Source organism: Zingiber officinale, chromosome 8B (assembly GCF_018446385.1).
Source record: "Zingiber officinale cultivar Zhangliang chromosome 8B, Zo_v1.1, whole genome shotgun sequence".
Classification (NCBI taxonomy): domain Eukaryota; kingdom Viridiplantae; phylum Streptophyta; class Magnoliopsida; order Zingiberales; family Zingiberaceae; genus Zingiber; species Zingiber officinale.
In genome coordinates this window covers 13,602,848-13,673,811 of record NC_056001.1, presented here as the reverse complement: position 1 = coordinate 13,673,811, position 70,964 = coordinate 13,602,848, and the positions used below count along the sequence as shown (strand labels likewise).

At 38.8% G+C, this 70,964-nt stretch overlaps 6 protein-coding genes across 18 annotated transcripts in view; 4 read left to right on the top strand and 2 right to left on the bottom strand.

Moving 5' to 3' along the window:
- The window catches only part of LOC122015046 (protein LNK1-like), a 4,922-nt gene extending 820 nt beyond the window's left edge, over positions 1 to 4,102 (top strand). For 3 of the 9 annotated variants that reach the window (XM_042571689.1, XM_042571687.1, XM_042571686.1), the window contains exons 3-10: positions 832 to 1,075; positions 1,163 to 1,376; positions 1,475 to 1,730; positions 1,840 to 1,917; positions 2,244 to 2,310; positions 2,395 to 2,906; positions 3,221 to 3,378; positions 3,648 to 3,955. In XM_042571689.1, coding sequence (XP_042427623.1) covers positions 832 to 1,075; positions 1,163 to 1,376; positions 1,475 to 1,730; positions 1,840 to 1,917; positions 2,244 to 2,310; positions 2,395 to 2,906; positions 3,221 to 3,378; positions 3,648 to 3,747 — 1,629 coding nt within the window. In that variant the 3' untranslated portion in view covers positions 3,748 to 3,955. The other 6 variants (XM_042571693.1, XM_042571692.1, XR_006120810.1 and 3 more) reach the window with 5 other exon arrangements.
- Positions 4,103 to 19,461: 15,359 nt separating this feature from the next.
- On the top strand, positions 19,462 to 20,851 carry LOC122013527 (E3 ubiquitin-protein ligase ATL31-like). Its single transcript, XM_042569797.1, has one exon. It carries the CDS (start codon positions 19,462 to 19,464, stop codon positions 20,650 to 20,652), a length of 1,191 nt encoding a protein of 396 aa, XP_042425731.1. The 3' UTR covers positions 20,653 to 20,851.
- Positions 20,852 to 20,859: 8 nt separating this feature from the next.
- On the bottom strand, positions 20,860 to 22,140 carry LOC122014278 (protein PLANT CADMIUM RESISTANCE 8-like). The gene is made up of 4 exons (XM_042570466.1): positions 21,563 to 22,140; positions 21,396 to 21,467; positions 21,098 to 21,310; positions 20,860 to 20,995 (listed from the first exon to the last, which is right to left on the bottom strand). The coding sequence occupies exons 1-4, from the start codon at positions 21,855 to 21,857 to the stop codon at positions 20,922 to 20,924; spliced, it is 654 nt and encodes a 217-aa protein (XP_042426400.1). The 5' UTR covers positions 21,858 to 22,140; the 3' UTR covers positions 20,860 to 20,921.
- Positions 22,141 to 24,317: 2,177 nt separating this feature from the next.
- LOC122016101 (ubiquitin carboxyl-terminal hydrolase 17-like) lies at positions 24,318 to 30,330 on the top strand. The gene is made up of 11 exons (XM_042573289.1): positions 24,318 to 24,852; positions 25,263 to 26,328; positions 26,467 to 26,555; positions 27,217 to 27,302; positions 27,394 to 27,556; positions 28,113 to 28,233; positions 28,347 to 28,504; positions 28,903 to 28,987; positions 29,113 to 29,322; positions 29,438 to 29,499; positions 29,595 to 30,330. Exons 1-11 carry the CDS (start codon positions 24,542 to 24,544, stop codon positions 29,944 to 29,946), a joined length of 2,703 nt encoding a protein of 900 aa, XP_042429223.1. The 5' UTR covers positions 24,318 to 24,541; the 3' UTR covers positions 29,947 to 30,330.
- Positions 30,331 to 34,297: 3,967 nt separating this feature from the next.
- Positions 34,298 to 38,646, top strand: LOC122015596 (pentatricopeptide repeat-containing protein At1g52620-like). Of its 5 annotated transcripts, XM_042572581.1 has the most exons (6): positions 34,298 to 36,642; positions 36,721 to 36,825; positions 36,902 to 36,966; positions 37,051 to 37,167; positions 38,037 to 38,262; positions 38,356 to 38,646. In XM_042572581.1, the coding sequence occupies exons 1-2, from the start codon at positions 34,333 to 34,335 to the stop codon at positions 36,778 to 36,780; spliced, it is 2,370 nt and encodes a 789-aa protein (XP_042428515.1). In that variant the 5' UTR covers positions 34,298 to 34,332; the 3' UTR covers positions 36,781 to 36,825; positions 36,902 to 36,966; positions 37,051 to 37,167; positions 38,037 to 38,262; positions 38,356 to 38,646. The 5 variants fall into 5 exon arrangements, with proteins under 5 accessions (XP_042428515.1, XP_042428514.1, XP_042428510.1 ...); XM_042572580.1 differs by having other exon boundaries at positions 36,721 to 36,966; XM_042572576.1 differs by having other exon boundaries at positions 34,298 to 36,825.
- A 466-nt stretch (positions 38,647 to 39,112) lies between these two features.
- On the bottom strand, positions 39,113 to 40,405 carry LOC122013337 (tuliposide A-converting enzyme b2, amyloplastic-like). Its single transcript, XM_042569594.1, has one exon. It carries the CDS (start codon positions 40,221 to 40,223, stop codon positions 39,261 to 39,263), a length of 963 nt encoding a protein of 320 aa, XP_042425528.1. The 5' UTR covers positions 40,224 to 40,405; the 3' UTR covers positions 39,113 to 39,260.
- Positions 40,406 to 70,964: the final 30,559 nt, after the last annotated feature.

Here is a 70,964-nt window from a genome sequence, read left to right as displayed (position 1 = left end):
TTTGGTGTAGACAGTTTAGTTCATACTTTGATATGTGACTAATCTTGTGTGCTACTAACTTTGAGAACACTGGTATCCTGGGTACTTGCTAAACTCTAAGCTAGAGAAAAATTTGCACCAATAGAGCATTAATGCTTTGCTTCGGACCTTATAACAAACTGACAGTGGCAGGGGAAGTGTTAAGAGCCAAGCAATTCAAGAAAAACACGAGCTCTCTTTTATTTGATAATTCAGCAGTTATTGTTTTTGTAAATTTGTCCAAGACGAGTACTGTGCTTGCTAGAAAATGAAACTTTAATCTTGTTTCTTGCTATGTTAACTTATATATATATATTTCAATATTATATATATTTCAATATTCCTTTGTGATAAGAGAGGAGTATGGGAAGATTAGATTTATTATAGTTTTGAGAGTTCTTTCATGTTAAGGTTGTGTTTTGTGACCATGGTCTTCAAATTGCTATCATGACAAAGGATAACACATCTCCAGCGAAATAATCTAATGTCCAAGCTGTACAATGAAGGAATCTGCTATGTGAAAGTTGTTTATATCATTGATGTGTATTATTGTACTGACTATGCTAGTATGTTAACTATAGATTGATTCATTACCATAAACCTGAGAACAACTCTGCTTGTAGCTTCTGTATGCATATTATTCCATATTTGGGTTGCAGTGCTTTTGGTCCCATCAAATGTAATTGAACTACCATATCTTAAGGAAAATTCTATTTTTAATTTATTTTTCGAGTTTTGTCTTCTGCTATCTAATTTTTTTTGTTTGGCTCTCTGATTATAGTGGTAAAATAAGATGTGTCTTTGGTTATCCAGATTGAAGACATTGTTTTTGGTAATATTGGTGAAAACAATGATCAGATATTCTCTGACAGAGGCGGTAAACAAGTGGAAGAGTCTCTAGCACCAGGCAATTTCATTGTTGCTCAACAAAGTAATAAGACTAATATTGGAAACAGTGCAGGGAGCAAAGTGTCAAAGAACAAAGATGCCATTTGGAGAAAACAAGGAACAAACATCTGCTCTTCTCTTGAAAATGAAAGCTCCAATGTAGCAAAAGGTGTGTCCCTTGTATATCAATTGAAATTGCATACCAGCTAAGATTATCCCTTCACTCTACTTCTGGGTCTTTCCTTTTCTGTGCCAGGGGATTGTCAAGGCAATACAGTTTCACAAAGCAAGATGTGCAGCTCAAGCAATCCTGCTACAAGGAATGCTGAGGAAGAAATGGGCATCTGCCAATTGCCATTTGAGAATAATAGCTCAGTTGATTCAAAAGTTACTTTTTTGGCAAATGAAAATGATCTGTATTATGGCTGGTCGGATATCAGCAGTTTTGACGACGTTGATAAAATGTTCAGGTAGGTCAGAGTTGGTATTCTATACCGCAACTCTAATCTTTAAGGTTTAATTTTGTTGTAGTGACCATCATTTTCATTTTATTTTGTTTCTTTTGGAGAAATTGTGACCCCACCTTTGGGCAATGGAGCAATACAGATGGGCCTTCATGGATATCTTCCTCAGAAGACATGTATGGTCCAGAAGATAAGTTTACCTCAACCTTCAAATCTTCAACTCTAGAATTCAAAGAATTGGAGAATGCATCAGTGTATTGTGAAAACAGTCGGTGCTTGGATGAATGTAGTAAACCACAGGTTGATACTCATAGGCAATCTTGTTTGACCTGCCCGTCCTTCAAGTCAAGTGCAGTACAGGTTTTTAGACATTAACATTCTTGTGATATCTTACTGAAGTAGCTAGTGATTTTCATCTATTACATTTGGGGATTTTGATTCTTAAAGTTTGTGTGTGTTATACTTGAAGGCATATGATGGTGGTGGAGGGGAAGATAATAAATCATCTCTGACACCATGTAGCACTAATAACTTGGTCGAACATGAGGTAAACAGGATAAACCCTAAACTATGTTCTAATTGTCTACTTTTTATATTTTATTTTTCATAATATTATTCTGATTTAGCTAGCTGGTTGTGTTGAAATCTAACATCATGGAAATTAACTTCCTGGTTAAACTACAAGCCATCATTTTGGTTGTTGAAACAGTGTTCTCTCTTTAAATATCATGAAAAGTTTGGGGCCTTCAACCACCATAAGTCAAATTAATATATTGTAACCTTGGATATGTATATATTGTAACCTTGGCGTTGTCCATAAGAAACATTAAGAATTAATGCCCATTAACTTATATATCTCTGTCATATGAGCAGCCACAGATAGACATTCAAACCCAGCAGCAGCTCAATAGACAATTCTTATCTGATGCGAAAGGAAAAGGTTTTATTTCACCACTTTGGTAGTACTTTTTATCCTCTCCACATATAATAATGGCTAATTGGAAGTATGATGTTTCTTTTACAGGTCTTGCAACTTATCCTGCTCAGCTTCATTCAAAACGAGATTGTATTGCGAAATCAGACTGTTCAAGTTTAACGCTATCCTTAAATCCCGATTTTCATGTGGACAACAAACTTCTATACCAGGATCTTCTTTTGCAGTCAGCATCCGGCACTGTTACTGATTGTAAACAAGATCCTTCCTCATCATTTGAAGTCTCAGCTCATGTTATCAATAACTCTTCCCATGGAATGGGGAAAGTACCTGATGCTTTGTTAAACAATCCTGTCATGAAGCTGGAAGAAATGGTAGATAGCCCAAACATAAGATCACTAGAGCTGGGTAATTCTGTTAGGAAACAGCATGCTAATTTTGGCCAAAACATTCATAATGACCGAGGGAATACAAGCATAGAGATTCATGAAAAAGATATGGATCCTGCAGTAGGAAAAAACTCATTAATGCCTTCGATCTTCCTTGATAATCTTTCTGTCAAAGTTATCAGTTTCCAGCAGCTCCAGGGTGTCATTGGCCAGGTATGGTACTATTTATACAATTGTGCAACTCTATTTGGTTTATATTGCCCCTTGTTATATTAATGATTGTAAGTAAAACAAAAGTCACGAGTCCCAACTAATTAGGATGGGCTAATATAGATCTTATCTTGCCATTGGACTCTAATTCACCATTGCAATTATTCATCTCTGAAATCTCTGGATCAGTAGTTCAACTCCCCAATCCCATAATTCATAGTATTCACACAATGTGGGTGGAAACTTTCCTGTTCTTTTTTCTTGTAAGTAGTTAATATGCCCGTTATGCAGATATGAGAATATTTTCACGCAATTAGGTTTGTTTACTGCAGTTGGAATATAGAACAAAGCTTTGTATAAGGGACAGCCTATATCGATTGGCCAGGAGTGCAGAACAGAGACATAATTGTGCTGCTGCAAATGCTGAAGGTGTTGATCATGGAAGAGAAATACATGGTACAGGAACATCAAACAGGTACACAAATCTAGGAATAAAACTCCGCAAAATCCTTTCTGAACTCAGAGGATCTTTTATTGAATATTTAGTGAGTTTTAGTGAGTTTTTTTAAAACTCTTTTTCTTCTTTTTGTTTAAAAAAAAAACAATTTTATAACATCTCACTTGATTATTATTAATTCATTTAGGACCACGCAATTAACTCTGTCGCTGATCAAGGTACCCTTTTCAAAAGACATTTTGTGAAGATCCACATTTTCTTCTGAAATGTTTCGCTGTGTTTACCAGATCTGTCGAATATATGGGCATAGAGACTGAGAGTAATCCCATTGATCGGTCTGTAGCGCGCCTACTTTTCTACAGAGCACCAGAGACTGCAACCCGTTGATGATGCTACATCATTCGTCTCACATGAATGTACGACCTACATATGTTGATCTTGCTTACCGTCATTTCATGCTGGGAACTTCTTACACCCGGCTCAAATATTGTATATATTGAGTGGTAAAACCTTATTGACAGATCTCTATCCTGTTATTTTGGATTACAGCCTTTGTTCAATTTTATTGAGTTATAAATAACACGTTTGATGCTCACAGATGTCAATGCCATTTATTTATTGTTGAATCGTCTCCGTAGGCGGTCATATTCCAAGTATCCTTCATGTTTGCGTGCCCTGTGTGGGAGTAAGTAATCACGATGCGGTTTGAGCTTTTGTATTTGAAGTAATAGAAGCACAGAATTGTTAGTATTTTGAATTATGTTTTCTTGTCACCGGCACCAATCTCTACTGTATATAAATTTACGGGTTCGTTTTAAGTTTTGAAGAGTAGGTTATAATCCTTTTCCTGAACAAAACTTTTCATTCATGTTCATCAACACCATTACTTGTCTCATCTTTTCTCTTCTCACCGTGTGTTGACGTGTTGTATCTCATCTTTTTTTTTTCCTTATCTGAGAAACTATGTAAAAAAGCAAGTAGTCGAATAAAAATTATTGAGAACACTTCCAATTTAATTCTTTAAGCAAATTGCATTCCGACAACTAATGAAGTTTACTTAATATAAGGAGAGGTTTTACGCTTTTTCATATTGCTTTTAAATGTTTTTCAAGCTTTCCAAAAATGTTAGATTTTTGGATGTGAGTACATTGATAGTCAAGCCATCGGTCGTTTGTCAAATACTGTAGATTATCAAGCCGCCAGTCCAGTCCAGAAGGTTAGACTGACATTCGGGAGTTCCGGCAGGTTAAATTCGAATTTACTTGAGATAATATATTAAACAAAAAAGATGGAGAAGAAGTGGAGAACCTATGGAGAAGTTTGGAATTTTGAATCCTTTACTCTTATTCTCTTTAGGATTTATATAGCGGTTAAAAGAACAAAAGAACGTCCCCAAATTCAACCGCCGTTAACTACCTCTCCATCTATTAATTGCTACATGTTTGAATGAAGGCATCTAGATACTAGATTCAGAAACCACGGAGTCACTTTTTCATTCATTCGGTGTCACGTGTTCTAAAATATTCGTTGTTGTTGTCTGCATCTTCTGGGAAAAATGACCACTTAGTGAGGATTTAGTGTGTCCAATCTGAGGACAGTAAGAAAATGATGTCGATATGGAGTGAGCTTGAGAAAAGACGAAATCGGAGATCGGGGTTGAGACAGGGAGAATGTTGGGATCTGAGATTCAGGTGTGGAGGAGATCAGTCACTGATGTCGAAACATGGATGATACTAGGATTTGAGACTAAGGTGTGGAGGGTGTCAGCGACTAAGGCCGAGATAATGGGTGATGCCGGGATCTAAGACCGAGGCCTAGGTAAGATCAGTATCTGAGGCTCAGCCCCGGTCCTAACAATCAGGAGGCCCGGGGCGACACAATTAAAATAGACCCTTAATTTTTTTTTATAAAGTAAAAAATATTTATAATAATTTTTTCTAACTTTTCTATGTGTAAAATCATCTATAATATTATTAATTTCAAGATTTTATCTTTTCCAATACTATAATTTAAATAAACGGAATAAAACTATAATTTAAATCATTTAGAATAATTACACCTAGATGAAAAAGATGAGTAGATGACAACCCACAAACGCCACAGCTTGTAAATCTCCGCACCGTAAGCTCAAAACCTTTAGGTGTAACGTGTCGGAGGTGCTAGTGCAGCCGTGTAGAAAAGTGGCAAAGGCGCAGCCTTGCTATGACGCCGTCGCGATCTCGCAGAGTCGCTGGTAGAAAGGAGAGCAAACAAAAAATCTAACAGAAAACTGGGAAGTAAAGAGAATACGAAAGAGGAGATTGTCAGCAGAAATTCAAAGAGCTTGAGCTTTGTGTAGCGGCGGAAGAACAGGTGCAACAAAGAGCAGACAACAGTGCAAGGTTTACACAACTTAATTCATAAAATAATTAATATATAAATAAATAAATAAATATATATATATATATATATATATATATAGAAATCTTATGCTGCGGTGCCTTATGTGCGGTTTTGCTGCGGTACTTGCCACGTCAGCGGCCTGGACCGATCAGACTCCAACTTGATCGGTCTGGGAGTCTCCTGATCGGTCTGTGGACTGATCAGGTCCTAGGCTGATCGGTCGACCTGGATCGATCAGGCTCCAACCTGATCGGTCTGGGAGTCTCCTGATCGGTCTGTGGACCGATCAGGCCCTAGGCTGATCGGTCCCCAGACTGATCAACCAACTCTCTGTGAGAGTTGGCTTCGAAGCCTGATCGGTCTGTGGACCGATCAGGCTATAGGTGGATCGGTCCATAGACCGATCCCCCTACCTTTTTTTGTGTTTTCTCAGACCGATCAGGTTGGAGCCTGATCGGTCCAGGCCGCTGACGTGGCAAGTACCATAGTAAAACTGCACATAAAGCACCGCAGCATAAGATTTCTCTATATATATAATCATTTAAAAGTTGTAGGCCCCACCAAGAACTTGAGCCATGAGCTTGTGCGGCGGAAGAGCAGTGCAAGTGAAGATTTATAAAACTTAATTCTTAAAATAATATATATATATATATATATATATATATATATATATATATATATATATATATATATATATATATATATATATATATATATATATATATATATATAACATTTATGTACCCCCTCAAACTTGGGGCCCTGGGCAATCGCCCAGGACTGCCCGGCCTCTGGGCCGGGCTTGCTGAGACTGAAGCCCCAGTGATACCGGAATCTGAGAATAAGGCCTGCATGATGTCAGGATTTGAGACTAAAACTGAAACCCAGGTGAGGCCCGGGTGATGTTGGCAGTTGAGGCCAAGATATGGATAAGTTGGGATCTGAGATCGAGGCAAGGGAGATGTCGGTGATCGAGTATGAGACATGGATGATGTCGGAGGAGATGTTTGGATTTGAGGTTGAGGTAAGAGAGATGTCGACAATTGAGGTCGAGATAGGCCACTAAAACCAAGTCTTAGTTGCTACCTTATCTTTGGGAAAATCCCTAGGATGAAGGCATTGAGTAGATTTGATCAAACTCAAATTCCATCTAGATCAGTTTGATTCTCCTAGAATCATATGTTTCACTCACCTTGATTTTGACTGACAACTCAACATGACTCTTAACTATAGGAGTCACGTTGGGGCTGCAGGATTCCACCATATCACAAGCCTCTCTTTTAAATTTAGTCGAGTGAGGCATAATCTGATTGACTATAGTGTGATGTGTCATCATTTATCTTCTGAACTTATCTTTTCAGAATGTTGAGCTGAGGTGTCAGCATTTCATCGGGACAATTGGCTGGGTCTCAGTCGTCAGAAGATAAAGTATCATATTTAATGCACATAATATGCATGATTGCATATCATCCTTATGATTGGCGCACTGTTCCGTCGCATTAATGGGCAACATGCGGTATCAGCCTCTAGATGCAAGAGTACCTTATCTTATTAATTATGAAGGCATGTGATAGTGTAATTGTTGACATAACCCTGGATCTAACAGTGGTGATGTATTGCTGCCTATTTGGTCTCAACATCTGATAGTTGTTTTTAAAGCATCATGGAGATTGATGTGTCACTTCGTAACTTGCCACTGTTGCACTGTAATAGGAAGAAATTATGTTGTGATTGTGACAGTTCGACCGAGCCATCTGACAGATGTGATGAGATCTCACCATACTTTCTTGCCATCCAACGACTCGGCTGGCCAATGCGAAAACTCTATTTTGCCGCCGCCAAAGGATATTACAATTTTAAAAAGCGGCTCTGCCTTCATTCATTTTGTCAACTCCAGTGTTTTCATCTTCTTACATCCCACGACGATTTAGTAAGTTCACCGTCTGTCTTTTGTCTTCGTCCCTTCTTTGAGTCTGTGGTCGCTTATGACTCATCGGACCTTTGGTAGGAGGCCTTGCGAATCATATACATGAGAGGTGGGGAACCACAGCTCCGGCTGTAGTTCGATATCCTCGCCAATCACAAGATCCACATTTTGGCACTGGAGCACCGGTCACATGAGCCGCAAATAGGTTATATCATCTGTTTCCTGGGCAATCTATTGAGCCGCCTTAGGTTTCCCATTCCATCTTTTCTGACTCAACCTGTCCCGATTTATCCTCAATTCTATCACCTGATTTATAGTGTTGTCATTATCGGTCGGCTACACCAAGTCCCTCTCAACTCAATACTCTTCTATTCTTTCTTTTACCCCCACTATGGAGAACCCGGGGTATTATGCTTTATGGCCCAAATGGGATGTAACTTCCTTGGCGAATACCCTTCCTCACACATGGGGCGGAAGGGTTACTTCTTTTTTGTCAAATCCCCTCATCATCCATATACCTGGCTGACCACATGGCGAGACAATCTGCCAGTTCAACCACAACTTGGACTATAGAAACTGGAGCGGGTGTACCTGGAGACGATTGAGATCCTGGATGGCTTGAAGTTTAATGCCACTCAACTAGTGGAGAATGAGGTGTTACTTTACCAAGCTAGGCTAAGTCTAGATGCAGTCGCTCTGGATGATCGATCGAGTAACGTGTTTCTTTGGTTAAGTTTCCCTTTTTTACTTAGTAAATTTTTTTGTCTTTGCAAATCAAATCATATTGAACGCTTCAATGAACAAGAAGCTAAAATGGCAGTTGACATCCGTGGACGACATGCATGTGGGCCCTAAAGGATGCAGTTGAGGCATCCCTTGAACTGTAGCCACGACCCTGCCCTTCTATGGCAGATGAATCTACTGCTATTGTAGCTGATTCTTCCAAAGCTGTAGCCGAGATCAAGGTTCCTATTCCCACAGTGCCTACCTTCCTTATTCTCGAGACGCTAGTCCCAGTCGTTGAGTTAAGAGAGTCTCTTGAGATGGTCGACTCCTAGGTGGAGACCCAGGAAGAGGGGTCAATGCTCAAGCAGACACCCTCTCCCAATCTAACCAAAATGGCTTCAAGCCCCAACAGGGCCAAGAAATGACACAAGTCGACAACCAAGACCGGGACCCCGAAAAAGCCAAAAATTGGTCTAGCCTTTAGAGGAATGCACCTTGGCACCACGACCGATAAAGAGCCACCCGAGACGAACGCCAAGGAAGGAGATAGGTGTTGGGACCTTGACGCCGCTAGAGGGGGTGAATAGCTCATCACCCAAATCGTCACTTCCTACGTTCTACTCCACGGTTGTCCGTAAGGTGGACGATCTCAATCCATCAGTGGATGATTCCCTGGAGAACTTCCGGCTAGCTCGTGTAGCTCCTTGTGGGTGGAAAAACCTCACCACAACTTGCACTAGATCACTTAAAGACTCTAATTAGGGTTAACCACCACTAATTTCGTCAACCTTTGCTAAGCATCTTGAGCTCTATTAAATAGATCTCGGGAGGAAACACCTAGCTATGTTTCCGCCACCAGTCGACTGGTAAAGACATCAGTCAACTACTCCTAAGTAGAATTTGACCATTACAGGCCAACGGCTCGATACCAGTCGACTGCTACAGTGTACTAGTCGATTGCTACATTAACAGTCGATTGCTACAGTAACAGTCGACTGCTACAGTAACAGTCCTAAGTAGAAAATGTCTTCTAATGGATAAAATTCAAAATTCACCTCTAATAAGAGTCGGATTGATCAGGATCAAATTTAGGGGATTAAAGGAACCTTCAGGGTTATGGAAAGTGCCTTCCACCCTCTATAAAAGAGCATTCAACCTCTTCATTCAATATCAACTTCTACATGAGCTCCTACACGCCCGATTTGGCTTTCCGACTGTTCCGGCTTCCTGTTGTTGCCCTACTGTGACTCTATTATGCTTGACTGTCGCCAAGAAGCCGTCCAAACACCGAGCTCAAGCAGACCGTTTATTAAAGTATTTGGTAACATAATTTAATTTATGTTCTTAATTTCTATAAATGAAAAGTGTAGTCTGTTGCACTTTTTTGATTCTTTTGTATTTGATCGCCTCTTTTGGCGGTTCCGAAAGAGGCTTTTAATGAATTACCTATCGATATGTCCGCGAGACTTGGGTCTTAGAGTAGAAGTCGTCGAAGGCTCTGAATCAAGTAAAACTGCTTGTGTTCGTGTCTATTACTTGCTTTTACTTTTCTATTTTTGTTTGTATTTCCGCTATGCACTTTGTTTTCAAAACCGAAAAGAATAAGCTTTTCAAAATCATGTGATTCATCCCCCTCTCACATGCATCTCGATCTAATAGGAAGCACTACTCAGTCTGAACTCAATCTGAACATATAGAGTAGGTCCTCCTGCAACAACGAGGGGATGTTGAATTACAGGTTGGTCAGCTTCCTCGGAGTAGAAACAAATGTAGGTTTGTGGTGGTGGTCTCCTAACTTGGGAGAGGGGGAAAGGTCTACTGGTCAATTGATTAGACAAGACACACAATCAGACACTTGGATGAAAAAGAAATGAGATTTTTATTCCTTATTAGACGAAGACATTTTCTTGAAGAAAAACTATCTTGGGACAGGATTGAAACAAGAAAATCCCATGCTCCAATCTTTTAGGATAATAGAAATAGTGGAAAGTACGAGGGGCTTAGGGAATATCATACAAATGAAATATGATCGTCATTCCACACATTGATTAGAAGATATTGAAAGCAAGTTGGTGGAGCAGAATATGGAAGTATTGATTTATCTGAGATAGAAAGTGGGGGATCCGGAACCGTAAACTAGCCTGAAGTTGATCTTTGAAAAAGACGACATAGCCCAGGGGAGGATAGTGGGGACGGTCTTGAAGGCCAGGAATGAGAATACGCATTGATCATGTCCGAGTGCTGAGACGATGGTCGCTGGGGACGTGGTGCTTCCTGCTGGTTTCGTGTGAACTCCGGGCTGGCATAGACCTCCGTCAAGAACTTGCAAGCACAAAATCGAGTCGGGAAGGGGTTCCCGGCGACGACCCTCCGACACTCAAGTTAGCCCCCGACGGTGAGAAATCAGAGTAGAGTAACGAGAACTGTAGCTACAGTGGTGAATCGTGCATACTTTCGTTGGAGTCTGGGGTCCTTATATAGGGCTCCCTGAAGGCGTGTGCACGCTTACCAAGACGTGCACACTTCTCAAAGCATACCTGTAATGAGTGTGTCAAAAAAACGTGTTTAACCCCATACCTCAATAGCATGAGCATATCCTTGACGTGACAATGGAAACTCTCGTCGTACGATTCTCTGCCTGATCCGACCGCTTACCATGCTGGCTGTCGGCGACACTTGTCTCGAGGAAGATAGAGTTACCTGCCCCTTTTGTCTCATACCAAGCCAGGCGGAAGAACCGCTCGGCTAACGTCGCGGTTGGACGAGCGGGACATCTTCTAAGCCAATCATACGAAGGTCCTGGCGCTGCTCATTCTAACGGGAGCACCTTAGTGGCCATGGTTCCCGTTCAGTCGAGACGAAAATCGTTCAGCCTCCGTTCCCTGCTGTCAAGCCGCGCTAGTCACTCGCCGGGTGTCAGGAGCTCGGGCCCGAGTCGAGCCGATCTGTGATCTGTCAAGATGTCGAGTCGGCTTTTCGTTGATCGGGGAGGTGATTCGCCCGGTCGAGCGCCTACAGGGTGTTGACCACCTTGACCTCCTGCCGGACGGGTCCCACAGGGTGTTGACCACCTTGACCTCCTGTCGGACGGGCCCCACAGGGTGTTGACCACCTTGACCTTCGGCTGGACGGGCCCCCCTTTACCACTGGATCGCGCATGTTTTTAGGGATCTCTAGAGCCAGACGGATCATTTCAAGCTCGTAGTTATCGAAATCAGAATGAGTGGACATATACCAAGGGGTAAAGGTTTCTTGGACCATGGATAAACGAAGAAGAGATGTAGAAAGATCAGAAAAGGAACTTACTAAAAAGATCCTAGGAAAGAGAGCGTAGTTAGTAGGAGTCGCCGGAGAAGGAAATTGAAGAACACAAGGCACGAATGAATTACTTCCTGAAACACTTAGGGTGCGTTTGGTTCGGGGTTATTCTTGATAACTTTGGTTATCCATCCAAGGTTATCAACAAAAACCTTGTTTGGTTTAAGTATTCGATGATTCCCGAGTAATGTTCCATGCCCGACACGTCAGCAAAAGGGTCAAGCAGCCCGGAATCAGAAAACTTCATAAAACTAAGGTTTTTCTTGAATCCGGGGTTAACGAATTTTTTTTACCAAATATACCCTCCGATAAGAAAAAACATGAAAAAAGAGAAAAAATGTAAAAAAAAATATTAAAAATGTAAAAAAATGTTTTAACAAATTTAAAATTTAAATTTTTTTTAAATAAATAATTTAAAAAAATAAAAAAATATAAATTTTAAAAATTAAAAAAAATTAATTTTTTTTTAAAAAATAAAAAATTTATAAAAATTCCAAAATTTTAAAAAATTTAAAAAATAAAAATAAAATAAATAAATTAAAATTAAAATTAAAAAATGTAAAAAAATAAAAAATAAAATATAAATAATATAAAAATATAAAAACATTAAAAAATAAAAAAACACATAAAAAAGTAAAAAATATACAGGAAAAAGAAAAGTAAAAAATATATAAAATAAATAAATAATAATAATAATAATAATAATATGTATAGTTGGTTTTGTAACTAAGGGTAATACAGTAAAATATTAAACTAGGGTATTCATTAAAACCTTCAAACAAACAAGTTTTTGTTGCATTACCTAGGTTGAACCAAACAACATTTGGTTATGTTTTATTCCCCATAATCTTGGTTATGTGATTACCTAGTAATCACATAACCGAGGTTATACATGATGACTTGAACCAAACACACCCTTAGGGCGTGTTTGGTTCGGGGTTATCGCTGATAATCTTAGTTGGTTATCAACGATAATCTTGTTTGGTTTAAGTAATTGATGATTCCGGGTAATACAACATTACCGCTACATCAGCAATTAGGGAATAGAACCAGGAATCAAAAAACCTTAGAAACCTTAGGTTTTCTACGATTTCGGGGTTATCAATATTTTTTCCCCAAATTGCCCAAAGAGGAAAGCTTTGTTTCCACTGTAGAGGAAAGAAAGCGCGAGGTCTCCGGGGATGATGCCGCGGAGGCGGTTGTAGGAGAGGTCGAGGAACTGGAGCTGCGTGGCGGCGGAATTGAGTTTGGCCGGGACAAGGCCGACGAATGCATTAGAGGAGAGGTCCAGGTAGCGGATATCCGGAGGAAAGGCGGCGGGCACAGAGCCAATGAGGAGGTTTCCGGCAAAGCTGAGGACTTGGAGGGAGGAGAGGTTGGAGAGTGGGAAGGTGCGGATGGGACCGGAGAGGGCATTAGACTGGAGGAAGAGGGAGCGGAGGTTGCCAAGAGAGGCTAATGCCGGCGGAATCGACCTGTAGAACTGGTTCGACCGGAGGCTCAGACGCTGCAGGAGCCGGAGGTCAGCAAGCCGAGGAGAGATGAGGCCGGAGAGGCGAAGGCGAGGGAGTCGGAGCTCGACGACGCGGGCGACGTTTGGCTCGCATGCGACGTCGCGCCAGTCGCAAGGTGCGGAGAGAGACGCCTCGTCCCAGCCGTCGAGCAAGCCGAGAGGGTCACAGAGTGCGAGCCTGAACGCTGTAAGGGCGTCGATCTCCCCCTGGGTTTCCTGTCTGCGCCCCGCCGGCGTAAGAGGCAGCGGTGGCGGCGGAGACGGAGGTGGGGTGGCGGAAACAAGTAAGGGAAACAACAGCAGAAGCGTGAAGAAGTGCATTGTGGCCACGGGAGCAGCAGCAGGGGCTGATGGAGGAAGACGAATACAACAACGAGCGTCTCTCTCCCTTTTTTGACTGCTTTCGTTTCTTGTTTTTCCTTCCTTCCGCTCTCGTTTTGAAAAGCAGACAGATAGGAGGAGGAGGAAGGTTTTCATTAAATTAAATTAATTCAAGAAGTTAAAGGGTAAATTAGTAAATATAAAATTAAGTAATTGTATAATCTTAGTTGAACCAAACACCTAATAAGTTATGTTGTATTTCTCATAACCTTTGTTATGTGATTACCTGGTAATCACATAACCAAGGTTATAGATGATGACTTGAACCAAACGCACCCTTAAGATTTTTGACAATGGTCCTAAGATATCTTTAAAATTTGGCCATCTAATTTAAATAGTCTGATTGGTTGCAACCGTCAAATCGAAGGAGATGAATTACCGTCGATACGTGCGAAAAGGTGTGCATTAATTGTCGCATTAAAGAAAGGGGAGTTGGTGGAACATGTGGCAGTTGTCCACAAAATGATATTTATGATAGGCAAAATAATCAAATCATTTCACTGATGTGCTCTCACGCGTACTACACACGCCTTACCTTGCATTTCAAGTAGGGGTGATCACGGGTCGGATTGGTTCGGTTATTGGGGTAAAAAACTATCCGGTCCTATTAGATCAGATAATGCAATATCAGGACCTACATCCGACCCTATATCCGGCGGTTCTTATGAATCAGATATCCGACCCTATATCCAATGAAATATAAAATATAAATATAAGTACAACAAAAAAATAAAATATTTTAAAATGATAATAGACATTACTCATTATACGTTGTAGCAGCTAATCGAAATAGCTACTATAAAATGTAGCAGCTTATCGCCAGTAGCTGCTACAACGTATAGCAGCTTATAAACAGTAGTTGCTACAAGTAGGGGTGATCGCGGATCGGGTTGGTTCGATTATTGGGATAAAAAATTATCCGACCCTACTAGATCAGATAATGTAATATCAGGACTCTACATCCAGCCCTATATCCGGCGGATTATTTTTTTTCGGTTCGGTTTGGGTCAGTATAAGCGGGTTGGTCGATTTGACGGGTTGACTGCTCACCCCTAATTTCAAGTGCCTGACATGCATTTTTTCAAGAAAGATAACGTTAATGGTAAAATTGAGGGGCGATAGTTAGAGTCACCAGCTGATCAGATGATCAGACGATAGAAGGACTCGGGTCTAATCAAACTTAAAGGCGAGGTTTGTGATATGATGTATTGTGAGTGACCCTAAGAGTGCGTTTGGTTGGGGGTTATTTTTGATAACCTTGGTTATCCATCCAAGGTTATCAATAAAAACCTTGTTTGGTTTAGGTCCCGAGTAATGTTTAATGTCCGACACGTCAGTAAAAGGGGCATGTAACCAGGAATCGGGAAACCTCGGAAAACTGAGGTTTTTTTTTTTATTCCGAGGTTAACGAATTTTTTTTACCTAAAATATCCTCGGATAAGAGAAACATATGATAAAAAAGGAAAACGTAAAGAAAAAAAGAAAAATATAAAAAATTAAATTAAAAAATAAAAAATGTAAAAATTAAAAAATAATAAAAAATAGGAAAAAAAATATTTAAAAAATAGAAAAAAATTTAAAAATTTTAAAAATGAGAAAAAACATAAAAAAATTTAAAAATAGAAAAAACGTAAAAAAAATTTAAAAAATTTTAAAAAATAATAATAATAAACATTAAAAAAATACAAAAATGTAAAAAAATACAAAAATGTAAAAAAACATTAAAAAAATTAAAAAAAAAACAAAAAACCTAAAAATATTTTAAAAAAATAAATAAAATAAATAAAAAAACTTTAAAAAATAAAAAACATAAAAAAAAAACAAACAAAATAAAAAATATATAAAAATAAAGAAAACATGAAAATATAGTAAAATATAGTAGAGTTTAAATAATAATAATAATAATAATATTATTATTATTATGTATAGTTGGTTCTTTAAGTGTGTAACTGAGGGTAATACGGTAAAATATTAAATTAGATTATTCATTAAAACCTTCAAACAAGCATGTTTTTGTTGTATTGCCTAGATTGAACCAAACAATATTTGATTATATTTTATTCTCCATAATCTTGGTTATGTGATTACATAGTAATCATATAACCAAGGTTATACATGATAACTTGAACCAAACAGGTGCGTTTGGTTCAAGTCATCATGTATAACCTTGGTTATGTGATTACCAGGTAATCACATAACCAAGGTTATAGGGAATAAAACATAACCAAATGTTGTTTGGTTAAACTTAGGTAATGCAACAAAAACTTGTTTGTTTGAAGGTTTTAATAAATATCCTAGTTTAATATTTTACCGTATTACCCTCAGTTACAAAACCAACTATACATAATAATAATAATATTATTATTATTATTATTTATTTATTATTATTATTTATTTATTTATTAATGTTTTTTTACTTTTCTTTTTCCAGTATATTTTTTTTACTTTTTTATGTGTTTTTTATTTTTTAATGTTTTTATATTTTTATATTATTTATATTATTTATATTTTTATTTTTTTACATTTTTAAATTTAAATTTATATTTATTTATTTTATTTTTATTTTTAAAATTTTATAATTTTTTAAATTTTTAAAATTTTTATTTTTTTAAATTATTTATTAAAAATAAATAAATTTTTAAATTTTTTAAAACATTTATTTTATTTTTTTTACATTTTTTAATATTTTTTTACATTTTTTAATATTTTTTTCATGTTTTTTCTTATCGGAGGGTATTGTTGGTAAAAAAAATTCGTTAACCCCAGAATCAACAAAAACCTCAGGGTGCGTTTGGTTTGCACCATTTTCATTTTCATTTTCTGGAAAACGCGCGTTTTCTAGAAAACAGAAAATGACTTTTTGTCATTCTCTGTTTTTCTAGAAAACTATAGCCAAATTTTTAGAAAACGTGTGCGAAAAATGCAAACCAAACACCGTTTTTCAGAAAACGCGCATTTTCTAGAAAATGAAAATGGAAAACGCGCGTACCAAACGCCCCCTTAGTTTTCTGAGGTTTTCTGATTCCGCGCTGCGTGACCCTTTTGCTGACGTGTCGGGCATGGAACATTACTTGGGAATCATCGAATACCTAAACCAAACAAGGTTTTTGTTGATAACCTTGGATGGATAACCAAGGTTATCAAGAATAACCCCGAACCAAACGCACCCTAAAGGTAATGTGGGGGTCGAGAATCAAGATGATATGATAATTAAAGTCAAGGTGAGGTGACAGTCAAAGTCAAGGTGATGTGGCAATCAAAATCTGGGTATACATTGCCGAACGAACCACTTTCAATGGGGTTTAGTTCTCCACTTCTCATGGGTATGACTCCTAGCATAAATCCGATGGACCCCTAAAGCTGATTGGACCTATAGGGCTCAACTCTCCACTTCTCACGAGCATAACTCTAGGCATACACCCGATCTGCCCTAGAGTCGGTCGAACCTACGGTGCTCAGCTCCTCACTTCTTATGGGCATGGACTCCCGGTATACACCTGATTGGTCCTAGAGCCAGTTGAACCTATAAGACTTGGCTTCCTACTTCTCATAGGCATGGTTCTCGACATACACCTGATTGGTCCTAAAGTCGGCCAGACTTTCGGGGCTCAACTCCCCACTTCTCATGGGTATGATTCCTAACATAGACCCGATCGACTCCAGAGTTGATCGGACCTCTGGGGCTCAGCTCCCCACTTCTCATGGGCGTGACTCCTAGCATACATCCGATTAGTCCTAGAGCCTGTTAGACCTCCGAGAGTCAACTCCCCACTTCTTATGGGAATGAGTCCCAGCATACATCTAATCTGCTCAAAAGTCGGCAGGACATCCGGGACTCAACTCTCCACTTTTCATGGGCATGACTCCTAGTATACATCCGATCGGCCCAGAGCTGGTCAGAGATCCGAGACTTAGCTCCCCACTTCTCAGGTATATGGACATGGCTCCGAGCATACATTTAATCAACCCCATAGCAAGTTGAACCTCTGGAGTTTAGCTTCCCACCTCTCATGGACATGACTTCCAATATAAACCCAATTGACCCCAGAGTCGGTCGAACCTTTAAGGCTCAGCTCCCTACTTCTCATGGGCATGACTCTCAACATAAACCCGATTGACCGCAGTGCAAGTCGGACCTCTAGGGCTCAGCTCCCTCATGGCCATGACTTTCAATATAAATCCTATTGGCACATGTCGATCGGACTTCAATGGGGCTTAGCTTCCCACCTCACATGGACATAACTCCCAACCTAAACCCGTTCGGCTCCAAGCTGATCGAACTCCCTCTAGGAGACAACATTGTTAGAGAATCACAACCACTTATCAGAGAATAACGGGCTACTCACCAGTGAATATTTCGATACTCTGACATATACACACAACGGAACCTTCCTTTGCCTAGCGGAGGGTTGTCATACATCCTTTATTACTCGGCATATTCTGACACCAGACATTTTCTGACACCTTATCATTGTGGATGTTATGAGAGACGGTATAAAAGGGGTTCTCTCCGTTGGCCAGGTACGCAAACACACACACATCCACTACTATTCTACCATTAATCTTTTTCCCACTTTTCACTACGACTATGGTTCTAACTTGAGCATTGCAGTGTGGGCCAAGGACTTCCTCCCTGGTTCTTGCTCTAACATTTCTATTTACTCTCTTTGTGGTGTGCATAGGCTCGCGATTTCTAACTCCAGATCCATGGTTTCCAACTCCAGATTCTTCCTTTGTGAACATTCCCGCTTCCTCATTGGCTGCTTATATACTCAGTTTTTGAATGAGATTGTCAAGGACCCCCTCCTTGGTTCTCGCTCTAACATTCATATTTGCTCTCTTTGTAGTGTGCGCAGGCTCACGGTTTCTAACTCCATATCCACGGTTTCCAACTCCAGATTCTTCCTTGGTCAACATTCCTGCCTTCTCATTGGCCGCTTATATACTCAATTTTCGAACGAGATCAGGTAATACGGAGGGAGGTTCACTCTGCCGATGCAGTTCTAGGTACGCTGCAGATGAAACATGTCTGACGACGTGATGCGCTCGTTGACGTCGAAACTATGCGATCACCTCTGGATTAGGAGTTGCATGCCAACTCGCCCTCTCATCGCCTCCACTCATGTGACAAAAGGTGATTCGCTCGTCTCCAGTGCTCCCGTTAATCCGTCCCTAGGCGAACATAAAGGATGTAAATTATATGTAATTACTAGTCATTAGTTCATATAACCAAAACATAAAGAAAGACATTTAAATGTATCAAATTTCGCTCACCGCCTCCACTCCAAAGTAGCCGACCGAGCGAGTGTCAAGCCATCTACTTTACTAATTTTTAGTGATAAAGAAAAAAAAAGACAATATATTAGTTTCAGTAGATAGCAAAATTTATTATTATATTAATTAATTTGTTCCTAAAATCACTCCCTTCCTAAAATATCTCACTTAATATAGTTAAAAGAAATTACAATTTATTAAAAGTTTTAACACTTCGCCGTTCTATATTTCTTGAAAAAGAACAAACTGTACTTCTAATTATTTTTATCCACCAACCGTTTAACCCAAAAATGTTAATTTTAGTGAAATTTCACAACTGAAAACCGGTAATGACTTTACTTTCATTCCTCCAACATTTGAACCTTTTATAATTTTCTTCCCTTTTTTCCATTTTTCTTTTTAATTTTTTTGTGACGGTTAATATTTTCTGGCATCAATAAAAAGGGTGTATATATATACCCACACAGAGAGAAAAGGGGCGAAAATTTATATGTTTTACCGGGATCGCACGTGCTAGTCACCCCCTGTTTTGTGCCCACGACGTCCTCTCCGACCAATTTGAGTTTTCCGTCCTTTTCCGATGGCGCCGACGCGGCGCCACCGCTGTTGGATGTCTGCCATGGTCGGCAGTATTTCCACGGCCAACCTTTTCCTCCTAATGCTTCTTCTTCCCATTGCCCCTCTGTGCGCCGCCCGCGGAGCCCCGCTGCCCCTCTCTCTGGACAACCAATCGAGGGCCGTCAAACAACCCCCTATGATCACCATCATCATGATCTCGGTCTACGCTCTCTTACTTCTCGGCATCATCACCGTCTTCATCCGCCAGTGCGTCGTCATGGCCGAACGACGCGCCGCCGCCGCCGAGTCGGCGGCGGGATCCCTCTCCGGGTGGCGGTCGCCGGGGCTGAGCGCGGAAATGATCGGGGCGTTCCCGACGATGACGTATGCGGAGGCCAAGGGGCTAAGAGAGGGCTCCGGCGAGCTGGAGTGCGCTGTGTGCATCAGCCAGTTCGAGGCGGAAGAAGTGCTCCGCCTCCTCCCTGGTTGCTGCCACGTTTTTCATCCGGAATGCATCGACGCCTGGCTTACTGCACACGTCACCTGCCCTGTCTGCCGAGCCGATCTCGTCGCCGCCGCCCAAACCCTAGTCGCCGAGGACCATGATCCGCCCCCATCCATCGCCGCATCAACCATTATTTCGGCCTCTAGTCTGCCCGCAGACCACGAGATCGTCATAGAAGCCGCCTCTACGGCGTCAGATCGGGTGGCGGCGCCGGTCGATTTGGCCAGCATCGGAAGCGAGGAGAGGGATGAATCAGCGAGGCCGACGACTCTGCCGCGATCTCTCTCCTCGGGGAAATCAAGGGCGCAGTCCGAGCCAGCGCCGAGCGTCGATCGTTACACGCTGCATCTGCCAGAGCACGTCCGACGGCAGGTCTTTGCCGCCGCATCTTTCCCCCGCTCCGCCAGTTGCGCTGTCGTGTTTCCGGCCGCCCGAGCCTCAACCTCTAGGCTAGGTGGGATTAGCCGCTGGATGTGGAGCAAGCGGCAAGGGTGGTCGGAGCGGTGGTCGCCATCGTTCCTGCGTCAGCTGTCGTTCCCGCCGTGGAAGAGAAGCGACAGCGGCGAATCGTCGGGGAAGAAGAGAGAGGCTGAGGGATCCACGAGGAGGAGGAGATTCCCGTCAGTGAAGGGCTCCTTCGACTGGCTCGTCAATGGCTTCGCCGGAAGGGAAAGCGCCGCCTCGGCGGACGACCGCGCGCGGCAGTAACGATCACCGACCGGCGACGACTTAAAAATCACACCGTCATCGATTGCGTATGATGACGCGGCTGACCCTGAACCGTCGATGAAGTGAAATCCACGACAACTGACTCGTTGATAAAAATAGTATATTTATTGCTCAGCTGATATTATTGGTCGTTGAACTGTTGAAATTGTGAGGATAAATATATAGCTCAAATTTTTGTGCTACAACATTGCTTGATATTCCAGCTTCGGATTTCACGGCGAACTAAAAGAGAAATTCCCATCTCCTTGTTATTTGTCCATGGACTGGCTTTCTGGAGCAGCAGTCTTCGTTTCTTGCTGCTGAGCAAGATAACCCATCCACCCTGTAAACACAAACGAGAACACGAAACAGGTTTAAATCCTTAAGAGATTTTTTTCCCCTTCTAAAAAGGACATTCGATCCAAGAAAAAAAGTGAAACGATACCAAGAGAAGGGTCAATTCCTCTGTTTTGAAGCTCTCTGTATTCCTGGCACAGGGCGCAGCACGGGCAGAAGAGATGGAGAACCCAATCCTCAGCAGGAGCTTGCACTAGGTTATACTTTGTTCTCAGCTGGTGCCTGTAATGGGCTCCCAGAATCCAACAGGTGCACAGTGCAGGAGACATCAGCAGGTACATGAAACTTGCCAGAGCACACCCTACACCAAATTCATATCATCATGCTCCATGTAGAGAAAGAAAATAAAAAAACAGACGCGAATTGTTAGGTATGTTTTTTCCTACTGGTCTTGCCCTCATCCAAGACCTCTGCAACCTGTCCAAAGGTTACGCAGGGGCAGTAGGCAGTCAGCATGGCTGCACATAAAGAAGAGTGGCCAATTTTCATCAAATGTCTAAGCGGCGGGGGAATTGTTGCTGAAATGGATTTGAAGTCCCTAAAAACAACCAACCATTAGTCTCATTGCGTCCGCAGTCGAAAAGTCCGGTCGTCCATGGCCGGCCAATCCCTGGATGTTCTTGGTGGTTCGGACAAGCCTCATTCGTGCGCTTAGGCGACGGCGGTGGTAACATCTCCGAATAGTCGATGACGGTCGCCGGCGGAGCAGTAGGCTTGCTGTTGTTGGGCGCATCTGCATCTAGATGCAGAACTTCCCCGGCCTCAGTAGGTCCAAGTTCCATGCCATCACTGCTGGAATCCATGTCGGCGGCAGGGTCGACGGCTGCTGCAGGTTGGGGTTTTCCCATTGTGCACTGCAGATTAAGCTCCTGCAACTTCCGATCGGTTATATATCGACTGGGAATATCAACATGGCGAGGTGCAAGCTGTAGAGATCAAGTTGTGTCGTCGTTTCCGATATCTCATCATGAAATTTAAGGCCGTCGTAGCAAACAAAACTCCCCACAAAGTCCGTGGCGACGCCATCGAAGCAAGCTCGAACAATTCAATGTTCGAGATGCATAATTCAACAAGAGAACGCCCAATGAACTAAGCAAATGCTAGTACAACCTGGCCTTTGTCATTATTATTGGTCGCAGCTTCACGACGGGCTGCCTGTTTTGGGCTAAATATTCGGTCCAAATCGATACTCAACTAAAATCCTGGCCGACCATTGACTTGATTGCCACTTTGTTTGGATGTCCAAACTTTGACTCGAACAAACAAGGGCCGTGCATGCTGACAGACACATCACGCGCCTTAGTGCAAATCTAACCGTCTACTTCTCATCTAACGGTGGAACTCCGATACCGCATAGTCCCTGATCTCGTGAGCGCCAGGTATATGCGGACAACGAGCGCTCGAATTTCAACGACGTAAAACTCAATCTCAGGATACGGACGGTAGATCCTCCTACTTCCGCATCATAAATTATATACGAACATGCTCAGGTGAGTACGTACGGAACAATCGCAGTCGTTGACGTCATTTCGTAGTCAAACCATGCCCGTCAACGGACGGCCGTGATGTGGCTGGTCCATTGTTACGGATCTAACCATACGTCCTTTACATACTCTGCGGCGTACCTCCCTTGCATTCTGGAAGTAATGAGTTCTTGGCGAAGAAGGTAAATTTGGGGTAATTATACAGAAAACCAATGTTAAGGGTTGCCCACCGGGAGATTTTGTGCTGGATGAGAAATTTTCACTCTGTGAAGGACTCAAATGCAAAAAAGGTAAAACAGTAGACCTCTTGTCTTGTCCTTTGTATTTGTTCTGTTGCTCCTCCACAAGTTTTCATTTTACCCTACTCCGTCGCAATATTTATACAATTTGATACTCATCACGGTCATTTGCCCACAAAAATAATATAAATAAATAAAGTTACGCCTTCATTTTTTTGGCCTGTATAAAATTTTATGGGTTGCAAAATTCAAGTTTTGTGTGAATTATTAATGTTTGTGTGCTTCATTATTCTATTGAGGACTTTTTAGAAATGTTTAATTACGCCAAGGTGGTGTTATTCAACTTGAATTCTTAAAATAAAACAAAATTCAAATCATATCTTATTCCAGATAAAAAAGGCAATTCAAACCACATATAAATTTGTAAAAATAAATAAATAAATAAATTCCAAAATTTGCTTGGCTTTGTATTCAACCTCATAGAGGTATCTTGACTGAACTGTGGTCATCTCTGCATCGATCAAACTCAAATTGTACTTGTTTGATTATACATCTGTATTGTGGTTAGCATACAACTTAAATTAACTTAAGTATATTTAGCATATAATTTATTTAACTTTTTTTTTTATTTCACTCCAAATCGATCAGTCATTTTACACACACAAAAAAAAAATATTATGTGCAAATATCAGTTTAAAATTATTTTATATTACGATGCCAACGAAGAAGACTTTAAAATTCATAATATTCGAATGTCCGCATGACTTAGAGCATCATCCGACCCAATCAAATCTACTCCGCCGCCAATAGATATTGGTCAACGGCATGGTGTTGGGATATTAAAGTACCGACATCGTGGCGTCATTTCGATTGAATCCTTTTTATCCAATTCAATTTTTTTTTTATTTTAAACACTTGGAACTTCCCGTTAAAAAATTGCTTTAATTTATGTGAAAAGGAATAAAAGAGAGGAAGGAATTTAATTATTTATATTTAATTTCCATTTATGTCAGGTGAAAATGGATAGAAATAAAATTTACTTTTCTCATAAGCAATTAATATACCCCTCATTTTTTAATTTGTTGCTAAATAATAAATAAAATAGCAATAAGATAATGCATGTCCTTTACAAATATATCAAACCAAACTAAATTTGCAAATAAAATGTTTCAAATTTGAATCATTAATTTGACTTATTAATTTTGAAGCATAGATATCCTTGCCATTACTAATTAAAAAAATAAAACTAAAGAATATTAATCCTCATAAATTGATTGTTCTTTAATTATCTTCATTAATCATTCAATATAGAAAAAAGTTATAGATTATATATATTTTGATAACATTTTCAATTTATCATATTTTATAAAAGTCAAATCATCAAAAATAACTTTTCCCTATTTTTGGAATTAAATATACAATAAATTGTTTTACTATATTTTTATTTTAATTTCTTGTCAATTACCTTTAACGGATATTAATGACAATGCGATCCGGCAGGATTAGCTTATGAGTTCTTGAAAGGCCACCGTATCTTTTTTCCCCTGCCATTTTTGTCCTTGTTATTTATTTTATCGCCATTAAACATCGCCAGTTGTGTTATTGTACTTTCTCTCCGGCGTCGCCGGCGAAGGATCTCGCACTGCACCAGAAGCGTACATAAGGAAGGAGGTGGTCGCTTAGATATATCGGGGGTGAAAGAGGCGATTCTCGGGTGCGGAGTGGCCGGCGCGGTGGTTATATGTGACGTCTGGCTCGGTGGAGTTGTCCAGAGAAAGAAGCTGCCTTCCGGATTTAGACGGTTGGAAAATGCCTCTAGAAGTATACCTACGGATTTCATGGGAGCCTCTGGTCGTCTTCCTCGTTGGTCCTTTGCTCGCCTTCGTGGTCCAGCGGAAGTGGCGACTTGCGATGGCGAGGCAGGAAGAGGTACGTCGGCTGGCTTTCCTTGCTGCCCAGGAGGCTATCCAAGCGGAGGCGGAGGCAATGAAGGCCTACGTGGCCACTTCGACTGCGGCTATGATTGCGGAGAAGGAATCCCCGGTGTCGCCGACGGAATGCCCTGTGTGCTTGGGTCCTGCAATGGCGAGGTGCGGACAGTGCAAGGCTGTCAGATACTGGTAGGGCACGCGAAATTTTCTCCCTTTTTCTTCTCTTAATTGCGAGTATTTCTCAAAGTGTGCCGTTCGGCGTGTTTTCAGGTTTCAGTCTCCTTTGTGAATTTCTTCAGTTAGGGTTTTGCATGTTTCTTTATGGTTCCAATTGGAACCCACCAATTGCAGCGTAAAATGCTCTGCCCTCTTGTTTTGTTTTTGATCACTGAGTTGCTGTTGGTTGGAGTTGTTTTATCATCACTGCTTGTTATGGGTTCTTGAATCTTTGCTCAGCCTTTTATTTATCACAGTTTACAGGGTTTTCAACTTCAAACCATCTCGATCAAGAATCTAAAAATATGTCTTATTCACGTCTTTTGTCTATTGATGAAATTTGTATCAATGATCGGGAAAATTCAAATTTTTTTCCATTGCAGCTCGGGAAAATGTCAGATCATTCATTGGAGACAGGGCCACAAAGATGAATGCTATCCTCCAATTCTTAACGATAGCAATAGTGGTGCAGTGAAGGTTATTGATTCAGAGATAATGCCACCCAAAAAGCATGCTTTATTGGAGAAGAGGTTTGTGCCTAAGGAAGAGCTGAATACCAAGGCCGTCGAATCACCAGAGAGGCATTCTGCGCTCAAACCAGCATCCCCAGATGATTTCAAGGACAAGCCTGAAGAAAACACTTCTGTTGAATTTTCTGCAAAAGAAAGCATTTCTGCTAGTTTTTCTGCATCATCACTAGCTAATGGTTTAGCTTTAAGTAATAGGATACTTGATGGCACTCCCAACGGTGGCAATCCAAACCCAGTCCTTGATGCTAGGTTAGGAGAGACTTCATCTTCTGATATTCCTACTAGGAACCCTAGAACTAGGGCCAATCCTTACCATGCAAGTCATTCTGTCTTATTGATTCCGGAGCCTACTAGATCAAATCCTTCTGCAAATATCACATCAAAGGTGAAATCCCAGGCAGAGCAGTTTCTCCTGAAGGTATCTACTGATGAGTTATCTGCTAATGATAAGGCTAAGGCAGTTGCATCTCCTAGATCCTCAGAAATTTCTCATGAAGAACCGGTCACATCATCGAATTCTGTTGCTGCTATAGCAAATGCAACGTCAGTGGCTACAAAGTCCTCAGAACCAGTTGCCCCTACATTATTAGATGTTAAATCTCAGACAAAGCACAATGAGGCCCCAGCCTCAAACCTGGAGGCATCAGATCCTGTTGCTAATGGGACAATAATTGAAACACAGTCACTTATTTCTTGTGCGTTGAGATCCTTACCATGTGCTTCTAATCAATTATCATATAGCAGTGGTAGTCAGACCATCACTTCCTGTGAATACTTGGAAATTGGCAATGCTCTTAGAGGATCAATCAGATCAGATGATGCTTCTGGTGTTACCTTAAAGGATCTGTCAACACCTGCAAAGGCATTTCTCAAGCAGCCTACACCTTATAAAACGTCAAGGAATTACCCTCCAGAATTGGTAAGTTGTCCCGAATCATCACATAAATGTGTAGTATATACAGTTGGGTGCTTGGAAGTGTGTAAAATTGCAAATCTGTTTTGACTCTAATGGTTTGTTTCTCCAAGTCATCTAACTTAATTTATCTTAATGTTACAGATGCTTTTCCCATTTGATCTCTTCATCAAACTCTACAACCCTGGCAAAATTCAGTTGCATCCTTGTGGTCTTACCAACAGTGGCAACAGGTAATAAAATTCTGCTCTGCGGCATTTGTCAATAAAGATATTGCATATGTTATTTTGTTCTACTTTGTTCTTCGATCTTACAACTACTGCTTCTAATTCTTCCTAGCTAATCATAATCTAGCCAATCAAATTATACTAAGCTCAATGTCACCATGTAGCAAGGGCAAGGATATCAACGAATCCCAATGTATTACAAGCTAGCTAAAGTCATGTATTAAATCACTTTTATTTAAGTTAAATAGAGTTTAGTTTAACCTCCTTAGAAATCCATCGCCGGCACCTTCAACCCTAGTTAATTTATTGCCAAATTAGAGTATTTATTGATTTGTTGATGTTCATTTTGTCTCAAGTTTTTTTTCTTCATTTTATCATTTATCATTGTCACACCTAATTGGCCCACGTTTGGGTTCCAACAACTGTTTTAAAATTTTCTGTTACTTTGTTTTATTGACTGCTTGTTCAATGATCGACTTGCCTATATGTATCTTATGCATAAGAAATTTTACTTATTTCAAATTTGAGGCTGATTGCTATTCCAGATGTCAGATTTTATATATAGAAGACAAGGAACTATATAAGCTTATCTTAATATATTATCTAGCATGTTGGAGCACTTTGGTCGTCGTTAACTCACTCCAGATTACCCATTTTTGCATTGCAGCTGCTATGCTAATGCTGTTCTCCAGTGTTTGATATTTACTCGACCACTGTCGGCATATCTCCTTGAAGGTCTTCATTCCTTGAAATGTATGTTTAATGGTTACTTGATCCAGTTATTGTTTTTGATTAAATACATCAATTTTTATTTTTATTTTAAAAAGTGTGACTCCATGACTAGGTCCAATGAAAGCGTGGTGCTTTACATGCGAACTAGAGAGTCTTGTGATGCACACAAAGGAAGGTCAATCACCTTTATCCCCTCTGGGGGTACTCTCCCATTTACACAATATGGGAAAGAATTTTTGTCCTGGGCAGCAGCAAGATGCCCATGAATTTATGAGGTTAATTTTTGCATCAGAAGCTACCTTTATAGTTCCAACTTTTTCTCTCTTTTTTTTTTGCATATGTTTTTGTCCTTATAGTGAAAGCCAATATATTGAATGTTGTATAAGCTGTTTTGGCATGGATCATGGTAGTATACTGGCAAATTTTCAAACCATGTTTTCACAGTATGCATCAAGGATTCGGACTTCATATCTTGCCCACTCCAGTTAACTTTCTGCACCAGATGCCTCTTCTTTAATAGTCATGGCACTTGATTGCAAAAAACAATAGCACGTGCACATTTAAGGATAAACATTAACGTTTTGTCATCCTCCAACCTATATCTTGCACCTTCAGACCAATGTTTCTAAATGAAGTTTGCCAAGTTTAAGTCGTTTCAAATATTTAGGGGCAATTTGTTGATTCTTGCAAAGTTACCCAATTAGAAAGCTATATAAACATCTTTGAATGATTGGGATATGGAAAGATTGTGAGGAAATTATACAACCATGCCTTCTTTCTCATAAGTTGGTTATACTTACTAACATTATCTTTGTTTATGCATTTTGGCAGGTATGCAGTTGATGTTATGCAATCTGAATGCTTAAAAGAAGCTGGAGCAAAACCAGATAGTGTGTTGGCAGTGGAAACAACACTCGTACAACAAACTTTTGGTGGCTACTTGCTGTCCAAGGTAGCTTAGTTTGTAGATCTAGTTACTCTATTACTGATCAGTTTACTAGAAATGCCAAGTCTTGTTATTTTATGAACTTAGCAAAGGGTAAATGTTTGATATTCTGAATGCAGATAAGGTGCAACAAGTGTAAGGTCAAATCCAAACGTTACGAAAGAATGATGGACCTTACTCTGGAGATACATGGAGACATTGCTACCCTTGATGAAGCACTTCATCATTTTACATCTCCGGAAATTTTGGATGGGGAGAATAAATATGACTGTAGCAGGTTGGTAAATTGTTTAGCCCCTGATTGGCATGGATGGCCTGAACTGGATTTGAAGAAATTGAAAAATGCCTGGATTATAAAATATTTTTAAATACATGAATCCTCTTTCCGCCTTTGCTAAATAAACCTATCTTGACGATGTAATTCAAATTATTTTTTGCAGTAAGGATATTTCAAGCTAGAGTATTGATGCCAAATAGATAAATGAAGTTAGTAGATGGCAGATTTGCATATCCGCACACATCCTATAGCTCCTTTACAGGAGATGAGAGCATTAATTTGCCCTTACTATTTGCATTATTATCTTCTGGAGCTCCAAAAGTTAATGCTGAGGCTAAACTGCTAAAGATTTCTTGTTGTTTACTAATTATCTCATACCATCTTTCATTGCACAACAGATGTAAGTCATATGAGCGAGCAAGAAAGAGATTAATGATATTGGAGGCTCCCAACATTTTAACCATTGTATTGAAGCGGTTTCAGGTAATCACTCTGGTCTTAACTAGGCATTGTTTTTGTTTTTTTTTCGTCTTTGGTTATAGTTTTATATTCTGAATTCATTTGATAAACCTTCAGTTTCATTTGTGTGTCTTTGATTCTTTCTACAGTCTGGTGAATTTGGAAAACTTAACAAGTCAGTTCAGTTTCCTGAGTATCTTAATTTAGCGCGTTATATGAGTGGAGATGACGCATCCCCCGTTTACCAGCTGTATGCGGCGATTGTTCATAAAGATGTTAGGAATTCAACCTCTTCTGGTCATTATGTCTGTTATATAAAAGATACACAGAGCAAATGGTATAAGATCAATGATAGCAAGGTATTCAACTTCTCAAGATTTTAAGATGGACTAATCTAAATTTCCCAAAATTATTTATTCTGCCTTTAAACAAATGTATGCACATCCAGTGAATCACCTTCTGAATTTTAAGCAGGTAAAATCTGTGGAGCTTGAAAAGGTCTTGTCAAAAGGTCCATACATACTTCTTTATGCTAGGTGATAATGTCACACGTGCTGAAGCTGCATGTTCTTTCCCTCTTTGTTTATTTTATTTTATTTTTGAAACTTTCTTATACTGATATTTCAAACAGGTGCTTGCCACGCGCTCCGAGATCAGTGAGGAAAGCAATGGCCTATGATGTTGCACCACCAAGGAAGACTAGTGGCAAAGAAGCCAAGGGAAAGCCAGTTGGCTCCTCTAATATGGAGGGAAGTAAAGACTTACCCAAACAGCAAATAAAGAGGGAGGATGACAATTTTCTGTTATGGGATCCGTTCGATAAGAAACTTTGTTCTCCAACTGATTCTTCCAGCGATAGCTCTTCTCTTTTTGATGAGGGTTCCTCGTGTAGCACTGAGAGCACAAGGGAGTCAACTAGCATGGAAGAAAACTCTGGAGAACTATACTTTATGAATCCAAATAACCCCTCGAGTGTCCCTTAACTCACTCATTCATCAGAAGCAGTCAAAAAATAGAACACTCAGAGCTCAGACGAGGCAAATCTCGATTGGATGCTAGTTCTGCTGGAAGGAAAATGGACCGTGAGAGTTGTGGAAACAATGAGCATCAAGGTGCCATGTTAATGCGTTGAAGGCAATGGGAGTCTATTCTCACTGCTTGAATGTGAAGAATGTAGATACTCAAACAGAAATTGTAGGACCGTAGAGACTGACTGTATTAACCTAAATGAGTTAAGTGTGGTGTATGGTGAAGGCCGAGTAGGTAAAAGAACTGCCCAAACATTTTATTGATCTGTTTGGGTTGTCGGGAAAAATAATTTTTTGGTATGCGTAGTGAAAGGAAATGGAAAGAGCAAGAATTTTGTAGTTGCGCTTTTTTCATGGCAATGAGGCTAAGCTATTGTCTGCAACTGCACCCTGAGTAAAGCCGAAAAATAAGAGTGTACATGAATGGAATGATCATAACAAACAATTATATACTAGTTTCAATAGGAGTTCAGTCATATTCATTTGATATTATAAAAATATTAATCAAATATGCTTACAAACTTGATATTTGTTTTGATAAGAGTTCAGCCATATTCATTTGCTATTACAAAATAAATAAATAAATAAATAAATATGCTTAATACTAAAGGGCTTGGCTTGTATTTAATTTTTTTTTTCTTTCACAAATTTATTTAAAGCTCAAGTGTGAGAGTATTTTTTTATTTTTATTTAAATAGAAATATATATTATTTATTTATTTATGATAATATAATATGACTTGATTCAATTGGAAAAATACAGTAAATGACACAATTATATATATATATATATATATATATATATATATATATATATATATATATATATATATGATGGAATTTAACATATTTATATTTTAAATTATTCTAATTACTTTTATTCATCGATTTAATTCTTAAGACCTTACAAGATATTGTTTTAAAAATATAGTTAATTTATTTTATTACTTAAGGCATAACCTCATTTATTATATAATTAGTATATAAAAATTAGCACTCTGAATTATAATTTTTAAATTATCTAGGTTAGAAATAAGAATAATTTCTTTCATTTGTTGGATAATGTGTCACCAAAATTGTTTGGATAAACTTTTTTTTAAAATCCATGTATCAAAATTTTCAAATCAACTAATCCTAGAGGTGATCGATCCGGTCCTACGGAAATTTCTATCAGTCATTAGGATAAATCGAAAAACACTCGAGGGGGCTCATTCAAACAGTCAGCGTTTTTATAGTTGTCATCCCACTAGAGGGGAAATCCCTGCAATGCGTCGCAGCTGGGAAAAACTTATTTCAGTAAATTACCGAACCATATAGGTAAGTTTCTAAAATATTCAAATCACGTATCTTAATTTTAAAATTATCAAATTATGAACCCAATATTTTTTTTTTTTGCCCATGTTACTATTCCAAATTGATTGCTATTTCGATAACAATCGATTTGGGATACCATTTACAGTGCAGTAAAGTCTTAATCCATTGTAACAATGTAGCAATCGATTAAAAATCTCATTTTGTATTTAAAAATTCACTACTCTTAATATAGTAAGTCAAATTAATATTTAAGGTTATGAATATAATCAAGAAAACTAAACAAACACATAAGAGTTGGTTTTATGTCATCCTAAGTTTTCTACATCCATCAGTTAGTTTCGATCAATTCTGGGCCAAAATCGACTAATGAACTTAGAGAGTTCGGAATGATATAAAACCAGATCCTATGTGTTCGTCTAGTTTTTTGATTATATCTATATCCTTAAACATTAATTTGACACACTATATTGAGTGTAGTGATCTTTTAAATATGAATCGATTTGATTCATATTGAAAAATTATTACTCTCAATATAGTACGTCAAATTGATGTTTGAGGCATTAATATAATCAAGAGAGCTAGATGAACACATATAATCTGATTTCATTTTATTCTGAGTTCTCTAAGTCTATCAGTTAGTTTTGACTAATTATGTGTTTGTCTAATTCTTCTGATTATATTTATGCTCTCAAACAACAATTTGACATACTATATTGAGAGTCGTGATTTTTAAACAATTATAATAATTGCTACATTATAATAATCAATTAAAAAAATTAATAATGATTTAAAATTTTGATTTATATTAAAAAAATTATTACTCTTAATATAGTATATCAAATTCATATTTAAGGGCATAGATATAATCAGGAGAACTAAACGGACATTTATGACTTTGTTTGATATCATTTTGAGCTATCTAAATTTATCAATAAATTTTGACTAAATATAGGCTAAAATTGACTAATAGATCTAGAGAACTTGGAATGACATGAAATCAAGTTCTATGTGTTTGTCTAATTCTCCTAATTATATTCATGTTCTCAAACATCAATTTGACACACTATATTGAGAGCAGCGATTTTTTTAAATATAAATTGATTCAATTCGTGTTAAAAAGCTGATGGACCTAAAGAGCTCAGAATGACATGATGATCCTATCTAAAAGTGGTGGAGATGACATGCTGGGCAGATGATTCTATTGTTGACTAGGAGAAAACTCTGGGATGGAGTAAAGACAACACTTGGCACTCTTTCCTACGCACACCTCACAGAGAGCAAAGGAAAACGTTAGAGCGAGAACCAGAGAGACGTCCTTAGTGCAGATACTCTAACACTCAAGTTAGAACAGTAGTTTGGTGTAGGTACTTCGATGTTCAAGTTAGAATAGTAGTCGAGCAAAAAGTGGAGAAGAAGATAAACAGTAGTCTAGATGCATGCATGCTAAAACCTTCCAAAAAATGTACATGGCCAACGGAGAGGACCCTCTTTTTATACTGTCCTCGTGATCATGAGGCGTTAGAGAATATCTGGTGTCAGAATATGTCGAATAATGGAATAGATACAGCTACCCTTTGAGGAATGTTCTATTACATGTATATGAGTCGTCTTCCATAACTTTCGCATTAATGAGGCAACTGAGAACGTTTGATATCAGAATATGTCCAGTAACGCCAAGCAATGGAAGTTGTACTGCTGACTTCAAAGGAAGATTCCATTACACATATATGGTATGGTATCGGAATATTTCTTAACAAGTAGCGGTTATTCTCTGACAGGTTGTTGTGATTCTTTGACAATGTTGTCTCCTGAAAGTAGTTCAACTGGCCTTGTAGCCTATCAGTTATATGCTAGGGGACTTATACATGAGAAGTGGAACTAAATCCCATAGATTAGATCGGCTCTTTGGCCGATCAACCATATGCTGAAAGTTACTTTAGTACTGAGAAATGGGGAGCTACGCCCTATAAGTCTGATTATATACTGAATGTTGTATTGTAAAAGTGGGGAGCTATGTCTAGTATACTAGACCAGTGCTAGGGCCAACAAGGTTTATTCTGTGTATCTTGGTACTGAGGAGTGAAGCGCTAAGTCCCTTAAGTCCGATTGGCTATAGGGTTGGACGTGTATATGCTAAGAGCCCTATTCATAAGAAATACTAAGGCGTGGGGAGCTAAGTCTCGTATATCCGACCGGCTCTTAGTCTGCTTGAGTTAATGCCAGAAGTTGTGCTCGTATGAAGAGCAAAGAGTGCTGAGTGGGGCACTGAGTCCTGTATATTCGGCCGACTCTTGGTCCGCTCGAATTTATGTTGAGAGTTATACCCATAAGATATAAGAGATGTGCCCCATGGTCCCGGTCGGGTTTAAGTCTATCCGGATTTATACTAGGGACCACACTCTTAAGAGATGGTTCATTCGGATATGTGCATCCTTACTTTGACCATTATCTCATCTTGACTTTGACTGTCACATCATTTGATCATCAATTTCACAGTACCTCTGAGTCCACTCACAACCTACCGTATCACATGATATCAGGACTTATATATTCGTCTAGTTCTCCTGATTATATCTATGTATTTAAATATATCAATTTAACAAATTATAATGAGAACAATAATTTTTTGAAGATAAAATAAATTTTTAAATCGTTTGCTATAGTATACCAATTGATTAAGGACTTTATTGCACTGTGAATCGAATCTCAAGTGTAGCAATTGATTGAGAATAGAAATAGGGGCAAAAAATGATATTGTGTACATGATTCAGTAATTTTAAAATTACGATACCTGATTTAAATATTTTAGAAACTTAGGTACACGGTAGGTAATTTGCAGAACTTGTTTATATGCTTGGTAAAAGTTGGACATATTTTTATAAATAAATTTGAACATAGTCTGGCCCATGATAGTCCAATATGGTTACCGGCCTTCTTAACGGTCCATTGAGAGACAGACCCTTCTTAAAATCTCCTCTTTTTCTATGCGCCATTCCACGGTCGCTCCCCCTCTCGGCCTCCTCGTTCCATGTCCAAACTCCTCCCTCACCTCCTCAAGCCCCTCCGTCCACGTCCAAATACCTATTACCTCGACCCTCGAGCCCGCAAGCTTACCGAGTCCGTCGTCGGTATTCTTCTCTCTCGCCATGCCGATCCCCAGTGGGAGGAAACCCTCGCCGAGATCTTCTCCCCCGAGGAGGAAGACATGGCCCCCGTATTCGCCCGCATCCATGACCCAGACGCCGCCCTAGCCTTCTTCTACTGGGCGCGCCGCCGACGCCCGCCCTGTGCCGATCCGCTCGACTCCCTCGCCTACTCCGCCCTCCTTCTGCTCCTCGCCAGGTCCCGGCGCCTTCATGAGGCTGCTCTCTTGCTCGAAGAGATGAAGAGAGAGGGCCGGACTCCGAATCGTGACGCTTCTGGCGCCCTGCTCGCTGCATATGCCAGTTCAGGCGCCAAGGGGAAGGCTTTGGAGGTTTACACGATGATGAAGGATGAAGATGGGGGTTTTCCTGACGTTTCTGACTGCAACTGCTTTTTAAAGGTGCTCGTAGAGCAGCGGGATTATGATTTGGCCCGTCAAGTGTACGACGAAATGGTTAAAAGAGAAGACGGGGCGGATAATTACAGCACTGGTATAATAGTCAAGGGTTTGTGCTTGGAAGGGAGGATGGATGAAGCTAAGAGCTTGATCGAGGATAGGTGGGGAGTCGGGTGCATTCCTAATGTAGTATTCTACAACATGCTAGTTGATGGCTATTGCATTAAAGGCGACATCAGGAGTGGATATGCTTTGTTCAGGGAGATGCAGATGAGAGGATTCTTGCCCACTGTTGTATCATATGGCATAATTATCCATGGATTTTGCATGAAAGGAAACATTGTGGATACAAATAAGTTGATTTTAGAAATGAAAGCACGTGGATTGCAACCGAATGTCCAAATCTATAATGATGTGATCAATTCTCGATGCAAACATGGTTCAGTTATCGAAGCAAAAGTAGTGTTGAGGCAAATGATTGGAAGTGGGCTTGAACCTGATATCATTACATATGACATTTTGATATCCAGCCTTTGTCGAGATGGAAAGGTAATGGAAGCTCAGCAGCTTCTTAAGGAAGCTGTAAACAGGAGGTTGGAACCAAATAAATTTAGTTATACACCAATAATACATGGATATTGTAGAATAGGAGAGATTAATATTGCAATTAATTTACTTGCTGAGATGATTGAGCGAGGTCATAAACCTGACTTGGTAACTTATGGAGTTATAATTCACGGGCTTGTCTCCGTGGGTGACATGAACAATGCATTAGCAGTTAGGCAGAAAATGTTGGATAAGGCAGAAGTCCCAGATGCTGCAATTTATAATGTTCTAATAAGTGGTCTCTGCAAGAAAGGGATGTTTCCCTCTGCTAAGAAGCTGCTTTCTGAGATGCTTGATCAAAATGTTGTCCCAGATGAATTTGTTTATGCCACATTGATTGATGGATTAATCAGAAATGAGGATCTCAATGAGGCAAAGAAGATTTTTGAGTTCATGGAAAAGAAAGGAATTAAACATGGAATTGTGGTGTACAATGTTATGATTAAAGGTTATTGTAAATTTGGCATGACTCCTGACGCACACTTGTTTCTCAATAGAATGAGAAAGGATGGTTACTTCCCTGATGAGTTCACTTACACAACACTTATAAATGGTTATGCCAGACAATGCAACTTGGACATGGCTATGCAGATATTCATTGACATGATGAAGCGGAGATGCATACCAAATGTAGTCACATATTCTGCTTTAATCAATGGATATTGTCGAAATGGAGACACAGATACAGCTGAAGCTTTATTCAGATATATGCAGTGTGGTAAGGTCATACCTAATGTTGTTACATATAGTATTCTTATAGGAACCTTTTTTAAAGTCGACAAAAAGGATAAAGCTATTTCGTATTTTGAGGCCATGTTGAAAAGCAAATGTCTTCCTAATGATTTTACATACCGTCACATACTTGATGGACTAACTGATGATATTTATATTGCATCAATAAGAAACAGTAATGTTGAGCATCAACTTGAGCATCCAGTTTTCAGTGTCTTCAGAAATATGGTTCTTGATGGCTGGAATCTCAAGACTGCTGCATATAATGCTATCATTTTCTGCCTTTGCAAGCATCTAATGCTTAGAAATGCATTGGAATTGAGAGATAAAATGTTAGAAAAGGGTTATTTACCTGATTCTCTCACATTTCTTTTCCTTCTACATGGAGTTTGTGCTCTCGGGAAGTCAAAAGAATGGAACAATATTCTTTCGTGTCAGTTTCAGCAAAATGAACTTGAGGTGGCTGTTAAATATGCCACGTTCATCGATGAGTTATGGCATCATGGAAAAAGTTCTGAAGCTTCCTTAATTTTGCAGACATTGCTTGAAGACAGTCCACAATCTCCGAATATGAGCCACCTGGTTTCTGTTTTATAACAGTGAGCAGTGCACTTGGATTTTGAAAAGATGAGACCGCGAGAGGTAGTGCTTTTATTTGAATCGATTGTAAAAGTTAGTAAATGGCTAAGGCTAACAGGAAAAACATTTCTTCCTTAAGTCACATGTCAAAGGCATGGAGATGAGGTTATACAGTTTGGCCATGCATACTACATCTGAGTTGAGGTAAGCTTGTCATTATAACCAATTAATATGATCAAATTTGTATTGCCATTGATTTAATATTCTATTAAAGTATCTATTTTGCAGGTTCGATTGTACCTTGATAAGAAGCAAAATTATTGTCCCAGTCTAAAAAAAATGCATGCGGATAATCTTTATGTGGATAAACATGGCTGCTTAGTTTTTGTGGAAATTCATTCCGAGGTAAAAAATTCTCTACATTGTAGCGACAATATTGGATTTGTTTTATATAAAACTTCTATTGTCATGTTCTAATTGGATGTATTCATTTTTTGTCTGCAACATTATGATGGTTTTTTTTCCTTTTAAATATATTCCTGTGTAATTTTAATTTTGACATCAAAACATGTGTGAGTGAAGCAGATTTTTACTGCATATTCTTGTGAATGTTTACAATTTCAGGGGATCTCTTTTGGTGCTTATGTGTGTAGTTGTTGAAGTGCACTTGGAAAAAAATTTTCTAGACATATTAAACTTCTATTCCTTGTGTGAATTCTATTGGTATGGTATTGAATTGTGTGTGATAACTTGGTTTTTGGTAAGTGGTACCTTCTCTCTCTCTCTCTCTCTCTCTCTCCAAGAGTTTCAATTGAATTCAATGCACTTACTCAAGGTTCTATTTGGTGGAAATTGATTATCCAAAACTCAGCCCCCAAGAAGCAATTTCACATTCTTTTCTGGGGGCATGATCCATAATATTCGGAACAAGTGTTATGACAGGAACTAAGTTATTCCTCAGATCAAAAATGGTCTAGGAGTCATCCCTTCATCAATCCTTAGGCCAAATGCTAGCAAGCTACATGTGCATATCTTAAGAACCTGAATTCCAATATCTTCATGAGATGGTGTAACCAAGTATTGCTGTATGTTGCTGACAATTGCTATATCAGATCAGTTTGTGCACAGTAGTAAGTAGTGTATGCTTTTATCTTGTAGTTGGCATTACACATTTTGCTAGATTGCTACCAAATATTGTACAATATTCTTGATATTCCTATCATCATCTTTTACTATTTACGAGCCATGGGGCAATTGAAGTGTGTTGTATGCAGATTGAGCTTCTGAAGGTTAGGGACCATAGGGTTGGGTGACGCATGTAATGAAGCCTCTGCAGGATGGTTTTGCTTCGAATGCAGATAATGCTAGTTGTGTATTTGATTCAGAGATGCATGCAGGAACCTCCTTATTCATTTCCAAAGTTGGAAGGGCTCAGTTGGAAGATCCAAACAGTAGATTCATATATTTTTTTCATTTTACTTGAAAACTATATGGAGAAAGGTGAGGTTTTGCTGATTTATTTTTTTTCAAAAAGATCTGCATCCAATTGAATCTTTTGGTCGAATCTTATAAGATATGAGGTTCGCCTTGCAGCACTGAGGAGGGTGGAGTCTACCAGAGATCCTGAGTTCATTAGCAACTGATGGCTCAACTTGCACTTCAATTTTGACGCTGTTCACAGGCGCACATCACAATTCTCAAGTCACTAAAGTGATGAAAAACAAGGCTATCTTTACCATGTTTCTCTTGTTTTTCTCGTATAGGATTTTATACAAAAATAATGATTCGTATGAGCTAATGTGATCTTTGGAGGCTGTATCTTTTTCCTTGCATTGGTTTACTGAAGAATAAACGATATACAGAGAAAGTTGGTTCTTTCTTTTTACTGCTTTTGGTATCTTGAGATGATTATACGTTAGTTTGCAAACCTAAGATGGTCGTGGTCTTTAAAGTATCTCTCACACTTTACGCTAAATTAAAATGTAAAAGATTTAAAAAATTGTAAATAATTTGTTTTTATTTGGAATTCATGCTGCAAAGTAATTCATTTTATGTTGTTTTAGCCATCAAAGTTGATTTAAGATTTTGTTTTTTTATTGATCCTCTTAGATTTGAAGAAATTAAAATAGTAATATTTTTTTTTAAAAAATAATTTATTGGCTGATATACGAATCAATTTGGGTACCTTTGTGTTAGCTTTTCACTCTGTAAAATAATTTGCAAGTCAAGTTTCAAAACTGAGCTTATTCAAAATGTGAGGCTCCTTAATGATATTTCGGTGTGAATAAATTAATAAATTTAGTAATTAATATTTTAATTAGAGAAGAATTTATTAATATTCATTTAATAATAAAAATTATATAAATAAATAAGCTCAGTTTGGCTCTTTTGCACCCCGCCATATAATTTATCTTCGACTCAAGCATAATATGCAATTTATCAATATTTTATAACATTACAAAACCACCCTTAAGTTTTATAATATTTGATGGAAATTTCTAAAACAGCTTGTCGGCATGGAAGAAGGCGGCGATCTTTTTTCGCATCTCCACCGCCTTCCTCGACTCCGGCGTCCACAGGTGGAACACGTGCTGCACCCCCTTCGTGACGTACAGCTCCACCGACCCACTCCATCCGCTTCGCCGCACCGTCTCGTAGTACGCCCGTCCCCTAGCTGCATAGAAGTCATTTTCCGCCACCACCACAAGCGCCCGCCGGCAAGGCATCGCCTTCAGCCGATCTTCCGCCTCGTTCGACGGATCCGCACGAGGGTCCTCCAACCCGATCGCCCCCGCGCTCACGAATTCCCATGAGCTCTCCAGCCACTCCCGCAGCCCCACGCTCGCTGTCTCGCCGTCCAGCGGGTGCTTGCCCCAGAAGTAGGGGTGGATGAGAACGACGCCCTCAATGCGGGCGCCACCGCCCAATCCGCCAGCCCCGATCTGGAGGAGGACATTGTGGGCGATGTTGGCACCGGCGCTGTCGCCTGCGAGGAAGATCCGGCGGAGATCGCCGTGTTCCGCGAGCCAGGAATCCGGACCACTGCCTCCGGCGTGGGACGCGACCCAGCGGAGGGCGGACAGGGCATCGTCGTACGCGGCAGGAAGGGGGTGCTCGGGGGCGAGGCGGTAGTCGAGGGACACGGCGAGTACGCGGGCGTGGGCGACGAGGGCGTGAACAAAATCATGGTAGGTGGAAGAGAAGGGAGATCCAATGACGAAGCCACCGCCGTGGAGGTAGATGAGAACAGGGAGCTTAGTCTCGGCGTTTATGTTGTTGGGGAGGAAGAGGCGAGCGGAGACGCCGGTGGTGGAGTCAACGATGACGTCCCTGGAGGCGACGACGGAGTCGGTGGCGGAGGCGGGGACGAGATCGGGAGGGTTGAGGCGCTTGACGCGGCCGCTCTTGTAGAGGTAAAGGTAAGGGGAGTAGTCGTAGGCGATCTCGGCGTCGGGATCCATCAAAGTCGAGCCGATAAAAACCCCAAGCAGAAATAGGTAACCGGAATAAGGTATTCTGTATAATGCTCAACTCAAGGCTTTATTTTACTTGTTCCCTAAGTAATCAAAGACGAGTGGAATTTGACTTGGTGAGGAAGGGAGACATGATCAAAGGAAAGACCTTAGTGGCGCTGAGTCTGTGATCAGACGTAGCAGTAGTTAGACCAGCAGCGAAATAAATATCCAGACATACCATTCAAAAATATATAATGACGCTCCATCAAATTGCATAATTATTTCATGTTCGTTCAAATAATTGACAATGTATTAAAGACGAGAGGAAGCTACTACTGAACCCAAACAACCAATAACATCACCGCCATGAAGAGAGCACACCTTGAAAAGGGTTGTTCGCGGTCTATGGGTTCCAAATGATGCTTGTCTCAGCGATCATGGAGGTCACCACATATGGATCCATGTTCGAAGCAGGCCTCCGATCCTCAAAATAACTTGAGAAATCAAATACACATAACCGAACTTAGAAAATCATCAATAAATGTAATGAAATAGGAAGTTTCATGTCTAGCCTTCATATTCATTGGACCACAAATATCCGAATGAATTAACTACAATGTTGATTCATATCTAATAGCCTTACCAAATGGTTTCCTAGTTACTTTTCTAACAAGACAGTGCTCACATATAGACAATTTAATCTTAACCCGAGTGTCCAATAGACCCTCTCTAGCTAATTGATTTATACGTTCTTGTCCTATGTGTTCTAATCTAGCATGTCAAACCTCATCAGTTATATCTGTATCACTAGTTAAAGCAATATTTGAAAAACATCCATCAATAGCATAATTGACATCTGGTTCTACATCAAGAATCATAAAACCATTTGTTAAAAAAACATATCCGATTGACACTGAGTCAATCTTAAGTTCAACAGACCGACTGTAAAAATTAATACAATACCCTAAATCAAGAAGACACGTAACGGAAATAAGATTTCGTCGAATTTCAAGAGCATACAGGACATTATGTAGAAACAAAACTCTACCACCACGGAGGTTGAGTTTGCAAGTGTCGACTCCTTAGACTTCAACTCTTGCATTGTTTCCCACATAGATCCACTTGTTGCCAGCTGGTACCCGACAGTACTCAACAAATGTAACTCGTTCCCGAGCTACATGGTTGGTTGCTCCTGAATCTATAATCCACAAAGGATAAGAATCAGCTAATAACATTGAACTAGCAACAAAATGCTCTTGAAAAGAAGACACACTTGGATTTACCTTTTTCTGCTCAGTGCACTCCCGAGCAAAGTGGCCTTTTTTGCCACAGTTAAAACAAGTCAACTTGTTTTTAGGTTTCTTTCCTGTCTTCTTTACTATCTTCTTGATTGGGCATTGTCCCACAACAGCAGCTTCCCTCTTCTTTCCCTTCCCTTTCTTGAACCATTTCCTTTTCTTGGATCCATATGATTCTGCAGAACCTACAGCCATATAGGCTTGTCCAGAAATCCTTGCGGATTCAACTCTCTTCGCCTCCAATTCTACATGGCGTGAGACGTCAGTGATAGTCTTGATACTCTCACTGTGAGTTAAGGTCTGCTTCATGGTCTCCCAAGAATCTGGAAGTGAACGTATAACTGCTTGAACCTGTTGTTCATCAGTCAACTCATGACCAGCAGTTTTAAGCTCCCGAATCATGTTCGACATCTCCCTGAGGTGTTGAACCATTGATACATTCAGACACTTTTTGTAGCTGTCAAACTTGATTGTCAGCTGTCGAAGCTTGCTCAGACTTACTCCACTGTATTTTTCTTTAAGGGCTACCCAGACTACATGAGCCGTAAGATATGACTCATACTCAAAAGCTAGGTCGTCTACCATTAAACTAATCAATATACCCTTTGCAATGGAGTCCTTTTTCTTCCATGTCTTATAGGCATCAAGATCTCGTCTGTGTTGTGCAGTGGGACCATCTATAGGTACTTCCATAACCTGATTTACAGCCTCTAAAACTTCTTGTTCCTCAAGTACATATTGTATCCTGAGGTGTCAGATCTTGTAGTTATCCCCATTAAGTTTTTCACCTTTATTGAGTTCAGCCATTATGTTTTTGGTTGTCATAATCTATCATAAATAAACACATTATTTAGTATTCAGTGTATATCATATGTATGCAATTTATGATTGACTTAATATTACTTTGAGTTGGTTTACAAAATCAAGTGACAACTATATTTTCACTCATCATCCGTATGACCAATCAAATTAATATTAATCAATTCTATTACATACATCCCAACAAATAAACTAATCATTTATAATATCATGAATTCTTTAATTAAATGAACTAATCATTTAATATATCATATTTTTTTTAATGAAATGAACTAATCATTTAATACATTATGAACTAATCATGCATCATGTCAAGCAAACAATATAAATAAATGAACACATCATTAACATAAAATTATGCTGCATATTGTTAACATATAACTAACTGACATGAATGAAATGGACTAACTATTGTTCATACAAAACGACAATAAAAATAACAGAACTCTAATAAACTAGATAGGCAACTACCACTTCCACTAGGACAAACACTAGTGCAGTGGCCAAAATAATCTCTATCAGCCTAGATTTATTTGGGGTAATCACAGGCAGGCAGGACAACTTCAAGATTTTCAATTGGATCCCACACACACTCTCCCAGATCCTCTTCAGATTCATCTGGATCCACCTCTGGATCTTCAGGATCTTCTGAATGCTCTTCAGATTCTTCTGGATCCTCCTCTGGAGGATCTTCTGAATCCTCTTCAGATTCATTTGGATCCTCCTCTGGGTCTTCAGGACCCCAATAGAGATGAAGCAACTATCTGCACATCTCTGAATCTCTGAATACGAGATGTGTCCATCATAATCATCCCAAAGTTGGAATGTTATCTGCCTAAAGTTTTCCGGCAGTGAATAGACTAGAGCAAATCTTCTGTGTGTGTCTTGGACTGGAAATTCTTCTCGCTCGAGTTTCTAGAACAATCGATCGAGCCGACCAATAAGCCATCCGAGTCCTTGAACAGGGTCGAAATCAAGCTCCTTAATCTCCTCTCAAAGCTCATGTTGTCGTAAATCACGACTAGCCATCTGAAAAATTGAAAATAAAATAAGTCAGTACAAAACCGACTAGCCAGTACAAAACCGGCTTATTTCAATTTATACAGGCATAGTACCAACATAATAAATCAAGAAAAACAAATCTTCTCGATTTTCAGGAGTTTAAGTCGACAATTAGAACTAATCTAATTGGTCAGACCCATTGGATCGGTTGATTAGGGATCTAGATCTTAAGCTCGATCCATTGTCCTTAATTAGAATTAATCCAATTGGACAGGGATTTTTGTACCTATGTTCTGTTACTATTTGATCTAAGTCAATTTCTACAAATTTCAGACTTATTGATCAAACTTAGGTCCGTTTGATCAAACCAATGCCCATTGGTTTAAGTCCGACCAATTAGAACAAATCTAATTGTTTTGATCAAATCTGACCTATTAGAACAAATTTGGTCATTTGATCATATTTGGTCTAAGTCCAATTAATCAACCCAAATTGATTTTGGGTTTGGATCAAATTGGTTCGGTTAAACCAATTAATGATTTAAACTTAAATCAAGTGTAAATTGACCAAAATTATTCTAGACCATTTATCATAAATGATAAATTAATTAAACTTATTTCCAATTAATTATTTATTGCATGCACCCCCAAATTAAAAGTACTGTTACCGGTAGACATACATTAACATGGTATAGTAGGCCTGCATTATCATATAATTTTTTTTTATGCATTATCATATAATTTTTTTTAAACACGTAAGTTAAAAAAACAATCTCCATAAAAAAATCGAAACAAAAAAGTTTCCATTTTTTTTATTTAACTGCATGCGACATTTTCGCTCACGTTTTTTTTTTATTTGATTTATTTAAATCAAAATTTTCCTCACGTTACTGTGCTTACTCCGCCGCATTGTTGCCCACGTTCGCACGTTGCACACGTCGCGCATGCCACGCAACCGCGACGGACACGGTCGTCGGCAAGCCACTGACGCATCGTCGACCGGTCAGAATACCTTCGCCGGCTCTAGTGAAAATCACGAAATCGTCGCGATTTTCAATCCTAGGCAACATCGCTAACATTGGCAAACGACTCGATCACCGAACTGCACCCCAGTCGCAAGTCTCTCTGTGACCTTATTATCGACAACCATCGGAGACAAACTCCGTTCCCTCAAAGCCTATGGTGTCGGTCATTGGCGAAGATCGCTACATGAATGCGATCTAGCCATGTGTTGGCAGCAAGCAACAAATCTCCATCGGAGCAGCAGCAATGTGTCCTCCGACGAACGACTTTGTCACTGACTACATCCCTTTTTCGAAACGTTGTCACCGGCAAATCTTTACCTTGACACAGAGTCATCGGTCTATGCCCACTCTCTCCATTTCCAACAGTTTTGTTGTTCCTAACATGGTTAAAATCTGATATTTGAAAGTTCAATTGCATGTAATGTTAAAAGGTTTAATGTCTAATCTGTAAAAGATAAGGTGAATATTGACTCATCGTTACAATTATTTTCCCTAACCATTTTTTTCAAAAAAAAAAAAAAAAAAAAAAAAAACATATCAAAGTAGAACCGACCGAACTTTCTAACAAAAAAAAAATTAAAAAAAATTAAACTGATAAAACATAATAGTCCATAGCTATTTTTAATTTAATCAGTTTAATCAAATTTAAATTTTTAAAATTGAAATCGAACCAATTTAACTGAAATAACTAATATTTTAAAATAATCAAATTTCAAAATTAATCGAATTGAACCAAACTTTTAATTTGGTTCAGTTAATTAATTCGATTTATAAATCACCTTTTGCTCACCTTTAATTCTATGGAACTGAACGAACCTAATCCATCATTTTTTGTGCTACGGTCATGTTTATTAAAGGCTAAACTTTTCTATGTTTTAATCATAAATACTATAAAGTTTGATAATTGATTTTCAATATACATATCACGGCTAATTATATAGATTCAAACAACAGGGGTGAATACTACAGCTCACATGACAAAACACAAAATAATTAAAAATACAATGAACTAAACTTACAAGGATATTGTTCCCGGCCTCCTAAATGGATCCTTGAAAATGGCTTGAGGCCTGCATGACACAATAAAAAAAAAACATTAAACACTGACATTATTGGTAATGGGAATATGGGAATGTGGACTACCCATAATATCTACGTTGTCCATATTTTTATAAAGCAATTTACTCTTATACCCCTTAGTATTCCCATTATATGATGCGCCCAAGTGTGAAAGGGAAGAAAAGATAGAAAAGAGAGAAGAAGAATATCCATTAGACGGCGGGATTTGGTTTATAGAATCGAGAAGCTCTCGTCACTGTAACCTTCTCGTAGACAGCAAGAGACAATTCCTTCATTCAACGTTTTTTCTCCTCCTTTAAATTTCACTGCAACGAAGTATGATTTATTGTTTTGTACAGTAAATTTCAATTATAATTCTTTCATTGCTATCGGAGTATTAGAAATTATATCTTGTTATGGTTTCTCGTCGCTGAACATGCCGCAACTAGTCATGAAGGTGACTGTTCAGCTGGAAATCTTCGAAACCCTAGTTTCCCCGTGCTATTGTGGCCGACGTTTTGGTCGCTGCAAAGGAGTGTCGACGACTGCATCATGGCAGTAGGATGCCGACGATAGGGTCATAGGGTGATTGGCGACAGTGTTGGTGCAACCTTAGGTCAAGGTTGACCTGGTTGACCCGACTCGAGGTGACTTGACTCGAGTTGTATTTTGATGTTTGACTTGGGAAGATTGTCGGTGCAACCTTAGGTCAAGGTTGACCTAGTTGAGTTGCATGTTGATGTTTGACACTCGTGAGACAGTTCTATTCTTGATGTTTGACAAGAATAGGTGTTTGGGAGATTGTAGGTGCAACCTTAGGTCAAGGTTGACCTGGTTGACCTGATTCGGGAAAAGTCCAAGCAGGGAGCTTGGCCCGCGAAAAGTCCAAGTATGGAGACTTGGCACTGGAAAAGTCCAAGTATGGAGACTTGGCACTGGAGAAGTCCAAGCAGGGAGCTTGGCACGGGGAAAGTCCTGGTGAGTGAAGCCAGGCAGTGGGAAAGTCCTAACTGGGATGTTAGGCAGTGTGGAAAGTCCTGGTGAGTGAAGCCAGGCAGTGGGAAAGTCCTAACTGGAATGTTAGGCAGTGTGGAAAGTCCTGGTGAGTGAAGCCAGGCAGTGGAAAAGTCCTAACTGGGATGTTAGGCAGTTGGAAAGTCCTGGTGAGTGAAGCCAGGCAGTGAGAAAGTCCTAACTGGGATGTTAGGCAGTGTGAAAACCCTAGTGAGTGAAGCTAGGTGAAAGTCCTGGTGAGTGAAGCCGGGCAAGGGAAAATCCAGATGGATCAAGGGTGATTGGACATCTGGTAATGGGAAGTCCAAGTAGGTCTTAGGAGTGACCGGATACTTGGCACGAAGAGGAAAGTCCAAGTGGGTCAAAGGGATTGACCGGACACTTGGTGGGGAGTCTTAGCATTTCAAGGGAGTGACCGGATGCTAAGCATGATGTACCAATAGGTCAAGGTTGACCGGATATTGGTTTGGAAGGTTTGAGACTTGGTTTGGGCAAAAACCAAGCTCTGGATCGGTCTGCAGACCGATCCAGCGATACGTTTGTGTATCTGATCGATCTGGTGACCGATCAGATGACAAACAGAAGGTGATCATGGTTCTGTGGGCTTACTGATCGGTCTGGGGACCGATCAGCTTGGAGCCTGATCAGTCCCGGGACCGATCAGGGACGCGTGGGATCGGTCCGGGGACCGATCAGATTCCACACAGAGAGTTGGGCAACTCTCTGTGAAAGCTTTCTGATCGGTCTGGGGACCGATCAGCACAGGGCCTGATCGGTCCCCACGACCGATCAGGAGGTTCCCTGATCGGTCCATGGACCGATCAGGGACGGAACAGAAGCGAAGGCTTCTTCCCTGATCGGTCCACAGACCGATCAGGGTTCTAGCCGTTGCGACGCAACGGCTAGTTTCTTCGCTATCTTCTTCGCAGGTATAAGGAGATGAGGGCATCTTCTGTGCAGGTAACTCTTCCTTTTTCCTCCTTAGAACTTCTGTTCTGCTGCTGAAGTTTAAGCTTCGACTGAGCTTTGTTGAGCTCACTTCCGAAGCCCCGCGTGAGCTTCTTTCGGCTGAGTTGCTTGTTGGCATTCGTCCGTGAAGTTGTTGCTTCCAGGACTTCAGTCGACGACAAGAAGGCAAGCTTGTATTGTTACATTCATTGTATTTACTTCTTGTATTCTCTTGTACTCTTAGCTTGTTGTTGCAAGTGATTGTAGCGAGGTTTCTCCACCCACAAGGAGTTTATATTAGCCGGTTCTCCGGGGACTCATCCACCGACGGATTGATAGGGCTCGTCCACCTTACGGACACGCCGAGGAGTAGGAGTATCATCTCCGAACCTCGTTACATCCTTGCGTTGAGGTTTGATTTCTTCTCCTGTTTTCTTTCTGCATTTAGTTTCCGCTGCGCTAACCCTAGATTGTAGAAAGAAACGCGAGCAATTGGGGTCGGCTATTCACACCCCCCCTCTCTAGCCGTACGAAGAGATCCTAACAAGTGGTATCAGAGCGAGGTCGCTCTTCATCGGATCAACACCCGTGGGAGCAAAGCTAGAGAATGGATCTCTATGGAGAAGACATCACCATTCCACCCTTCTACGAATGCGGCGACTTCGTGTATTGGAAGGTAAGGATAAAGTACTTTCTTATGACTAACATAATGAATTGGTTTTGTGTACAAGAAGGTTTTACTCCTCCGGTGGATAAGGAAGGAAAACCACTTGAGAAGGAGTGGACAAGAGAACAAATTCACAAATCCGAAATCAACGAAGAGGTAACGAGAATAATTGAATTTTCATTGCCTACTAACATCTTGTGTAAGATAGGTTACAACAATGCCAAGGAATTATGGGATAACTTGGCCAAGTACCATGAGGAGAGCTCCACTTCAAGCCATGAAGAGGAGCCTAGTGAGCCAAGTAGCTCACATCATGGAGGGAGCGAATTGGGAGTTGAGGGCTACTCAACATCCAAGGAAGAAGAGGAGGAGAGTTCTTCTTCAAGTTCGGAGCAAGAAGAAGAAGCTTCTACCTCCGAAAGGGATGAAGAAGAGAGCTCGCATCCACCCTCAACCCTAGGTAACTCAAGCAATTTAAGTTCAATTAAATTACACATTATGTGCTTTGAGTGTAGGGAACATGGACATTACAAGAGTAAGTGTCCGAAGAGGGTAAGAAAGACTCCACCGGCGCCAAAGGTCAAGGGAGCCGGAGTCCCGAAACGCAAGGGCAAGGAGCACATCGTGTGCTTCCAATGCAAGCAAAGGGGACACTATAGGAGCCATTGTCCGAGGGGGAGGCAACCTCACAAGGGCAAGAGACCGGGCACATCGATAGGGGGAGCTAAGGCAAACCCTAAGGTAACCTCTAAGGTTCATTTTGCAATTCTAATAAAATGCATGCTAGGAATTTTATTGCACTTGTCGATAATAACAAGCATGATAACCTTAGGAATCAATACATGTGCTTAGGAGCTAAACATGTGAGTCTAGATAAGGATAATTCTAGAAAGGCTAACCCTAGAATTAACTCATCTAAGGCTAAGGAGAACCTAGGTAGAAACCCCAAGACAACTAGACATATGCCTAGGAATACCTCAAAGTAAAATGATAAATCAAAACTTGAGGTATTAGAGAAAGAAAATCAAGTCTTGAGGTCAAGACTTGACTCTCTAGAAAAGGTTCTTAAGGATTTGACTCTAGGGTCTAGGGGTCAAAAACCCAAGTCCAAGGACAAGAAAGGTTTGGGTCACAAACCTAAGTCCCAAGTGGTCAAGCCCACTTATCATAGTGTTCCATTCGATTATGGAACAAAACCTAGGGCTAGGAAGACCACCACCAAGGTCACAAGGGGAGTCACCCCTAGAGTTGATCTTGATGAGTCCCAAATGACCAAGGCTTTAAAGCCTAAGAGGGTCATTAGGAGGGTTGCTAGGGAAGTCATCCCTAGTGAATATTTAGTGAACCCAATGAGCTCAAATAGGTATTGGGTTCCTAGGAGCATCTTCTCTATCCCATAGATGGGTTAGAGAGTGTCAACTCCGATTAGAAGGGTAGTTAGCCCAACTTTGAGGAAATTGACACTCAATGAGCATTTTCAAGGTTTTGTTAACCTTTGAAAATGAAATAGAATTACTAGTTACTCCTTGAAGAGCTAAATGTGCCTAATGGTGGAAATATCATTTTTAATCTTAAGTGGCACAATTTGAGGAAAACCTAGAGAAATACCATAATTGGGATTTTGGTTTCTCTTAGGGATATAAGGACAATCTAGGATTAGATGTTAAATTAGCTAAGTGATTAAGGATACTTAGATAGGTAATCTAGGTATTTCATTTGTGCTAACTTACCATGATTGTTTGTCATATGCCATGTCATGACATCATATTTAATTTATGATCATTTGAAATGTCATGATAATGCTTAGGTTATTTATATGTCATGCTTTAGTTAAAATTCAAACTTTATGCCATGACATCATGACATTGGCACACGTTTTCATTTATGATACCATTTTATGTCATGTCATCATCTCTTGCATTAATAATCAATTGAATTGATTTAAGGATGAAAAACACATTTTGATATTGAGATCAAATTTGTGTTTAGAAAATGCATGAGACCTTAGTCTAAGATACCTTAACTCATATCTCACATCAAATTGACTTGAATATTGTTTGATACACCTTAGATGTGTGTGAGATATTAGGATCATGAGTTAGGATCAAGGTGCATAGTTCTTGTACCTAGATGAGCCTAATTCAAGAAATTAGGGATCATAGGGAAAGCTTGTGTACAAGTCATGTACATTTAGCCCTAAGATTATGGTCCTAAATTCAAATGGTTTTAAAAGCATTTTAAAATTGATTTGAAAAACCTTGATGAAGCTTTCCTAGTGATAGCATTCATCATTGAACATGTGATACAAATTTAGTTAAACTTGAACTATTTCAAAGTTTTTTGAACTTTGTATCAAGATTGAAAAATGGAAGTTATTTTCATAGAAAACTATTTTTCCATGATAGTATATGTTATGAGGAATGTATTCTCAAAACTTCACAATTTTTTGAATTTTCTGGAATTTTCTAGGAGTTTCTGAATTTCGGGAAGGAAATTTCAGAAATCTGCCTATAAGAGTCTGGATCGGTCTGGGGACCGATCCAGGTAAGTCCTGATCGGTCTGTGGACCGATCCAGTGAAGCATGGATCGGTCTGCAGACCGATCCAGTGAGATCCAGAAAGCGTGGATCGGTCTGGGGACCGATCCAGAGGGGTTCTGATCGGTCCGGTGACCGATCAGGGCGTGCCGAATTTCTGATTTTTCAGCTGTTGTCTGAAATTTCAGTTATGGATATGGTGTTTTTGGATTTCTAAAGGTTTGGAACTCTCAAAGACATTGTTGGTGCAATGGTCAAAGGGGGAGTTGACCTTTAGGGGGAGTTTTACCTAATTGTCAAGGGGGAGTTGACTTTTAGGGGGAGTTTTTACTCCTTAAGACTTTTGAGGATTAGTGATATGGGATTATCACTAAGTTGATTGTTGAGTTTAGTATCAAGGGGGAAATTAAGAGTTTCAATGAAAGGTATGGGACTTTCATTAGGAAGAAACTCTTGACCTTGATACCCTCCTTTTTCTTTTTGATGTGTGTCAAAAAGGGGAGAGTGTTCATTGGAGAATTATTGGAGAAACCCAAGTTAGGTTATCGGGTTAACCTAAGCTAGGGGAAGAATGTCAAGGAGTGTTCGAGGAAGAACATTGGAATTCTTTTTGATGTGTGTCAAAAAGGGGGAGAATTATTGGAAAACCTAAGTTAGGTTATCGGGTTAACCTAACTTGATTATGGGTTTTGTCAAACATCAAAAAGGGGGAGATTGTTGGTGCAACCTTAGGTCAAGGTTGACCTGGTTGACCCGACTCGAGGTGACTTGACTCGAGTTGTATTTTGATGTTTGACTTGGGAAGATTGTCGGTGCAACCTTAGGTCAAGGTTGACCTAGTTGAGTTGCATGTTGATGTTTGACACTCGTGAGAGAGTTCTATTCTTGATGTTTGACAAGAATAGGTGTTTGGGAGATTGTAGGTGCAACCTTAGGTCAAGGTTGACCTGGTTGACCTGATTCGGGAAAAGTCCAAGCAGGGAGCTTGGCCCGCGAAAAGTCCAAGTATGGAGACTTGGCACTGGAAAAGTCCAAGTATGGCATTCGGGAAAATCCAGGGAAGTTAGGCAGTTGGAAAGTCCTGGTGAGTGAAGCCAGGCAGTGGGAAAGTCCTAACTGGGATGTTAGGCAGTGTGGAAAGTCCTGGTGAGTGAAGCCAGGCAGTGGGAAAGTCCTAACTGGAATGTTAGGCAGTGTGGAAAGTCCTGGTGAGTGAAGCCAGGCAGTGGAAAAGTCCTAACTGGGATGTTAGGCAGTTGGAAAGTCCTGGTGAGTGAAGCCAGGCAGTGAGAAAGTCCTAACTGGGATGTTAGGCAGTGTGAAAACCCTAGTGAGTGAAGCTAGGTGAAAGTCCTGGTGAGTGAAGCCGGGCAAGGGAAAATCCAGATGGATCAAGGGTGATCGGACATCTGGTAATGGGAAGTCCAAGTAGGTCTTAGGAGTGACCGGATACTTGGCACGAAGAGGAAAGTCCAAGTGGGTCAAAGGGATTGACCGGACACTTGGTGGGGAGTCTTAGCATTTCAAGGGAGTGACCGGATGCTAAGCATGATGTACCAATAGGTCAAGGTTGACCGGATATTGGTTTGGAAGGTTTGAGACTTGGTTTGGGCAAAAACCAAGCTCTGGATCGGTCTGCAGACCGATCCAGCGATACGTTTGTGTATCTGATCGATCTGGTGACCGATCAGATGACAAACAGAAGGTGATCATGGTTCTGTGGGCTTACTGATCGGTCTGGGGACCGATCAGCTTGGAGCCTGATCGGTCCCGGGACCGATCAGGGACGCGTGGGATCGGTCCGGGGACCGATCAGATTCCACACAGAGAGTTGGGCAACTCTCTGTGAAAGCTTTCTGATCGGTCTGGGGACCGATCAGCACAGGGCCTGATCGGTCCCCACGACCGATCAGGAGGTTCCCTGATCGGTCCATGGACCGATCAGGGACGGAACAGAAGCGAAGGCTTCTTCCCTGATCGGTCCACAGACCGATCAGGGTTCTAGCCGTTGCGACGCAACGGCTAGTTTCTTCGCTGTCTTCTTCGCAGGTATAAGGAGACGAGGGCATCTTCTGTGCAGGTAACTCTTCCTTTTTCCTCCTTAGAACTTCTGTTCTGCTGCTGAAGTTTAAGCTTCGACTGAGCTTTGTTGAGCTCACTTCCGAAGCCCCGCGTGAGCTTCTTTCGGCTGAGTTGCTTGTTGGCATTCGTCCGTGAAGTCGTTGCTTCCAGGACTTCAGTCGACGACAAGAAGGCAAGCTTGTATTGTTACATTCATTGTATTTACTTCTTGTATTCTCTTGTACTCTTAGCTTGCTGTTGCAAGTGATTGTAGCGAGGTTTCTCCACCCACAAGGAGTTTATATTAGCCGGTTCTCCGGGGACTCATCCACCGACGGATTGATAGGGCTCGTCCACCTTACGGACACGCCGAGGAGTAGGAGTATCATCTCCGAACCTCGTTACATCCTTGCGTTGAGGTTTGATTTCTTCTCCTGTTTTCTTTCTGCATTTAGTTTCCGCTGCGCTAACCCTAGATTGTAGAAAGAAACGCGAGCAATTGGGGTCGGCTATTCACACCCCCCTCTCTAGCCGTACGAAGAGATCCTAACAGACAGGGTCGCAGGTCAGCGACTGAGTCGCTCGTCAGGTTAGCGCCACTGCTTGACAGCGCACTGCGGTAGATTGGAAAATTGCGATAGTGTCGCGATTTCCACCGGAGTTGGGCTCAGGCCGTGGGGATATGCCGGCGACAACATTCCGGAGCTGGCGATGACTTCCTATCTGACTGGCGATGTACTAGTGGCTGGGATGTGTAGAACAGTAATTGGCGACTTCATCGGGCCGAGGTCAACCGGTGTCCAACATCAGAAAGGACCACCGACCGCCCGAGTAGGCTAGAGATTGGGCTTCGTGGCCGGCGACTATATCTATCACGATTGCGTGGAGGCAGTGGGCATCATGGGTGGTGTGCGGCAAAGAAAACGGACGGACGGAAAAAAAAGTCACGAAGTATAGTATTTCTTAAGAAAAGTTTGATTTTTATAAATCAAATAAAAAAAAAAAAACAAATAACGTTTTTTTTACATGGCTGGGTTCTGTTGACTAATAGTCTGTTTGGAATGATATGGAATTCAATTCCTTTTAGAATTGGAATTGAATTCCATGTTTTGGAATGATTTTTTAGCTAAGAAATGATATGGAATTCAATTTCAATTCCATCAAACAAGGCAAAAGTAAATCACACCTCTTTATGTGTGATTTAGATAGGGAATTCAATTCTCCATATTATGTCCATTGTGCCCTCATTCTCTCTTCTTTGTAAAAAAAAAAAAGAAAAAAGAGAGAAGGATAAAATGGTAAAACATAAGAATTCCATAACTTAAGTTGCAATTCATTCCAAACATGAGAATTGAATTCAATTCCTTATGGAATTCAATTCATAATGGAATTCAATTTAATTTCATGACTTAAGTTATTTTCAAACAGGGTGTAAAGGAATTCAAAATTTAAAAATAAAAAAAAAGGTTAGCTTATATACTTAAATCTTAAGTCTCAATTAATTAATTAATTAATTAATTAATTAATGTATATTGGATATTAATTGTATATGGCTTAGATCTCAATCTGGTTCACTCAACTAAATCGATAAGGTTAGTTTAATCAGACTATTTTTTAGTCCAATTAGACCTGATTTAGATTAAATAATTAATTAGTTTAATCGAACTAGTTTGATCCAAATCAGAATCAATTTGGATTGATTTATTAGACTTGACCAATTATAATCAAGTAACTAGATTTATTCTAATGGGTCAAATTTGATCAAATGATTAGATTTATTCTAATGAGTCAGACTTAAACCAATAAGCATTAGTTTGATCAAATAGACCTAAGTTTGATTAATAAGTCTGAGATTGGTTGGAATGGACTTAGATTATACAATAATAGAACATAGGTACAACAAATTCCTGTCCAATTAGACTAGTTATAATTGAGGACAATGAACCAAGCTTGGGATCTGGATTTTTGATCAATCGGTCTAATGGGTCAGTCGACTTAGACTCCTGAAAATCGAGAAGATTTATTTTTCTTGATTTTGGTTTTATACCTTAAATTGAATTAAGCTGGTTTTGTATTGATTAGTCAGTTTTGTACTGACTTATTTAATTCTAATTTTGCAGATGGCATGGGTGATTACCACATTGACTCATCGTGAAGTGCGACGGAACCAGCTCAGGGAGGAAATTCAGAAGATAGAGTATAACTCTGCTTATGGAATTGACGGACACATTGGACGGCTTGATGAAATATTTTGGAAATTAAACTTGAGCAAGAAGAGTTTCTAGTCCTGGATAGTTATAGGATCTAGGCTTCGATGCATTCTTTGCCAGAGTATCCTAAGATGATAGCAGACTATATATGGGACATTATGAAGGACGCGTCACATATTCGAAATTGTGTGAGGAACTACTTCACCATATGGATGAAGATGTTCCTGAAGAGTTCGGAAAGGACTCGAAAATGATCGAGAAAGATCCAGAAGAGGATCCGATAGAGAATCCCGAAGCTGCCCCACCTGAGATTGCTCCAAATGAGTCCACGTTGAAAGAGATAATATTGGTCACTGTACTAGTGTCTGTCCTAGTAGGAGTGGTGTTAGGCTATCTAGTTAATTAGAGTTATGTTATTGTTATTGTCATTATGTATGAATAATATTAATCCATTTAGTTCATATCAGTTTGTTATATATTAATAATATGCAGTATATTTTTATATTAATGATATGTTCGTTCATATATTTATTTATGTTATTTACTCTACATAATGCATGATTAGTTCATTTTATTAAATGATTAGTTCATTTAATTAAAGAAATTATGATATAATAAATGATTTAGTTCATTTGTTGGGATGCATATAATAGAATTGATCAATATTAATTTGATTAGTCATACGAATGATGAGTGAAAATATATTTATCACTTGATTTTGTAAATCAACTCAAACTAATATTGAGGTAGTCATTAATTGCATGCATATAAATTACACTGAATACTAAATAATGTGTTTATTTATGATAGATTATGCTGAAATCAACAGGGGTGAAAAACTTAATGGAGATAACTATAACATCTGACACCTCAAGATACAGTATATACTTGAGGAACAAAAAATTCTGGAGACTGTAAATCAGGTTATGGTAGAACTTGTAGATGGTCCCACTGCATAGTACAGACGAGATATTGATGTCTATAAGGCATAGAAGAAGAAAAAAACTCCACTACAAAAGGCATATTGATTAGTTCAATTGTAGATAACCTAGGTTTTGAGTATGAGTCATATCTTTCGACTCATGCAGTCTAGGCAACCCTTAAAGAGAAATACAATGGAGTAAGTCTGAGCAAAATTTAATAGCTGACGATCAAGTTTGACAGCTACAAGAAGCGTCCGAATATTTCGATGGTTCAACACCTGAGGGAAATGTTGAACATGATTTGGGAGCTTAAAACTGCTGGTCATGAGTTGACCGATGAACAACAAGTTCAAGCGGTTATTCATTCCCTTCTAGATTCTTGGGAGACCATGAATCAGATCCTAACTCATAGTGAAAGTATCAAGACTTTCACTGACGACTCACGCCATGTAAAATTAGAGACGGAGAGAGTTACATTTGCAAGGATTTTTGGACTAGCCTATGTGGCTATCGATTATGTTGGATCATCTGGATCCATAAAAAAGAAATGGTTCAAATAAAGGAAGGGAAAGAAGAAAGAAGTTGCTACTGTGGGACAGAGTCCAATCAAGAAGATAGGAAAGAAAACTAGAAAGAAACCTAAAAATAAGTTGACTTGTTTTAACTGCGGCAAGAAGGGTCACTTTGCTCGGGAGTGCACTGAGCCGAAAAAGGTAAATCCAAATGTGTCTTCTTTTCCTGAGCATTTTGTTGCTAATTCAGTGTTGTTAGCTGATTCTTATCCTTTGTGAATTATAGATTCGGGAGCAACCAACCATGTAGCTGTTGGGTTTTTCGGGCCGCGAAAACCGCTTTTCGCGTCGCGGAAACCCCGAATCACCCAAAGCCGTAGATCCGTGCAAGGAAAACCGAACGAAAATAGGAGTACGAGTTTCAAAGACTCTAGATCTACACTAGATGAGAGTTATACCTTCGAAGCGAGCCCTTTCGCGTTCCCGCTCGTCCAAGGAATTGTCGGATCTCTAGAGTATCAAAATAGATACTCCTCTAGAAGTATCCACACGAACACGTAGGTGACGAAAACACACAAAAGGTGTGCTAGCACCTTGTGTGGTCACGGCAAGAGGAGTAGAGGGAGAGAGCTCTCTTGAGGAAGAAGAAGAAGAAGTAATGCCTTGAATGAAAATCAAATTTCATTCACCACTTTTGTGTGGCCGGCCACTCCATGGAGTGTAACTCCCATTCTACATTAATCACAATTAATGTGAAGCCATTAAGAGGTGTTGTGTAACTCCTATGATGTGGCACATCTTGCCACCTCACAATGATGTGGCAAATGAGTAACCTCCACTCATTTAATGTGGCCAACCCACATTAAATGCAATGGAGGCTTGTAACCTCCATGAGGTGGCAAAGCAAGATGATGTGGAACAACACTATTGGTCCACATCTTGCCACCTCACTCATGATGTGGTAAAGAGTCAAGTCAAACTTGACTCTTCCTCTTCCTCTCTAGTCAAGTCAAACTTGACTCAATCTCTCTCATGGTTGATCTAATTTAACCATTTGATTCAAGCCAACTTAATATAATGAAACTAATTCATTAAATTAAATTGATCTAATGAGTCATAATCTAAATTAGACTCATTAAATACATGAATCAACTTGAGTCTAACTCAATTAGCCCAATTTGGATTACTCTTAATCCAATTTGATTCATCGAATGAATCTAATCCTCTTGGTTCATCGTATGAACCAAATCTCCATCTAATTGTCCTTAGTGTGTGACCCTATAGGTTCTTGTAACGTTGGCAATGCCCCTAAACTCATTTAGGAGCATAAGTAATGAGCGGTATCTAGCAACACATCATTACTACCCAAGTTACAAGAATGTTGAGATCCAACATCACCTTGTGACTACTAATTGTGACTCCTCACAATATGTGACATTGTCCTTCTATCCTAGACATCTAGATTGATCAATATGAGGCATAGATCGTGTCATCCTCTAATCAATCTAAATCTTGAACTCCAAGTAGACACACTAAATCAAATGAGCTCAATATCCTATATTGACTCATTTGGGCATGACCATGCACTTCGTGGTCTCACTCTATCAAGAATACTGATGTCGCTCCCGTCATATGAGAGGGATAGATCCCATCTACATCACTCACATCCCTCTGCATAATTTGTTATATACCCAGTAATCGCCTTTATAGTCCACCCAATTACGGGTGACGTTCGACGAAACCAAAGTACATAACTCCTTATGAAGGGATCCATGGTGACTTCAGGTCTAAGGACTAATAGTCATACTAATAGCCACATGAGAAAATATATGACACTCATATAACGATCTATGATACTTTCTCATGGCGGGTCATTCAGTATACATTCTCTAATGCATACCCATGTGTCAGCTTGATATCTCTATATCCATGACTTGTGAGATCAAGTCATCGAGCTGACCTACATGCTAGTTTTATCGTATTAACATTGTCCCTGAATGTTAATACTCGACTAGGAATGATTTAGAGTAGTGTTCCCTATATCATCTCACTATTGATTCAACTAATCGATTGATATATGTATGAACCTTCTACTCAAGGACGCTATTATACTTAGTCTATTTGGCACTAATACAAATAAGTATAATAACCAAACAAATGCCTTTATTAATATACAAGAATATGATACAATGAGTCCATACAATCATCAAATGATTGGCTCTAGGGCTCTAACTAACAGTAGCTTGAGAGCGAGTTACATTTATTGAGTACCGTCGAGTACTAGCTGACAACAAATGGATCTATGTAGGAAACAATGCAAGAGTTGAAGTCAAAGGAGTTGGCAGTTGCAAACTTAACCTCTGTGGTGGTAGTGTTTTGTTTCTACATGATGTCCTCTATGCTCCTGAAATTTGATGGAATCTTATTTTTGTTACATGCCTTCTTGATTTTGGGTATTGTATTAATTTTTACAACCAATGTGTTGAACTTAAGATTGACTTGTCTATCGGATATGATTTTTTAAAAATAGTTTTATGATTCTTGATATAGAATCATATGTCAATTCTGCTACTAAAGGTTATTTTTCAAGCATTGCTCTAACTAGTGATGCAGGTATAACTCATGAGCTCTGACATGCTAGATTAGGACATATAGGACAAGAACGTATGAATCGGTTGACTAGAGAATGTCTATTAGGCACTCAGGCTAAGATTCACTTGTCTATATATGAGTATTGTCTTATTGGAAAAGCAACTAGGAAACTATTTGGTAAGGTTATTAGAGTTGTATCACCATTGCAATTAATTCATTCAGATATTTATAGTCCAATGAATGTGAAGGCTAAACATGGAGCTTCCTATTTTATTAAATTTATTGATGATTTCTCTCGTTTTAGTCATGTGTATTGATTTCTCATAAATCTGAAGCATTGGATTGCTTCGTTCGCTATATAAACAAAGTTAAGAATCAAACAGAACGTAAAGTTAAGACTTTATACACTGACCATGGAGGGGAATATTTATCTGATATGTTCAAGATAATATGTAATGATAGAGAGATTATTAGACAGTAAACAATCTCTGAAACTCTATAGTAAAATGGGATAGCGGAAAGAAGAAATATGACTCTTCTTGAAATGGTTAGATTTATGATGTGTAGGCTAATTTGCCAATCTCCTATTGGGAAGATGCATTATTAACTACGGCCTATATACTTAACAAAGTGTCTTCAAAATCAATTATATTTACCCTATATGAATGTTGGACAGGTAGAAAACCAGATTTAAGTAATCTGAGACTCTGGGGGGTCAGTTGCTTATGTTCATGATAGTTCTCACATGTATGTAAAACTGAGACCTAGGAGTAAGAAATATATCTTTATCATATATCATGAGACCTCCAAATGTTATGTTTTCATAGGTGAGCAACTAGATGGAACCATCTCCGAAATAATTTCAAGAGATGCGATTTTTCTCGAAACAGAGTTCCCAACCAGAGATGATGTTGAAAAAAGAGTTCCTCTATTTGAGGAGGATGAGATATTATCAATAAGAGAGGTGTTAAAAGGGATACCTGAGTATAGTCAACCGAGTGAGAGTGATATGTCAAGTCATAAGTTGACTTCTCAACAACCCAACTTATAAAGAAGTGTTCGTAAAATCAAACGTAAGAAGAGGTTTAATATTGAGAATGAGGCATTGATAACACTTCCAGTTGACGACGACGAACCTCAATCCATTGAGGAAGCATTAAGATGTAGAGTTAGAGAAAAATGGAAAGCTACAATGATTGAAGAAATGGAGTTTATGATTTAAAATCATGTTTGGGACTTAGTCGATCTTCCTCCGAGCCAAAAGGATATTGGGAATAAGTGGATTCTCAAAATAAAGAGAAAAGTTGATGGATTGATTAATAGATACAAAGATCGTTTAGTTACAAAATGATACGCCCAAATAGAGGGTATTGACTTTGAAGAGACATTTTCTCCTGTAGTAAAATTTGTATCAATATGAGTTATTTTAGCTTTTATGGCATATTATAACTTGGAATTACATTGAATAGATGTAAAAATTGCTTTCCTTAACGGTAAACTTGATGAGGAAATCTCTATGGTTCAACTAAAAGGTTTCATTGCTAAATGCTAAGAGGAAAAAGTATATAGACTTAGAAAGTCTATATATGAGCTAAAGTAAGCATCAAGATTATAGAACATAAGATTTAACGAAGCCGTTTTATCTTATGGTTTCCAGATGATCAATGAGGATCATTGCATTTTCTTAAAAAGAGAAAAAAGAAAGTATGTTATTTTATCATTATATGTTAATGATATGTTGATAGCTGGAAATGACATTAGATATGTGAATGAAGTCAAAAAGTGGTTATCATCACAATTTGATGCAACGGATATGAGAGAACTTGAGTGCATCTTAGGGGTGAAAATCGTTAGAGATCGTCCTAAAAGACTTTTGGGTCTATCACAAGAGTCTTATATAAATAAGTGTTACATTATTTCAACATGTCTAATTGCAACATAGAACATATATCTATTGTGAAAGGTACTATTTTGAACAAGAGTATATGTCCTAAAACTCCAGAGGAAATAACTGAGATGAATAAAAATCATATGTCGGTGCTATTGGTAGCACACTGTATTGTGTACACATCTCGATATCAGCTATGTTGTTGGCTTAGTTAGTCGCTTCCAGTCAAACCCAGGACCAAGACATTGGAAGGTGGTAAAAAAGATATTCAAATATCTGAAGGTGATAATAGATTATTATCTCTATTTTCAAGGAGCATATATGAGCTTGAAAGGTTATTCAGATACAGATTATGCTGGAGACCTGGATGATAGAAAATCTACATCAGGTTATGTGTTCTTACTAAATGGTGGCATCATCTCATGAAACAACAAGAAATAAGCTTGTATAGCTTTGTCAACTATGGAAGCTAAATATGTGACATGTTCAGCGACTGTGCAAGAAACAATCTGGTTGAGAAGGTTCCTGAAGCATCTGAAGATTGCTGAGGATAGTGGGAGTCAAGTAACTGTCTATTGTGACAGTCAAGCTGCCATAGCTTTTTTCAAGGATCCCAAATATCACGGTAAAGACAAGCATATAGCTATAAAGTATAATTTTATAAGGGATATTGTGGCTAAAAAAAGTAATTCTTGAGTATGTCCCTACACGTGATATGCTTTCAGATTCTTTTACTATGCCAATAACTAGAGAGTTATTTAAAGAACATGTAAAGTTTTTAGGACATAGTATAATGTAACAATATTGTAATAACAATCAGATATTGTGATTTGATTGTGTAATTTGCTATAATTTATTCAGTGTATATGATTTTGTTACATTCATATAAGATCTCAAGGAGTATGTTGGCCGGTAGAGATTGGTCCACTCACATGGACAATTATCTTTGTTTGTTAAGTACAAATAGAGTTAAGATTGTTACTTATGGGGCAACTTACGTAGCTGTGAACAGAGACAGATCCATAAATTAAGGTCACCTTGAAAATTATGTCAAGATGAGATCATTTATGCTAAATAATGATTGAAGTAAATGAATCTACCATTTACTAAACCTGTTGAAAGCCAGATTGGAGTTCATATGTTGAATTCAGGGTTAGACATTTGGTATGTCTAGATCAAAACTTGTACGATATTAAATATTAAGGAAAACATGCGCTCTTTTTTAGTAAAGAGAGTAACATCGCAACATGTGATTCATATCACATGTGTTATTGCGACAATAAAGGTAGTAGGAGAATGTATCTCTGTTTCTCTACTATGTAAGAGTTTTGATATTATAGGTTAATCTCAATTTTGCCCTAAGTGACTATTTAGCTGTTAATTTGAAATTTTAATCAATGACTGCTACTTTAGCATGTATCCTATGGCTATGGATGATTCGGTCTATAGAGTATAACTAGGAAAACGACTGATTAGAATGAATAGATTCTAGCTAAAAAGGGAAATTAAATAAATTTATATCTTTTGATGTTATTCACTGGTCGACCCATTTCTATTATGTATAGAAATGATTGTGAATATTGAATATAGAACATGTTCTTGACATAATAGTCATTATAAGGGATTAGAGATGTTCATATTAATGTAAATTGAGATTATTTAATCTGGATAAAAAGTAAGACATGGATATCTCCAAGATAATGGTTGTGTGCCACTTAGAGATTGGATGTTCCTTGGATAATGGATATATACCATCAGGAGAGTGGCTATGTGTCATCATGAGAGTGTCTCTGATTCGTTTGGAATAGCGGTTAAGTAAAGTGTAACAACTTTGTTAGCATTGATCGCTTAAAGAGCAGTTATGTAAGGTATAACAATCTTCTTAGTAACTATCGCTCAGTGTGTTTACTGTCGCATGAACCATTGTCTCTAAGTATGGATTGGATGTTCTGATATAGTCTTTGTGACTAAACTCTTATATAGTCTATGTGACTTATTTAATCTTTGTGATTTGATTCTAATCTAATCTTTGTGGCCTAACTTGAACGAGTAAGAGATGTTGGTAATGAGAACGTGAGAATGTGGGCTACCCATGATGCCCACGTTGTACATATTTCCACAAGGCAATTTACTGATATACCCCTTGGTATTTCCATTATATAATGTGTCCAAGTCTTTCATCGGAGAGGTGAAAGGGAAGAAAAGATAGAACAAAGAGAAGAAGAACATCCATTAGGCGATGGGATTTAGTTAGTGGAATCATCGAGAAGCGTTTATCATTGTAACCTTCTCACGGATGACAAGAGATGTATTCCTCCATCCAACATTTTTTTCCCTCCTTCAAATTTCATCGTAATAAGGTATGATTTATTATTTCATATAGTAAATTTTAATTATAATTCCTTCAAACATAATAATATTGAGAGCTAAGAATAACGAAAAGAAACGTTGGAGAGGATGAACTTACTACAAGATCACTTCTATGTCCTCACCAGATGCTTGTTCCGTCCTTGAACTACCATGGTTCCATTTTGGTAGCTTGGAGGGATCACAGGACCAGGGAGACTCTGTAGCAACGAAAAAAAGAAAAAATAAACTAAATCAGTTGTAGTTCGAGATGACACATAGGCTTGGAAATCTAGAAACTTACCCTTGCCTTGCTTCTTATGTCCATGCTAGATCCACCAATCCTAAAACAGATAGAAAAGATATATTTAGTCTCGGTCGGAAACGAATTAAAAGTAACAAGAGGATCCAGGCTGAAAAGGTTAAATATATTAATAAGGTTAATATTTAAAAAAATTATAATTTTTTATAAAATTGAGGTGAAAAGGTTAAATATATTAATAAGGTTAATATTTTAAAAAATTATAATTTTTGTATAAAATTGAGGTAATTTAGATGATAAATTTTAGATGAATTCATTATATAAAGACATCAAAATAGTATAATAAACTCAGAGAGGACCATGGGATCTGAAGCCGTCTATGTCCGCTTCAAAATTTCCGGATAGAATTTAATTTTCAAACATAATGTCTAGATTTAGTATATCTTTACTGTTTTAACAAATAGAATTTTTAATTTTAATAAATATACGTTCTTCAAAGTTTATAATAAACTTAAAATATTAATTATTTAAAAAAAAAAAAAACTCAGTCAGATTTTATCGAACAATTCTCAAAATTTAGTGATCGTTCCAACTTCAAAAAAAAAAAACATCTAAATCAAAACAAGTTCTCCCAGAACGGGGACCATAGTTTCACTTTAGATGTCTCACCTACCCAAACGCTTAACCTTTTACTTTTCCATGAGACGGTTTGACAAATTGCACACATTTTTTATTCTTTTTCTTAAAATTAAGGTTACAATTCTTCTGGCAGTTTGAAGCTTACGCTCTTTTAAGCCATACTTTTTTGAATTTAATGACCATTAAAGCTTTTAGAATCTTATTTAACTTGGCAATTTAACTCTTAAATTTATTTATGTTGTCGGTTGAACTTTTTTATAATAGAATTGAGTTATAATATATGTATCTAATTAATATATAGAAATTATATTATTATACTTACAAAGTATATTTTGGCCTTTATAATAAAATAATGAAAATTCAATAGACAACTTGGAATAAATATAATCAAAATCAAACGTCAGTATTTGCTGTCAGGCGAATCATCGATAATTTATTGCGATTTGATTTTTTTTTTTTAAAAAAAAAAACCAGTGTCAAAAGAAGAAAAAATATTTTTGTCTGTTGTGAATGGATTTGTGCGTTGCGTGGGCATCCGATGCGAACTTCAAATGCCGAATTTTGAAACCTCGTGAATTCCTAAGGCAGATTCGTGGAAACGGCTGGCCGATGGGCTCAACTTGTTTGGATGCTTTTCTCTTCAATTTGGAGAAAGATTTAAATTAATTGTTTGGGCGGTTTTAAAATTATATAAGTTTATATTTACTTATTAAATGATTTAACATATTAATTATTTTTTTACCCTTCAATTAGTCTTGCATTATTATATTTTCTAAGAAACATTATAATTTGAAAGTTAGTCTGTCCTTTTTAGGAAAAAAATACTTTTAATCCCCTCTATTTTGATATTATCAAATACTATTTTAAAAATAACATTTAATCCTCTTTTGATCAAAATCAAATACCAAAAAAATTATAAAAGATAATTATATCATTCTCTTTTTGATAATTTTTTTTATAATATTAAGAGAAAAAATTCATTTTAAATTTATTAATAATTTATGTCCACTTTAATTTTTTGGGTTGATATCTAAACTAATTATAGACAATTCAATATACTAATTGATATTTTTAACATGCATATATAACTATAGATTTATTAATTAAAATAAATAAATTATATGTAACCTCCAATATAAAGATTAATACTTAATTATATGAATAAAATAAAATTAATTAGTTTAAAATACATATTTTCGTTGTCCCGGCTGCACAACATTAGAATACAATGTATAATAATTATATTCTTTACTTCCCTCTAAATTTAAAAGTTTAGATTCATCTCTCTCCATGATTATATAAGGTTTCGACTTCCGCGAAAATAAGTGAAGGTATAATTTTCTTTTCTTAGGCTAAGGTAAATTTTCTTCATCTTCTTCAAGCTCTTTTGCTTTATCATGTATGCACGCGAGCCTCATATTTCAGTTCATTACTAGCTTGATCGTCAAAGAGGATAACACCGACAATATCAACCCTCAACTAACAAGCTTTGTTTTGCAGGACACAGAGAGCGGACACACTGATAAACCAACATCAATCACATATTCGAACGAATGATGAAAGACACTATCATTGAATGCTTCTATATTTTTTTAATCCTTTTATGTATATTTTTTCTGTGTATATTATCGATCCAACTAATCAATAATTAAATAGCCAACCTGAAATACATGTGTAATTATTTTTCACATCAATCTAATACGTTTTCCCTTTGAATATGATTAAAAATATATCAGAAACATAATGATATAATTATTTCTTATAATTTTATTTACATTTAACTTTAGTCAAAGAAGTTAAGGGGATGTTTGGTTTACGTTTTCCACGCTGTTTTCTATTTTCATTTTATGAGAAAATGAAAAATATATTTGGTTTACGTTTTTCACATTCATTTTTAAGAAAATGAGATAGCGTTTTTTAAGAAAACGAAAAAAACGGAAAAATCATTTTCTAAAAAATGAAAAATATACGTTTTTCAGAAAATGAAAATAAAAATGGGGCAAACCAAATATACCCTAAATGTTTTTTTTTTAAATATAGAGGGATAAAATGTTCCTTGATAGAAAATAGAAGACGGGTAAAGATATTTTTCCCATCTTTTTAACACGATTCCAATTTTCACGCGTTGGACGGATGAGGGAGGGAAAGGAAAAATAATCCTGTAAGAAAGGAAGGGAAAATAATAATAATAATAATAAAATAAAATTAAAAAAAAAAAAAAAAAAAGTAGGAGAAAAGAATCCTAAGGAAAGAAAGAAAAGAAGACAGGGAAGAGGAACACTCGGGAAAGGGCAAGGAAGAGAGACAGTGGAATCGTGGGTGCGTGAGGCAGGCAGAGAGAGGCCGAAGTCCCACCTTGCTCGTTTCTCCGCCGGGTTATAAATATCATCTTATCCTGATTTTTTATACCATCATTCTTCTCGCTGTAATTATTGCGATCCAGAGTTGTGTAGAACTCATTCAATTCTTCTTTATCTGTGCAATCCTGTTACTCTCAATCCTTCAAACACGGACCTGAATTTCTCCGCAGCATCAATCTGCTTCGCTATTTGAACCCTCGATCGTTGAAGAAATCGAAGAATAGACATCAGAAAAGCATGTATTTAAAATGCCAAAACAATGTCAACAAGTTTGAAATTGGGAGAATCCAACGGACCATCCGCGAGGAGATGCAAGGAGATAGGGAATTCGCTCTTGAAAGTATAGGTCTTTCTCTTCTCCTCTCCCAATATCTTGATGAACACCTCCAGCCTCACGGCCTGGACTCTGTCCATGCTCATCGACGTTGATTCTCCATGCGGCACAGAGCTTCAGCTCCAAGCACATGTCCGTCGCTGCCGGCCGGACCATCTCCGAGCCACTTCGCTACAATGATTGCCCTCCATCGGTGTAGACGTTGACGCTTCTTCTGACAGGAACATGACGGGAGACTCAGGTGGCAAGGAAAGGCTCGCCCGATTTTAGGCAGATACAAAATTATTAATAAATTAATCCGCGGATGTATTCATAATTCATTCCTCTAGTATTTTCACAGATACATTAGCCTTTACTCATTATTTCCCGGATCAGATATAATTGTAGATTAAATCAATATAGACATTCTCTCCTTCGATCCTGGCTCATGTTACATCCGCTGGAGATTTTAGAAGTTAGTAAAATTTAAATATATCGAATTAAATTTATTTATCTGTTAAGATGATCTGAACAGATAATTTCAAACTATCAATAGGGATTGAGTTTTGCTAAGTGTTGACCGCGGAGTGGCTGAGCAAGCAGATCGTCTGAGTAGCAAAGTCCGAGCGGCCGAGTCCATATGGACGAGAAATCGTGCGAGCGAGTCCGAGCGGATGAGTGTCGAGCGGGCAAGTGGACAAATAGGCCAAGTGGCCTAATGTCTCGGGCGGTTGACAGGTCGAGTAATGGAGACTGTCAAACACCGAATCTCTGTATGAGTGGAGCAGAGCGACCGGGCGGGCAAGCAGTAGAGTGGCCAATCGAGTAGATCGGCTGAGCCGCAAGGCTGGCCAAACGGTTAAGTCACCGATCAGACTGAGTAACCGACCGGGCAGAGCAACAAAATGCAGAATGGTTGAGCAGGAATGGTGATCGAGCGGGTGAAGAGACCGAGCAAGTGAGTAGCTGAGTGAGTGAGTGAGTGGCCGAGCGAGCGAGTAGCCGAGTGAAAGAGCTGCTAAGCGAGTGAGCGGTCGAGCGAGTATTCGGCAGGTCGGGTAGAAAAATCGAACAGCCGGGTGAGTGTGCGTCCGGACGAGCGAAGCAAGCAAGTGGCCAGTTGGGCAAAGCGAGCAATCGACCGGGCAGATCAGCTGACCGAGGAGAGCAGTCCATGGGCAGTGCAGCCCAAGTGACAAAGCCGGTCGAGTGGGCTAAGAATATGAGCAGAAAAATGAATCGAGGCTTGTAAGAGTTCACAGTTTCCTTAAAACATATTCGCCCACCTTTGGTTGTGCTTAGAAGTTTACTCAGGTTATTTGTTTCCCAAGATATAACAGTTAATCGTGATTCCCACCAAGCATTGATGGTCATGACGAATTAAGTGGTACTAACTGCTATTACAGGCTCTCCGTCGAGCAAGAGTTGCGCGAAAGAGAAGGAGGGGAACGGAGGTGGAGCTACTACTTCTTTTATATGTGTGTAACCTTTTTTGCTAATGATCGCAACCTCCTTATATAGGAGCGCAACCAATGAGCAACCTCAATGATCAATCAACGATTATTACTCGCTGAGTTGTGAAACGCTAACATTTCACTCGGTCGTTTAAATTCTGTATTAATTTTAATTTAATGCATCCATCCGTTACACACTTAAATAAGCAGCAAAAAGATTTACGTGGTAAAATATTGGTTGTTCCACTTGGGCAAACTTTGCCTTGACCGGTCCGGCATTCAGCACGCCAGGTCACGCTCGCACATGAGTCAACTTGATTCAATGCAATCCAGACCCTGGATTTGCACCCCCCCCTGCGCACCCACGCGTGAAAGAGAGCATCTCCCCATGCATTTGTTCATATCATCAATACATGTGAATCAATATAAACTAACTAATATGCCTTGAAACTTTCGATGTGAGACTAAAGTCTCATTCACAATGGAGAGCTTTTTTTTTTTTTCCTTTTCCACCTCTTCTCCATTCGCATATATCCAATAATCCTCCACATGAATGGAGATAGGGTATGTGATAACATTCAGTAGTTGAGTCCAATATAAGACATATAGGTTTTACCCTTTGAATATTTCCTTATGAAGATATGTTTGCTTACTGGCTGATAGTAGACACGATGTCCTTGAACTATTCTACCGTCTATGTAAGCATTGACATATCTCGCTCAAGACTCTTCTTGATATAACTCAGTTCTCATGAATGTGTTCGTTCTTGGCCATAAACATGTCTGGTTCTGTGAGAAGCTTTAAGAATTATGTCTCCAATTCTCTTTGAAACGGCCCCACTTCTTTCTCATATAGGTGATTTATCGAAAGTAGCCATCTACTCTTCTTGATCATTAAAAGTCCATCGACTTACCTTGGTCTGGCCATTATTTTATTGGGTTATTCCCCACAGTGTGTCTAATCAGTGTAAATTAGTTGTCCCTTTGAACCTAGTTCTTGGGATCTCCAGTCATCATCGGTTGGGTGTCCTCTACACTGATCACTGACAACGGCATCATCTCGAGCGATGAGTTTACAACTAACTCTCTATTTACCCCTTAGTTAACAGATTTGCTAGGTTATTCTTTCACTTCACATAGTTAATAGTGATAACTCCCGTTAAGAGTAGTTATCTAATGGTATTATATCTTCGATGTATATCTCTAGACTTCCCATTATACAGATGACTCTGTGCCCGACCGATTACTGATTGACTATCGCAATGTATACAAATTGCCGACACAATTTTGGCTATCTCAGAATATCTTTTAAGAATTGGCATAGTCATGCAGCCTCTTCACCATATTTGTCAAGAACTATAAACTTAGATTCCATTGTGGATCTTATTATTACTGTTTGCTTAGAAGATTTCCAGGAAATGATTGCACCTCCCAAAGTGAATACATATCCACTTGTAGACTTAGAGTTTTTTATGTCAGATATTCAACTCGCATTGCTGTATCCTTCGATCACAGTAAGATATCTCGTATAGTGTAGTCCATATTCATGAGTATACTTCAAGTATCTCAGTACTCTTGTTATCCCTTTCCAATGCCCAACACCGAGATTACTTGTGTATCTACTCAGTTTACTTACTGCGTAGGCCAAGTCTGGTCATGTACAACTCATCAGGTATATTAGACTTCCAATCACTCGAGAGTACTCTATCTGAGAGATACTTTCACCTCAATTTTTTGATAGATGTTGACTCATATCTATCGGCGTTCGTGCCAACAAATATTACCCTTGGTGAATTTCTCAAGAATCTTGTATACGTAATGAGATTGACTAAGAACAAGTCCTTTTGTTGTTCTAATAATTTTGATTCTTAGAATCACATCAGCTAGACCCATGTCTTTCATATCAAATCTTGAGTTTAAGATATCTTTAATAGATTTGATTATCTTATCATTACTCTTAATGATAAATATGTCATCTACAAATAGGCACAAGATGACGTAGTGATTCTTTGTGACTTTCATGTAGACATATTTATCACACTTATTGATTTTAAATCCACATCTCTTCATAGAATTATCAAATTTTTCATGTTACTGCTTTAGTGTTTGTTTCAAGCCACATAATGACTTCACCACTCTACAAACCTTATTTTTCTGTCGTGGCATAGAAAACCCTTCAGGTTGTTTTATGTAGATTTTCTATTCTAAATCCCCATTTAGAAAGGCTGTTTTTACATTCATCTGATGTATTTCGTGATTCCATAGAGCAGCTATAGCCAATAATACTTTAATAGAAGTTATTCTCGACACTGAAGAATACATATCAAAGAAATCAAGGCATTCTCATTGTTGATATCCTTTGATTACCAATCTGATCTTATATTTATTAATTGTATTATCTGACTTTATTTTCTTTTTGAAGATTCACTTGCAACCTAGTGGTTTACTTCCCGGAGGAAGATCTACAAGTTCTCAAGTCTGATTTTGCAAGATAGATTCTATCTTAGGTGCAATTGCTTCTATCCAATGAGGTCTTTCAAAAAAGTTTACTGCTTCTGAGTAACTTCGGGGCTCACTTTCTAACATGAAAGTGATAAAATCCGATCCGTATGATTTTTCTGCCCGAGCTCTTTTATTACATCTGAGCTTAACGTCAACCAGTTCATCATCATTTTCTTTACCTTGTGTTTCATATACCCGTTTTGAGGAGCTAGCTTCCTCTCGGATCTTATATGTTCGAAGAACGAGGTATTTCTCGATTCTATCATCAAGTTCTTATGTATATCCGATATTTGTGACTCATACACAAAAAATTGATAC

Excerpts from the sequence above, each read along its gene's own strand:
- LOC122015596 (XM_042572576.1), top strand. The coding sequence starts at position 34,333 with ATGTCCAAACTCCTCCCTCACCTCCTCAAGCCCCTCCGTCCACGTCCA.
- LOC122013527 (XM_042569797.1), top strand. The coding sequence starts at position 19,462 with ATGGCGCCGACGCGGCGCCACCGCTGTTGGATGTCTGCCATGGTCGGC.
- LOC122013337 (XM_042569594.1), bottom strand. The coding sequence starts at position 40,223 with ATGGATCCCGACGCCGAGATCGCCTACGACTACTCCCCTTACCTTTAC.
- LOC122014278 (XM_042570466.1), bottom strand. The coding sequence starts at position 21,857 with ATGGGAAAACCCCAACCTGCAGCAGCCGTCGACCCTGCCGCCGACATG. Across the intron at positions 21,468-21,562 it reads CGGACGCAATGAGACTAATG|CCATGCTGACTGCCTACTGC; the intron begins GTTGGTTGTTTT and ends CTTTATGTGCAG. Across the intron at positions 20,996-21,097 it reads AGGAATTGACCCTTCTCTTG|GGTGGATGGGTTATCTTGCT; the intron begins GTATCGTTTCAC and ends TTGTGTTTACAG.
- LOC122016101 (XM_042573289.1), top strand. The coding sequence starts at position 24,542 with ATGCCTCTAGAAGTATACCTACGGATTTCATGGGAGCCTCTGGTCGTC. Across the intron at positions 28,988-29,112 it reads TTGTATTGAAGCGGTTTCAG|TCTGGTGAATTTGGAAAACT; the intron begins GTAATCACTCTG and ends TTCTTTCTACAG. Across the intron at positions 29,323-29,437 it reads ATAAGATCAATGATAGCAAG|GTAAAATCTGTGGAGCTTGA; the intron begins GTATTCAACTTC and ends AATTTTAAGCAG.